Source organism: Pelodiscus sinensis, chromosome 15, assembly GCF_052426305.1.
Source record: "Pelodiscus sinensis isolate ZL-2025 chromosome 15, ASM5242630v1, whole genome shotgun sequence".
NCBI lineage: Eukaryota > Metazoa > Chordata > Testudines > Trionychidae > Pelodiscus > Pelodiscus sinensis.
Window position 1 is genome coordinate 12185098 of NC_143066.1, and position 72089 is coordinate 12257186.

Sequence of the window (72089 nt, forward strand, 5' to 3'; positions counted from 1 at the left end):
CCCAACATCAGTGAGGCAAGTGGATCTGCTTATGCTGGACTCAGGTCACTCTGATCAACATCTTGGCAGGATCAAGTTATTATGAGGTGATATAGCAGGCATAATACCTCAGATGTCAATGGACTCTACACTGCTGTAAAAACAGGTCTAGGGGAGATCTGAATTGTGCCTTGTGTATCTTGATAATGGAACCCTTAATGTGCCTTATGTACCTGGAATCATTAATAATTGCCTTAAATATCATTTTAGTCCCGTTTGACACATGCCAAATGCAATACATATTATGACTGTAACCTTTAAGGATTCATTGATAGTCTTCTTATAAAACCATTATCTTCTGCTTTAATAACACACCATTGAAAAATACTTCTAGCTAAAGTTTTGTATCAAAGTTTAAATGTTTGACTTATTTTTGCCAATAGTAAGAAGAAAACTTGTACTTCTTTCTACATATTTTTATTTGTTCATTTGCTTGTCCCAGATCCTAAACTCCCAGACAAAGGTTTGATCACATTTTGCACGTAACACTAACCTAAGTCTATAAAACAACAAATCACTGTAACTGTAGGGGAGAAATGCATTATCCTTGGCCCATCTACAAACCTATACTCAATTATATAATAGTGAAAAAAATCCCCTGATATTTAATTTGCTTCCTTAAAATGGTTTCTTCAGTATATTATTATGTAATGTAGTAGGTTAGGTGAAGAAATGGCCAAAAAGCCCTGTTCAACTACTAATATTTTATAATGTTGGGAAATATTTCATAATCTTGAAACCTTATTGAAAAGCTTAATGGTTGTCACACATATTGTCAGTAACTTTCAAAAAAATTGTGAAAAGTTGACAGTTCTGTAAGCTCCTCCAAGTTAACTGTAGCTTGCAACTTTTCCACTTTTTCAATCCATTCTGTTACTTGCTGGGAAAGAAAGGTAAAAAGCAAGTTCTCTCTCCCCACTTTTAACAGATGCCATCAGCCAGTATCTCTGACATGCTAACAGACTCCATGAGATTTAACAAAAATTTAAGAACGGCCATACTGGGTCAGACCAAAGGTCCATCTAGCCCAGTATCCTGCCTGCCGACAGCGGCCAATGCCAGGTGCTTCAGAGAGAATGAACAGAACAGACAATCATCAAGTGATCCCTCCTCCCCTGTCACCCTTTTTCAGCTTCTGTCTGACAGAGGCTAGGGACACCATCCCTGCCTATCCTGACTAATAGCCATAGATGGACCTATCCAGCAAGTATCTTACAGGTCATGCGTTATTAAAAGGGGCTTGTTTCTTTTTGTTTAGAGTTCATCAGGTTATGATGAACATTTTCTCCCATCTTCTGCTTCACTAGAAAGAACAAGGTAATTTGAGAAAGAATGAAAAATATTTTTCTTCCCTCACCATTACGCTCTCACTGTAGCATACACTGAACTCAAGTGTCTGTAGAGTGGAAATTTAATCAGTAGCTATTTTTCTAAATGAAGCCAGAAGTAGTTTTTAAACAAAGATTAGTGGAAACACAGGGAATGTCTGTCTAAACCAGGGGTAGGCAAATACCAGCCCACGGGCATGATTCATTTCACTGACAGGCTGCTGCCACTATATTTGCTTGCACCTCCACAGGCATAAGTAATTGCAGCTCCCCTTGGCCTCAGATCTCTGTTCCTGGCTAATAGGAGCTGTGGAAAGAAGTATCCCAGTCCGCACTGCTTCCCGCAGTTCTCATTGGCTGGGATCAGTGATCTGCGGCCAATGGGAGCTACAGCCACCCATACCTGTAGAGGCCTAGGGTACGTCTACACAGCAGTATTATTTCAGAATAATTTCAAAATACAGGCAGTCCCCGGGTTATGTACAAGATAGGGACTGTAGGTTTGTTCTTAAGTTGAATCTGTATGTAAGTCGGAATTGGCATCCAGATTCAGCAGCTGCTGAAACTGACCGCCAGTTCTGACTTACATACAGATTCAACTTAAGAACCCCAAGCGTCCCCAAGTCAGCTGCTGCTGAAACTGATCAGCGGCTGATTCCAGGAAGCCTGGGGCAGAGCAACTCTGCCTGGGGCTTCCTGTAGTCAGCGCTGGTCAGTTTCAGCAGCGGCTGACTTGGGGACGCCTGGGGCGGAGCAGCTAGGGTGCTGCTGGGTTGCTCCAGTAGCACCGCTCCTCGCTCCTCGGGGCTACTGGACCAACCCAGCAGCACCCCAGCTGCTCTGTCCCAGGCGTCCTGATTCAGCCACTGCTGAAACTGACCAGCAGCAGCTGAATCAGGACCTGGGGCAGAGCAGCTGGGGTGCTGCCGGGTTGGTACAGTAGTGCACAGAGCGGCGCTGCAGGACCAATCGGCAGCGCCCCAGCTGCTCTGCCCCAGGGTCCAAAACAAAAGCCTGGTCTGCTGGGGGGGGCACACTAGCTGCGCCCCCGCCCCCCAGCAGACCAGGGACATGGGGAGCAGAGCCGCAGCGGCAGTGGGGTGCTGCACCTCTGAGGCTTTGCTCTGGCAAAGTCTCAGAGGCGCGGGACCCTGCCGCGGCTGCGGCTTCAGTTCCGGTGCCTGTGGTCTGCTGGGGACCGTCCACAGCAGACCACAGGCACCGGGACTGAAGCCGCAGCCGCGGCGGGTTCCCGCGCTTCTGAGGCTTTGCTCTGGCAAAGCCTCAGAAGCGCGGGAACCCGCCCAGTGCCCCTGGTCTGCTGGAGACGGTCTCCAGCAGACCAGGGGCACCGGAGCACCTTACGAATGGGGCTTTCTCGCCCCGGAGCTCGCAGGTAGCAATCCGCCACCTCGACCTCCGGGGCAAGAAAGTCCCGTTCGTAAGTGTGGATCCGACATAAGTCGGATCCACATAAGTCGGGGACTGCCTGTAATAAAATGTGCCTCTACACAGCAAGCCATTATTTTGAAATAATGTCGAGCTGGAGGACTTCTTACTCCGACCCCTGTAACCCTCATTTTACAAGGAGTAAGAGAAGTTGAAAGAAGAGTGTTCTTCCTTTGACTTCCTACTGCGTAGATAGTGCCAAAAGCCGAACTAAGCTATTTTGACTTCAGCAGTGAAACTGACGTAGCTGAGGTTGCATAGCTTAATTCTACTTTTGCCCTGATGTATAGATGTATCCAACGGTATACAGCTTGACAAACCACCAGGGGCTAACCAGGAGCTATTCTATTGCCCGCTCCTGGTGTAAACTTTGATGATGAAGATCATACAAGTATCTTATTATAAGTGTCTCTCAATCTCTGAGGTATTTATCCTTAGAAAAACAAAAGGAAAAAAAATAAGTAGCACTTTAGCTACAATTCGTCCATGTAGTGGAAATTCCAGAGGCAGGTATAAATATACAGGCATATTCTTTGCCCACAAAAGCTTATGCTCCAATAAATCTGGGTATGTCTACACTACAGCACTAATTCGAACTAACTTAATTCGAATTAGTTAATTAGAACTAAGCTAATTCGAACTAGTGCATCTAAACCTAAAAACTAGTTCGAATTAGCGTTTTGCTAATTCGAACTAGCATGTCCACATTGAGTGGGCCCTGAACTGGGGTTAAGGATGGCCGGAAGCAGTGCCGGCAGGGCATAAGGTTAGGACTTAGAGCGTGGAGCTGCTGTCTCAGGCTAGCCGAGGGCTGTGCTTAAAGGGACCCCACCACACCCCGGACAGACAGTTCTCAGGGTTCCCCGCTTGCTTATCTGCCTCGATGAGGGACAGCAAAGCAGTTCTGGCTTGGAGTGCCCTGAGTGCCCACACTCGGCACATCACAGCACTCGGCCATCAGCCCGGCTGCACTTGCTGCAGGCTGCCATCCGGGGGGTGAAGTCGGGGGGCTGCAGGAGAACTTCCACCCCAAGGAGACCGCAGAGCCACCCCAGTCCTCCCCATCGGGGGCTCGTACCCCATTCCTCCCTCACCTCCTTCCACTTACCCCTTCCTAGCCCCCCTTCCTGATGTAAAAAATAAAGGACACATGTGAACAAAAATAGAAACTCTCTTTATTGAACAAAACTCGAGGAGACTGGGAAAAGGAGGTGGGAGAGGGGAAGAGAGAGGGTGGGAGAGAGGAGAGCAACTAAAATGATCAGGGGTTTGGAACAGGTCCCATATGAAGAGAGGCTAAAGAGACTGGGACTTTTCAGCTTAGAAAAGAGGAGACTCAGGGGGGATATGATAGAGGTCTATAAAAGCACGAGTGGTGTGGAGAGGGTGCATAAAGAAAAGTTCTTCATTAGTTCCCATAATAGAAGGACTAGAGGACACCAGATGAAATGAATGGGTAGCAGGCTTCAAACTAGTAACAAAAAGTTCTTCTTCACAAAGCAAATAGTCAACCTGTGGAACTCCTTGCTGCAGGAGCCTGTGAAGGCTACAACTAGAACAGAGTTTAAAGAGAAGTGAGATAAAGTCATGGAGGTTGGGTCCATGGAGTGGTATTAGCCAGGGGGTAGGAATGGTGTCCCTGGCCTCCGTTTGTGGAAGGCTGGAGAGGGATGGCACGAGACAAATGGCTCGGTCACTGTCTTCGGTCCATCCCCTCCAGGGTCCCTAGTGTTGGCCGCTGTCGGCAGACAGGCTACTGGGCTAGATGGATCTTTGGTCTGACCCAGTACGGCCATTCTAAGCTCAGGGCTCAGGGTCGGGGGTCTCACTGGACCACCTTGATTTTCATGCAAACCTGCTCCTGGGTGGCCAGGCTGGTAGCTATCCTGCCCTAGACGGCCACTTTCCTGTGCCTAGTGCGGAGGTCGTGGATAAGGTCCACGATGTTTGCACTAGACCAGGCGGGTGCCCGCCTCTTGCGGACCTGGGCAGGCTCCCGGGAGCCGCCAGCCTGGTCCCGGGAAGAGGTGTAGGGCTGGGTGGCAGCGGGTGGCTGGCTCATGCTGTGCCAGGTGCAGGGTCTGCTGGCTGGGTGCTGGCAGGCTTGCACCTGGCACAGGCACCGTAGCCAGCCTGTGCCCCTTTAAGGGGTCCGGGGCGGGGAGGGGGGCAATAGAGTTTCCCTGGTGGTGCCCAGAGTGGCCACCAGGGCAAGCTGGGGAGGACTAGACTCCCACTAGTTCGAATTAAGTGGCTACACAGCCCTTAATTCGAACTACTTAATTCGAACTAGGCGTTAGTCCTCGTAGAATGAGGTTTACCTAGTTCGAATTAAGAGTGAACTAGCGGTTTGCCTGTGTAGCGCCTATCAAAGTTAATTCAAACTAACGGCTGTTAGTTCGAATTAACTTTGTAGTGTAGACATACCCTAAGGTGCCACAGGACTCCTCGTTGCTTTTGCAGATTCAGACTAACATTGCTACCCCTCTGATACTGTAGCACTTTAAAGAAATGAGGTTTACAGGATCTTTCGAAAAAGCACCCCTAGACTGCGGTTTCAATTTTGAAATAGCGCTTTTTTGAAACCGTGCCATTACGTGATTATGCAAATAAAGTGGGGATATTTAAATCCCCACTTCACTTGTACTTTAGAAGTGCTTCATTTACATCCCTCTGCTGACAGGGATGTAGTCTAGACCCCAGATTACTGAGGGAGACTTCAGAACTTGTATTTATGCTTTAATTCGACAGGCTACAAATGGGCCTTAATAAAGATGCTAATTACCTTACACATTACAAAGACAGACTCCCCAGCTTTTGATATTCATAGTAACTCCAGATTAGCCACTTATTGACTTACAATAAGCTATTTCCTCCTTCCTTGCCCCTCACCCCCACCTTCTGTTCTAGTGCCTGATTTGTTAGTTTATAATCTGTTTACTTTCTTCATTGTATTCCTTTGTTACAAATGTTCATGGTCAGGGCTCAACAAATAATGTAATCTCCTCACTTGTGGCGAGTACATTACACCCCCGGTGCAGAGCGATCTGCGTATGCACAGAGTACATTAAAGAGCCGGCGCAGAGCGATCTGCGTATGCGCAAAGCACAGAACCACGCGGCTGGCGAGCGGGGCTTGCCGCCGCTTGGCGAACCCTGGTCATGCCAATTCACTTTCAGAATATGATCTGAGGAAGTGGGTCTGCTCCATGGAAGCTCATCACCTAATAAACTATCTTGTTAGTCTTTAAAGTGCTACATAATTTTTTTCCTTTTGCTTTACCAAGATCAGACTAACACGGCTACCTCTCTAGTATTTATCCTTGCTATGCCCTGAGTAGCAGAGAGAAACTATTATCCCCATTTTACAGATGAGAAAGAGAGGCTAAGGGTATGTCTACACAGCAAAGTTAATTTGAAATAACAGCTGTTATTTGAAATTAACTTTAATAGCATCTATACATACAAACCGCTATTTTGAAATTAATTTGAAATAACGGAGCGCTTATTTCGAATTTGGTAAACCTCATTCGACGTGGAATAACGCCAAATTCAAAACAGCTATTTCGAATTAAGCGCTGTGTAGACACTTGATTCGAAACAGAGGGCCTCCAGCCCTTCCCAGGGAGCCCCGGTGGCCACTCTGAGCACAACCAGGAAAACTCCTCTCCCCCAGCCCAGGGGCCCTTAAAGGGGTAGAGTCTGGCTACTGGGCACATGTGAGCCAGAGGCCTGCCTGCAGAGAGCCAGCACTGCCAGCCCCGCATCCAGTGGCCCTGTCATGAGCTGGGCAGCCAGTGCCAGCCCGGTGTCTCCTGCCCAGTCCCCCAGCTCCCAGGGGCCAGCCAGGGGCTGTAGACAGCACGCGCCCGCCTGGACTGGTGCAGAGCTCATGGACCTCATTGAGGTTTGGGTGGAGGCCCCCAATGTCCATGATCTCCGCACCAGGCGGAGGAAAGCGGCCGTCTATGGCTGCATAGCGGCCACCATGGCCAGAAAGGGCCACAGGCACACTCAGGAGCAGGTGTGCCTCAAAATAAAGGAGCTGTGGCAGGCGTATGCCAGGGCGCCACAGCAGGGGCTGACACCTGACCCTACTTCCCTGCCCTTGACTGCATCCTGGGGGGCAGGATGGTCCGCGCCACCCCAGGGGGCAGCAAGCCAGGACCAGAGAGCCCTGACCTGGGTGCGGCAGAGGGGCCAGCACGGAGGGTGCCACACCAGCAGGACCCCCGAGCTGTCCCTGCACTGGAGTCAATACGGTTGTCAGGGGAGGCCACACCAGGTAAGTGCCAGCACTGTCCCCTACCCTGGGAGGGGGGAGCAGGGAGGGAGACCAGGTACCGTGCACGTGGGCCATGCCTCCCATGGACCTGTGCACTGTGGGCACATGCCGTGCCACCCTTGGGAAGGTGGCTCAAGCTGCGTGACCCGATAGCCACATGCGTGTGCAAAGAGACCTGACACGCTCCTGACCCCGGGGCGGGACCTAGCAGGATGCCCTCCCTTCACAAGCCCCCACTACACAGAGGTAGGAGACATCTTCCCCCCCCCCCCGCCTTGGCTGCACTATACACGGCACAGGGGCATGGGTGCGCTCTTGGGGCAGCTCCCACTCCTGGGGAGAGCTAGATATTCTGACCATGGCTTTTGTGTAAGCACGTCAGCTGTGATGGTGCAGGGCACAGTCGTCCTCACCTCGCAGGGGGCGCTGCATTCACTGCACCCCCAGGGAGAACTGACCACTCCCCTTCTTTCTCCACAGCCACACCAGCTGCATGTGCAGGGTGCACCACCCCGCCCGGGACAGCCTCCCGCACCCAAGGGCTTCTCCAGACCACCAGCACGTGGCAGGGGCACCGGGACCAGCACCTGGGGGCCCAGCGAACCCTCAACCGCACCATCCAGGGCTGGGTGCACGAGGACCTGCAGCTCCACCGGGAGCAGCCTGCCCAGGGCTGTGCCATGTGCTCACACCTGCAGACCCTGGCGCAGAGCATGCTGCCCCGTGCTGCCCCCTCAGCTATTGTTACTCCTCCTACTCCTGCCCCCCCCACCTCTTTCTCCTCAACCTCCACACCCTCCTCCTCAATCTCTGCACCCTCCTCCCCATCCCCCCGGGGACGCTGAGGCCCCCTCCCCAGCGGTGCTGGGAGGAAGTTGGCCTGGTGAGACCCCCACCCCTGAGTGCTGAGCTTCCTCTCCCCCTTCTTCCCCTTGCTTCCCCCTTCCAGCTCCCTCCTCCAAGTTTTCCCCTCCCCTCTCCCACAACCCTTCCCCGGTTTCTCCAGAGGTTCATTTCCCCCCCCCCCCCAGTTTTTTACAATAAATCCAGTTCACATTTTTGAACATACTTGTCTTTTACAGGCAGTCCCCGGGTTACGTACAAGGTAGGGACTGTAGGTTTGTTCTTAAGTTGAATCTGTATGTAAGTCGGAACTGGCGTCAGCCGCTGCTGAAACTGATCAGTTTCAACCGCGGCTGAATCTGGATGCCAGTTCTGACTTACATACAGAATCAACTTAAGAAACCCAGGCATCCCCAAGTCAGCTGCTGCTGAAACTGATCAGCGGCTGATTCCAGGAAGCCTGGGGCAGAGCAACTCTGCCTCGGGCTTCCTGTAGTCAGCCGCTGGTCAGTTTCAGCAGCGGCTGACAGGGGACGCCTGGGGCAGAGCAGCTGGGGTGCTGCCAGGTTGGTCCAGAGTGGCGCTGCGGGACCAACCCAGCAGCCCCCAGCTGCTCTACCCCTGGGGTAGGCAAGAAAAGCCTGGTCTGCTGTGGGGGTGGGGGGCACTAGCTGCACCCCCCCCCCCAGCAGACCAGGGGGACAGGAGCAAAGCCGCGGAGCACGCCCGCAGCGGGACAGCCCAAGCACACCTGGGCTGTCCCGCTGCAGGCGTGCTCCGCGGCTTTGCTCCCCGTTTCCCTAGTCTGCAGGGAGACAGATTGCAAAGCCGCGGAGCACGCCTGCAGCAGGACAGCCCGGGCGCGCTTGGGCTGTCCCGCTGCGGGCGTGCTCCACGGCTTTGCTCCTGTCCCCCTGGTCTGCTGGGGGGGTCCAGAAAAGCCGCTGGACCCCCCCCCCCCAGCAGACCAGGGACACCAGAGCAAAGCCGCCGCCTGGGCGGCTTTGCTCGTTTGCCCGGGAGCAAAGCAGCCCAGGCAGCGGGACTCCCACTGCCTGGGCGGCTTTGCTCTGGTGTCCCTGGTCTGCTGGGGGGGGGGGTCCAGCGGCTTTGCTGGACCCCCCCAGCAGACCAGGGAGACCGGGAGAAGCTTTTCTCGCCCCGGAGGACACGGGTGGCGACCCGCCGCCCGTGAGCTCTGGGGCGAGAAAAGCCCGTTCGTAAGTGCGGATCCGACATAAGTCGGATCCGCATAAGTCGGGGACTGCCTGTATTTGACATCAGGAAGGGGGGCTAGGGAGGAGTCAGTGGGAGGACATGAGAGAGGAATGGGGCACGAGCCCCCAATGGGGAGGACTGGGGAGGCTCTTAGTGCTCCTTGGGGTGGATGCTCTCTTACAGGTCCTCCTGGATCCTGCACAGCCCCCACTGGACCCTCTGGATGGCAGCCTGCAGCAAGTGCAGCCGGGCTGATGGCAACGACCCCATGGGATGCACCAGCGTGCCCAGGGGCAGCTCTGGGTCCATGTGGCCTAATGCTTTGCTGTCCCTCATTAAGGTAATCAAGGTAACAGGAAACTCTGAGAACTGTGTGTCTGGGGTGGAGGTTGGGTCCCTTTAAGTAGGCAGCTCAGTTAGCTTCAGGCAGCAGCCCCACACACTAAGTCCTAACCTGATGCCCTGCCGGCACTGGTTCTGGCCAGCCTTAACTTCGGTTCAGGGTCCACTCAGTGTGGACGCACTATTTCAAAATAGCAAAATGCTATTTCAAAATAGGTTTTGTGTATAGATGCATTATTTCGAATTAGCTTATTTAAAATTAACTATTTCGAAATAAGATAATTCGAAATAGCGCTGTAGTGTAGACATACCCTCAGTGATTTGTCTGTGGCAGAACAGGGTTCTGAATTTAGGTCTCCTGAGTTGTAGGATAGTGTTCTAACCTTTTGGGACCTTCTTTCTCTGTTGCAATACTAGGTAACATCACTGATCCCTCTAGTTCAGAGCTCTGTCTCTGAAGAGGAAGGTGCCAGCAATGCTGTGATAGACAGTTACAGGATAACATGTCCTCAGGGAAAAAGCAGAAGGCAATGTCATCTTTAAAAAAAATCAAGCCAGATTGTAAATTGAAACAGTCCCACCTAAATCAAAGAAACTTGTTTTATACACACTGAGGGTACGTCTAAACTACATGCCTCCGTCGACGGAGGCATGTAGATTAGCCAGATCGGCAGAGGGAAATGAAGCCGCGATTAAAATAATCGCGGCTTCATTTAAATTTAAATGGCTGCCCCGCTCTGCCGATCAGCTGTTTGTCGGCAGATCGGGGCAGTCTGGACGTGACGTGCCGACAAAGAAGCCTTTCTTGATCGGCACAGGTAAACCTGGTTTTACGAGGCATACCTGTGCCGATCAAGAAAGGCTTCTTTGTCGGCGCGTCGCGTCCAGACTGCCCCGATCTGCCGACAAACAGCTGATCGGCAGAGCGGGGCAGCCATTTAAATTTAAATGAAGCCGCGATTATTTTAATCGCGGCTTCATTTCCCTCTGCTGATCTGGCTAATCTACATGCCTCCGTCGACAGAGGCATGTAGTTTAGACGTACCCTGAGGATCCAACCCATGGTGTGTATTAGCCCTTTTCTCGTGTTAATACTTTAAAAAAGTGAATCCTGCATAAAAAAAGTCCTTCAACACATCCCACATCTCTGCTGCTCATCCCACCATGGACCCACTTACCAGCAGGAGCTTTAGGGACTGCAGCTACTAACGTTCTGGGCTGAGGGAGGGGCTTTTAGCCTGGGGCCTTGGGCTGCAGCCACTAAAGCCCAGCTCTTCCTGGAAGGGCTGGGTACACTGCTGTTCTGCCCCTCCCTGACTGGAGCCATGTTGCTGCAAGTGTTGGGGAGCTCTATCCCTGCAATGCTCTTGTCTGCAGGCTCCACCTCCACAGCTCCCATTGGACGAGAATTGCCATCAATGGGAGCTGTGGGGGTGGTGCCCGCAGCTGAGTGCAGGACAGCACAGCCCACATTGAACCATCTGTTCACCACCTGAACAGGAACAGTGCCAGGTAAGCTTCTTGCACCTCATTCTCTAGCCCAGCCTGAGCCCCCTCCCACTCCCTAATTCCCTCCTAGATCCCTCACCCCAACCCTGAGCTCCCTTCTGCACCCTAACTACCAGACTGACCCTGCACTTCCACCCAAACCTTATGCTTTGAGCCTGCTCTCTCCAAATGCCTTAGCCCCAGATTGGAGCTCCCTGCTGTACTCCAAAAGCTTCCAACCCCAGCTTCACCTCAGAGCCTCCACCTTCAGTCAAAGCCTGCATCCCCAGTCAGAGCCTGCATCCCCTCCCACAGTCACCCTCCATCTGCAGCCCTCTCCCACACACTGAACCCCTCATTTTTGGCCCACCCCAGAGCCTAGACAGCCCCGCTAAATCTGTCACTGGACCCACAGAAGAGTTAATCCAGCCCAGCATACCCGGTTATGTCAATGACATTAAATACTGACCTCTTTTCTAAAAAAATCTGATTGTTTTTCTTTTAAAGTCTGGGGTTTGTTTGTTCACTTGGCACCACAAACTCCATGTTACCTTCCTCACAGTGGAAGAAAAACAAAGGCTACCATTGTGTAGTACACTCAGCAGAACAACAGAGCCAATTGTTCTGAAGTGAAGACACTGTTAATTATTCAGCATTTCTGTGTCCTTCTATGTCTTTTTTTTTTCAGTTCAAACAAGAATGCACAGCTACCCTGAGCTTCCAGTCAGTGAAGCTGGCCAATTATTTGCACTGCCCCACAAGTGGCTAGGAAAGTCATGTCTGGAAGTGCACACATTTGTTTTGTTGTCACTGCAGAAGTTACTTTCTTAACTACCAGGCTTTGGTGAATCGATTCTTTTGCTTGAGGAAATAGATTAGAAACGTGACATCAGGTACATTGTGCTCTAGAATGACGGATAAAATAGTATCCATCTGCATTGCGTAATTGTCAGAGGGGCAAAACTCATCACACTGGTTCTTTGCTGCTGGTAAATTATCTATATTTTATTACCTTACATGCTCATATTGTCAACATTCTGAGCTTTCTGCCATAGCTAATTAGACAGGCAAAAGTCTTACAGATGAAAGAACCAGTCTGAGCTAAGCACCTGCCAAAATATCTGTTGTTGTTCAGGGGTTTTTTTAGGAACGCAAGTGTCAAAGTGTGAAGGGGCTACAGATTGCATTTAAATGCTCTCAGGATCAATATGATGATTATACCCAGGAGATGAACTTTCCAAATGTCTCTGAGACTCATCACTGAGAAAAGATGAAATAAAACCCTAACAGATAAAGATCACTGTTCACAATATTAGAGCTAATTATTATGCTGAACTCATAGAAAAATTTTGAAGGGGGTGTTGGACTTGAGCTCAGTGTGGCCACTTCTGTTGAGGAGAGTGATGTTTAATTGCCTAGCTGAATGCATTCGCTTTAGAGAAAATGTGGTTTATAAAAACAAGCCCATTCTGAACCAAAAAATGTGTGACTGCAATTTTACAGATGCAGGCTTGGGGGATTTAATCTTCCATTAAAAAAAAAAAACTTCTTTCAAACAATGAAGGTAGATGTTTCTTCAATTTACCCTGAGCTAATAGAACATGGATTGCCCTTTTTTATTGCATACATTTTCCATAAACAAACCCTTACTGAAGTTTGTAAAAAAAAGGACACATCATAGCAATTCCTGATATCTTTTGAGACTGTTGTGTATACAATAGATCTGGATTTGTGGGGGGAAAAGGAGTTATTGGTTTTTTTCCCCCACTGGCAGTTCTAAAATATCAATAAAAATTCATTGATATCAGCCTTAAATCCAAAAGTTAGCAAAGAAAACATGAGACTAAACAAAATATTAGAATCCCTGCTCTGGAGCTAGGACATAAAACCCAGTCTCCCACATCCCATGAGAGTGTCCTAGCCACCAGGCTATTGGCTTTTCCCTAGTGGATCTTAGTCACTCCAGTAGAAGATGTTCTTTTTTGTATATAAGGGTATGTCTACACTAGCCTCCTAGTTCAAACTAGGGAGGCTAATGTAGGCATTCAAAGTTGCAAACAAAGCCCAGGATTTAAATATCCCGGGCTTTATTTGCATCTTCCCATCCGGTCGCCATTTTTAAATCCCCTTAGTCCGAACTAACTGCCTGCGGCTACACCTCATCCCATGAGGTGTAACAGTTAACTCGAACTAAGGACTTAGTTTGAATTAACGTTTGAGTGCCGCGTATAGCCGCGGGCAGTTAGTTCGGACTAAGGAGATTTAAAAATGGTGCCCAGACGGGAAAATACAAATAAAGCCCAGAATATTTAAATCCCGGGCTTCGTTTGCAACTTCGAATGCCTACATTTGCCACCCTAGTTGGAACTAGGGGGCTAGTGTAGACATACCCATAGATATAATTATTTACGCAAATTTATATTAAAGGGAGCAGGAAATGGAACAAAGATGTCTGCCCTCCCAGTAGGTGACCTACCAACTGGGCTAAACTGTCAATCTGTTTCTGACCCAAAACATGTTTATTTATTCAAAGTGGACTTTTGTACCTTTTTGTACTTCTATCAATGTGTTATACATACATTGCTCAATAAAACAAAGAAAATGCAGAAGCTTCAGGGGGTAGCCAAGTTAGTCTGTACAGGATAAACTTAAAAAACAGAAACTTGTCTGGTAGCACTTTATAGACTAACAAAACATGTAGATGGCATCATGAGCTTTCATGGGCATAGCCCACTTCTTCAGATGACTGGAGTTTTGGGTTTAGGTTGTGCAGACCCAAAATAAATAGGGGAGAAGGGAGAAGGAGGAAGAAAAAAGGAGAGCGGGAAACAGGGAGCAGAGGTTATGAAAAATCAAAGGTAAAAACAGGAAAGCAGAAGGGTCTTCAGTAAGCACCTGAAGATTGGCCAGTTAAAACAAAGTAGCTAAGGGTCAAGGTCAATAGATTGGGGGGATTACTGACACAGGAATCTACACAAAGAGCTGTTTGCACCTTCATTGAATGTTAGGTTGGTATTGGCCCAGCCACCCTTCATCCTGATTGAATTCATTAGCATGATAACTGAACATGCAGATGAACTGTAATTCCAACATTTCCCTGTGTATTTGAGTTTGTTTGTGACAAGATGGCCACCTGGAGATCTTTTAAAGAGTGATTAGGTAGACTGAAGTGCTGTCCAACAGGTTTGTGTATGTTCCCTTTACCTATATCTGATTTATGTCCATTGATTCTTTCTCATAGGGACTGTCCAGTCTGTCCAATATACATAGCAGTGGGGTATTGCTGGCATTTGATGGCATAGATCAAATTACTGGATGTGCAGTTGAATGATCCCTTGATTTAGTAGCTTACGTTGTTGGCTCCAGTGATTAATTCACTTGTATAGATATGTGGGCAGAGTTGGCACCGCTGCAGATTGCAGGGCTGGGTTTCTGGATGCTTATGATATGGTTATGTAGCATGGAAAGAATTTGTTTCAAGTCAGAGGGTTGTCTGTAAGCGAGAATAGGCTTTTCGCCAAAGATTTCTGAGAGTGAGGGATCATTTTCCAAAATGGGTTGCAGATTGTGTATAACGCGTTGGACAGGTTTGAGTTGTAGACTATAGGTAATAACAAGTGGAATTCTGTCATTCTCCCTTTTGAGTCTGCCAAAAAAGTACCCAGACATGAACTACTTCAAGAAAGACCAAAAGCCACGTTAAGGTACTTCGACTTCAGCTACTCAATTAACATAGATGAAGTTGCGAATCTTAATTCAACTTTGTCCTGTTGTGTAGGTAAATCCTTAATTACAGTAAATACATATAGCTTAAAATATTCTTTCCCATTAGATAAGGAGTTATACTGAGATGGCTGGAAACAACCCCAAAACATATTTGTAGGTATTGCTAAAACACACACACAGCCACAACAACAACTTGCATTATAAATAGACAACTGAGTTGCTGACAGGGTTTAAATCCTGTATCGTCCAAGTCAATGGGCATTTTGCCATTGGTTTCAATAGGAAAACAACAAATTCCTATTGATTTTAATGAGGCACCTAATTTCTCTTATGTCTTTAAAAATCTCTTGTAATAGTTCTAATTTGCAGTCTCCCAAGGTGGGAGAGAGGGGAGTTGCCATCGTAATTAACTTGAAGTTTGTACCATGATAGCTTTCTGGATTTGAAAATGTCTGATAATATAATGGGTAAGCAGATTAAGGCTCACTCAGTGAAAGTGGGGGTATGTCTACACTACCCTCCTAGTTCGAACTAGGAGGGTAATGTATGCATACCGCACTTGCTAATGAAGCCCGGGATTTGAATTTCCCGGGCTTCATTAGCATAAGCGGGGAGCCGCCATTTTTAAATCCCCGCTGCTTCGAACCCCGTGTAGCGCGGCTACACGGGGCTCGAACTAGGTAGTTCGGACTAGGGTGCCTATTCCGAACTACCGGTACACCTCGTTTCACGAGGAGTAACGGTAGTTCGGAATAGGACCCTAGTCCGAACTACCTAGTTCGAGCCCCGTGTAGCCGCGCTACACGGGGTTCGAAGCAGCGGGGATTTAAAAATGGCGGCTCCCCGCTTATGCTAATGAAGCCCGGGAAATTCAAATCCCGGGCTTCATTAGCAAGTGCGGTATGCATACATTACCCCGCTAGTTCGAACTAGCGGGGTAGTGTAGACATACCCTGGGGGATTAGTTAATTTTTGAATTAGCTGAGCAAAAGATTCTAAGATTGAAAACACTAAGGAAAATAATTAGCAGACACACAAACATTTTCTAAGTAAAAACCAAATGATCATTTTTCTTCTTTCTGAATCTAACCAAGAAATCTATTGATTTTTCACTATACATTTAAAAATAAGGTTCAAATCCAAATTATTTAGTGTTAGAAAAAAATCCACTCCACCCTGTCAATAGCTTTCTGAGCACTGAGACTTAATATAGCTTTTTTTCTAATTATTTGTTCCCTCAATTGTTTTATTATATGAATATTGTTTTTCTAATTATTTGTTCCCTCAATTGTTTTATTATATGAATATTGTTTAAAACGCTTTTTTTTCTTCTACAAAGGCTATACAAACTGAGCGGACAATGATCCGAGCACTTTTCAAAATCCCACACTATAATTTCTACCTATGATAACATCATTGGAAAGTTTTTCTACAATTCCCTACTGTAGAAATTACTGGTATTTTTCTCTTGAATCTTCAGTCAGCGGGCATCGTGCTTTCCACACACAGGTTTTTTTTTTTTCTGATCCTTCACTCTAGACTGTAACACAATCGCTATATGTGTAAGCGGGGGAATGGTCCCGCTATTGTGGGGAACTTTCCTGGCTTCTATACCACCCCAGTGAAATGGACCAGTGAAAGGATCTGAGTCCCCGCTCCCACTTCCTTTACCCCACGGTCTCCCTGATCCTGAGGGCTCCCCCTCCACTCTCCTGAGTAGCAGAGCCCTCGAAACCCCAACAAGGCTGGGCCCAGGTTTCCTGGGGCTTAATCCCCGACCTTGTAGTCACTAGGGGCAGGAGTAGGGTGTCCCCACTCCGAGGTGCTCTCTTTACACTGCAGGCCTTCTTGGCCCAGCGATCACTTCATAAGGTTCAAAGCAAATACAATTTATTAAACATCAACTGATTAAAGAGAAAAGAATAAGAAAAAATGAGAATGGTTAAATGAGAACACACAGCCCTGCTCTGTAGCACAGGGACATCAAAACAGCAGTCTGCAGAGTGTAAGGACAGTTCACAGTCTCTTCCTTAGAAGCCCTAGATGTGCTGCAGGGGGCTGCAGGCTGGACACGCTTGCTCTGGCAGTGACCACACAGCCTCAGGCTCTAAGTGGCCAGACCCCTCTCCCAGTCCAGAGCCTCTCCCCACACTTTGCAGGTCCCCGTTGCTCACCACATCCAGCTGCAGGCTGTGCTGCTTGGCCAGTCTTCAGCTCCTTGTGTTGCTTCTCTGTTCCTTTTGTCTCTCTGAGCACTACCAGTCTGATGCTCAACACAGGGTCAGCACTCCTTGAGCTGTGTATACCTGGCTCTGCAGCTGCAAAACAACTTCTGCACACAGCTTGCACTCCTTGGGCTGTCTCTCAGCTCTCTGTTTGCTCAGAGAGAGTCAGAACAATCCCAGCTCACAGGGAGGACGGGGCCTGGCCTCTCCCCTTCCTCACTGGCCTGTCCAACCTGTCAATCAGGCTGAGCTGGAGTGTTGGCTGCTTTGCATTGTCTCTGGGGTCTGTCAGTCTCATGAACTCTTCCCCTTCTGAAACTGGGAGCTGGCAAACCAAAAAACTCCCACAGAGTTTTAGTAAGGGGTAACAGTCCCCTTACATATGCTAATTTTAGTGGCCTATCATAGTTGTGTTTAGGAAAAATTGAATGAGAGTTGTGTGTGTGTAAGGGAGGTGGACTGGTGCTGGTCCAAAGGCCCAGAGCTTCTGAAATACTCTCATATCTATGACATTAACAAAGTTGAAAGAAGTACAGTAGTGCTTTTAAGACCAGGAAAGAGAACAAGTTATCAGAAAAGAGGCTTTTCTTTCCCATTCAAAATTGTTAGGCTGCTAGCTCATCTGTTGCACTGTAGAATATTAAAATGAGTCAGTATCCTCTGAAATAACTATTTCTCTTACCTTTTGGCACTGTAACTTTTTCAAAGTGGTAGAAGCTTTGAAAAATCCATAATAAGAAAAATAAAATAAAGAGCAAAAGAAAATGAAAACTTGGGGAGATCTAGAGATTTGGTCATTCTATTTCATTCAATAACAAAAGGGAAAGAAGAGAAACAACAAAATATTTAGTATAAAATAAACACTCACAAGAAAACCAAAATACACCACCACCTCCAAAAGCTTCTCATAAAATTTTGGATTCTTTTAACACAGCCAGATTTTTTTTTTTTTTTTCAAATAAAAAGTTTGCAGAAAATATTCTGACCAGCAGCAGCCCCAACCAAGATTAGGACCCTCTCATGGGTTTATGCTAGGCACTATCCAAAACATAGCAAGATTAGAGTCACTTTTGGAAAGCATACCATCAAAATGGAGATATGAAGTAAAGGATGGTGAAGAAACAGGAGATCAGAGGTGAAAGGTGTTGTTGAAGTTCACACAGCAAAAGAGTGGAAGAGCTGGGAAATTTGATCAAAGTTTTCTAACTGTCAGTACACACTGACTCTTGATTAAATATGTCTCAGGTCTGGCCAAAATATTTCAAAGATCATGTAGAGCAAGTTTCTTTTTATGATTGTCAACTGTTATCACACAGTTGCAAATGTTGATTTTTATGTTTAAATGCTAATCGGTGCTGTTACAATCAGTAAAGATAATGCTTAGGAAAGAAATAGATTCCTATTTGGACACACATTATTTTATTATTGGTCTTGTTGCATATGAAACAGTAAGATGAAGAGCTTCCTATGAGTTTATATTCAAATCAGATGCAATTTTTAAAGGCGGCGATGTATACAGTGTACTTCCATCTTTCCTGGCAGGGAGATAATGTCATCTTACAAATCCTCATGTTGGCAGAGGAGTCCACTTGGCTTTTCGGTTCTCCTATCCTAGAATTGTGTTCCTTGTCTGCCAAGACATGAGGCAGCGCATCCATAATCCATAGCTCTTGCTTAGTAGAGCTTTGCTTTGCATCAATTTAAATAAAGGTATTTTCAGGTCCCTGATATATTTTTCTAAATTTTGTTTTTATCCTTCATACATTCTGTAGGTGTCCAAGCTCTGATCAGTTTTTTTTAAGGGAGCACATCAATGATTCCATATTTTTATCTGCAGCAGAGCATGCTTTTATCAATCCATTAGTCTCTTTTACCCTGGAAGCCAACCTTGAGTAGTGTTATATAATAAAAATGGGTATATTTTAACTCAAGTGATGAATTTGGAATTGTTCCTAAATTTGACTGTAAAACCCTGCACACTTCTGAAATGGGTCACTCCGAAAGCTGCCCAAGCAAAGTCTGAGATAGTTTATTTGTAATTAACTTAAATTAATTTCTAAATCCTGTCCACAGTTAATCAAAGCCAAGATGTTGAATCCAGTGCTCTTGTGTTGTCTGCATCTGCAAGGAGGTGCAGTCACTGCTCACAGGCAGTGGTGAAATCAAGAGGAGGGCTAACTTGAACTGTGATTCCTCTGAATCAAAGTGCAAGCTGATGTCCTCTGAGCACAGATGTAGATGTATTGGGCTAGTTCCTCTTTCAGTGGATATACGAATAAAGCTCTACTTAAAGGTCCAGTGCTTTTCCTCTCCTTTATGTTTCGTGAATGTAATGCTGGGGAAAGTGCCAAACTAGGTATCTGAAGTTCTCCCTCTCTTCTCCCTAAGCATAGAACATGTTTAGCACAGGTGATGACAATGCAGCCTTCTGTATGGGCCAGCCTGTATTCTTCAACAGTGTCTTTAGAAGTTGTCCCTCTCCCTCTGGGTCAATGGCAGGCCATGCTGCCTCACTATGGCCCTGTGTGTCACCCAGCATTGGGAATTAGTGGAGCAAAGTAACAAACAATTATGGCTCAAACCCTTCGCCCTGGGTGGGGCTGTAAGAATCTCTGATTCAGGCCTGTACTTAGGGGCAAACCACAAGAGGGTTAGGCATTCTAGCTTTGGCAGACAGATGACAAGTGCAGGCTCCTTGGCCTAGTGAGGTAGAACTGCCATCCTGGGGAAGGGGGGATTCCAGGATAGGGGGACAGATCCCCTCCCTGACGCAGCAGTGATCCAGGCCACAGCCCTGACAATAGGGCAGAATAGTCTTCCACTGGGACAGTGGGGAATCTAACTGCAACACATTTGGGTATCCAGCAGCTACACAACTGGATTAGGGTCAGCTGTCCCTGGCCACTTCCTATCTCCCGCTCAGGATGCACAGGATCTGCAGGGTTCCTCTGGATCATCAGGATAGAAGGCCTCCGGCAGTCCTGGCAACTCTTCCGTGGCTTAGTTAGTGGGTGAGTCCTGCAGCTCTGGCCAATCCTCAACTCTGCAGATGTTTGCCGCCATCTCCCGCCTTCGGAGCAGATAGGAGACATCTAGTTTCTTCAGCAACTGCCGCACAGCTAAGCTTCAGGACACACCCTTTACACTTCCTGTTCTGCCCACTGACTTCTGGTAGAAGGGTTGAGCATGGTCTGGCTTTGCCCACTAGGGCTCAGGGCATGGTCCCTCCCCCACTCAACCTCACTATATAGGGAAGTGAATTCAGCCTCTATGGCCCATTTACTTAGGTTTAATGGATGGTGCGCCTAACATAAGAATGGCATACTGGATCAGACCAAAAGTCCATCTAGCCCAGCATCCTGTCAGCCAACAGTGGCCAATACCAGATGCCCCAGAAGGAGGGAACACAACAGATAATCCTCATGTGATCCCTCCCCTGTCACCCATTTCCAGACAAAAAGATATTAGGGATACCATTCCTACCCATCCTGGCTAATAGCCATTCATGGACCTAACCTCTATTAATCTATCTAGCTCTTTTTTTGAACCCTGTTATAGTCCTAGTCTTCACCACATCCTCTGGCAAGGAGTTCCACAGGTTGACTGCGTGCTGAGTGAAAAAAACCTTCCTTTTGTTTGTTTTAAACCTGCTGCCTATCAATTTCATTTGGTGACCCCTAGTTCTTATTTTGTGGGAATAAGTAAATAGCTTTTCCTTATTCCATTTTTCCACACCAGTCACGATTTTACAGACCTCTATCCTATCCCTCCTTAGTCTCCACTTTTCTAAGCTGAAAAGAACCATAAGACTTTGTTCTGTTCCAAGCTCTGCTGCTGACCTGTTGTGTGATCTTGGGTGAGTCACTTACTCTGTGTTTGCACAGTTTCAAGCACAGTAAGGTCCTACTGTCAGTCCTGGTCTATTCTATAAAGTTCCCTTATGTTGACCTAACTCTGTAAGCATATACACTAAAATGTTGCTCCCACTGATGTAACTTGCCCACTAGACTGACTTAATAACTCCACCTCTGAGAGTGCTTAGACTGATGTAGTTAACACAGTTTCAGTGTAGACATTATGTTGCTTATATCAGCTGTTACTGCCTTTCAGAAACCATCCACCATGCCACACACTGACACTTACATTGGTGCAAGTGCTCCTGGTGAGGACATTGGTCAGCTCCTGCTGACGCAAGGAGCGTAGTGTGGACATGCAAACGTGATTTAATGGCTGTACATCAATATAACTTAAGTCACCTTAACTTTGTTGGGGTGACTTGCCTTTATTTGGGTTCTCTAAGCACTGCTGTAATATACACGATGACGATGATCTCAGAATACCAACATGTCTGTCAAGCAGCCTGTTGTGATTAGGTTTGTGCTCATCTGTAGGAACTAGATTGAAACTCATCATCTTATTTTGCATATCCCTACACATTGCAGTGACAAATTCACTTGTGACTAACAATGGTGCATTATTTTTATCCTTTTATAAGTAAATAGCACAATTCATTAAGGACCGAGTGTGGCTTCATGAGGGCATCTTCACCAGTTTTCTAGAGGCAGATTTCATTGCTGCTGATTATTTCTTTGCTATGGAGCAGAGGCAGCTGAGAGGGCACACAGCTTTCAAATATGTTGAGGGCTGTCATAAAGAGGACAATGATCAACTGCTCTCCATGTCCAATGAAGGTAGGACAAGAAGTAATTGGCTTAGTCTGCAGCAAGTGAGATTTCTGTGAGACATTAGGAAAAACTTCCTAGCTATAAGTATAGTTAAGCACTAGAATAGGCTTCCTATCAGGCTGTGAAATCCCCTGTCTTTGGAGGCTTTTAAGAACAGGTTAGAGAAACACCTGTCAGGGATGTTCTACTTATGCTTAATCCTGCCTCAGTGCAGGGGGATGACCTCTTGGGGTCCCTTCTAGCCCTATGATTCTATTGTCTTTCTCTCAGCTACTGCCAGCTTTTCTCAAATAGGCTGTATCTGAGTAAAGCAGCTGATTTGTGTTTGTAAGTGACAGTCATCACAGATAAGCATGGCTGTGTGATTCAGCTCTGCTTGTGCACCTTTCACATGTTAGTTGAAGTTTTTAAAATGTGCTGAGCTCACAAGACTGACTGTATTAATCATCAGTTCTCCAGACCTGAAGAAGAGCTAACTTCCAGTCAGATTTTTTTTCAACCTACAGGTAGAAAGAGTTTTATTTGTTTTCCCTCTGTAAACTCCACTTGCTATCTGAATCTCCCGCTGTGCTCTTTCTGACACACATCACCACCCATAACAGTGGTTCCCTGAAAGGCAACTCTTAAAGGTTTAGCACTTTTAATTTTTTTCATCTCAGTCATCCTTAAGAACTGAAATTCCTCAGGACATTTTGGGAATCTCAGTGGGACTATCAAGGGTGACAAAAAGCAGCAATGGTACTGCTGTGCATTTACAGTTTCAATGGCATTGCCCAAATTAGTCCTAGTTTTAAAATGTCTCCAGTTTTGAGGGTTTTTTATACCTTTCCCCTTGCAAATTCTCCAACAGACTAATAGATTCTCCCTCCCTTTCCAGTGTTACCCGCTGTTCCGTGTCCATTTTCCTTTTCTTTACTTCAGCCCTTTATTACTATTAGTTCTCTGCTACTAGACGTCTCCAAGGAGAACCACTTAGGGTAACAAAACTCCATTGTTCCTCCAAATGACCTCTTGCAGCTGGGAAATGATTCCAAAGAATCTAATATCAGTGATCCTGCTCAGGAGGTGTTTAGAGGTTATTAGCAAAGGGCCTGTTTCTCCCATATTCTTCAACAATAAAAGGAAATGTCACTCTCCTTCTTTCTCTCTCTCTCTGTCACACACACACACACACATATGCACACACACCCTTTGCTGTTTATTGTTGTGTCTGTTTTATTGCAAAATATCAAGAGTGTTTTTAAATATAGCACTTGATCTAAGACTATTATACTTATTGACCAAATAAAGGCCTGAGAGAGTCTCTGTTCTGCTTTGTTTTAAAATATGCATTAGTTGTCCCTCCAGTACTAATTAACAGATCATATCCAGTCTAAATCTCCCACCTTGTGCAATTGCAGTGATTTTTGTTTGGTCTTCAGCAACTCTCCATTCTATGTCAGCGTGTTCTGGGATTTGGAAAGCAGGTTTTGCTTTGCTTTCTCTAGACACTAGCCCTGATGTCTGTGTTTTGTTTTGTTTACTGTGGTGTGTCCTAAAGTGCATTTAATTATTTTTTAGAACTTTGGTTAGGGCTATTGCTTGCTCATCCCTGGGTTAATTTCAACAATTAAGATACACCTAAGCTACGTTGTGGCTCTGTATCCTGTAACCGCGTTTTGGATATTCACCCCCTCCAAGTCAACAGAGGGATGTTTTGACAATATTTGACTAGCTGGTTAGATTCAGATATTGCTGACTCTCTGTCAGCAAAACACTGGTCAAAATAGAGTTAGGATATCTGAGCACATAAATTGAATGGGGAAAAGTGTCTTTGGTTGTGTGTCTCTTAGGGCTCATCAGAAAATTGAAGGAGAAGGGATGTCCATGGGAGTCCAACATTCAGGGTAGCTCATGACAACAGGTCTGTGCCCTCCCATGGCCTTGCCAAGTCATGGGGGAGTCCCTTTCCATGTGTCCCATTGCACAGCAGCAGTAGTGCCAGACCTCCCCTAAGGAATCCCAGTATCAGGCACACTTATAAGGGACCCCTCAAGTATCTTTTCATCACATGCCAGGAGCTGCACTTAAAGCTGCACTTTCAAGCAGAAGGAGAGGACACGACGGAGAATGGGGGTGTTTACAGCCTAACAGGAGAGGGCTTATCACTGACAGGGGCTTCCCCTGGATAAAAAGGAAGGGTAGAGGCCAGCAATGGAAGGAAGGGTGGGACAGAGGTGAAAACCACTCACACAACTAAGGTTCTCCAGAGGTTTAAGAGGAACATACACATCCCCCACTACCAGGACTTTTTCCACTACCTCATAGGCAGTGGCCTCTGATTCCAGGAAGAAGACCCATACATCTTAGAAGCTGCCACCACGGCTGTGGGCCACACCATCCTTGCCAGACACCTGCACATTGGGGTGAGGCAGGCTGCCTGGTTAGGGTGAGAAAGGGTCCTGGTGGTGTCTGGTAGAGATGATGATGTGCTAGGAAGAGGGGCTGCAGCCATATGCTCGGGGGAGGGAGGCGAGGAAGGAATAGAGCTGGTGGAAGGGATGACAAGAGAAGAGACAGCTCCATGAGTTTGTGAAGTTTTTGTTGTCCATGGCAGGTATTTAGTGTGCTGCTCTGAATCCCATCCTCCCCTCAAGAATGCATCTAAAGCTCTGTTGTGTGTTCAGGATATTAGATACGAGAGGAGCCAGTAAACACCAAAGATAAACTAGATCTCTAACTTTATTATACACAGAAAAGTAAAGGAAAGAAATGCAGAGTTACATATATCCATTCCAATGAATGGGATAGGTACCACAGACAATATAATAGCACCTACACTTAGGACAGTACACAAGATATTTAACTTTACGATAAAAGCATACATGTACTTATTGCTATAAACCAACACACACAGTTCCATCATTAGCAATTTACAATTGTCAGATGGAAGGCTGTGGCCTCTTTCTTTCCCCATGCATAGAGGCGTCCACAATGCATTTACCAGTAGGAACAGGCACCAACTTCTTAATTGCAATGAGTAAGGTAGTGGGGACTCTTTACCCCATCCCTTCCACTGATTATGTGTTCTACACCTATATTTATACTCGACTTGGTTGTTCTAATCATCTCTAACAATCAATTATGTATTGGTAATCAGTATTGTATAAGGCACCTATTATGCTCATATTTGGAGTACATTCTGCCGCGCAGGATATTGCTAAAACTATATGCACAAATAACAGTTTCATGGCTGTACTCTGTACTTTTTGCTTATCGGTACACAAGTACTAACCAGTTGGAAGCCACTTGCTCTGTGTGATTTTGACCTGGTTTCCCTGTACCAGGCTTAATCTGCATTGTTATGCAAAACAATTACTGACTCTTACAGCTCCCCTATTAACCCATGCCTTGCCTGTGTGCTTTCAGCACACGGGACTTGAACCAGGCCTGGAGTTTTGCTTTCAGGGGTCGGTACTGGAGTCGAGACAGACATTATTGTTGAGGCAAGACCGTCCAGGCTCCCCTACAAGCTCCCAATCAAGGATTGGGATTCTAGGCCCTGGATTTCCAACGTAATAGATTTTGCTGCAGTACAGCCCTTCAGCACATCGCAAACACATTTGGAAATAATTTAAATTATGCATTCCCTTTGGGGCCCTGAATCTTTTGTTTAAAACCTTAATGTTTTCCTTTCTTATTCCTTATTCTGATTGAAGGATTTCCCCCTATTCGTTAGAGAGCTGTGAACACTAATTTGACACTGCACTGTGCTATGATCAATTAATGCTCTTTGGTGAGGGGGTAGGGGACTGAAATGCAGTGGAGTCTGGGGATTGATGGGGTGCAATATGAGGTTTCATTTTCCTTTGGTAATAAACCGCACATTCTGCAATGTAAAAAAACCCACCAGTAACAAGTAATCTAATTATAGACTTGATACATGACCTGTAGGCGCCACCATCTGGACATAGTGCTTATTAGCAACTAGAATATAATGGCTGAAACAGACAGATTTGGGAGATTTAGGATTTTACTAGGTCGACAAAAAGTTCTTGTCACAAATAATAAAAAGATATTTTATCTGAAAAAAGACTTGCATGTTGGATATTTGGAGATGAGAAACAACAGCTAGTAACAGTGTTAGTCTTCTATGGTTTAATTCATCATTCTAAACCAATGGGACCAAATCCTAGGCTCCTTGAAGTTAGGAGCAAAATTTAACCAGAGGGCTCCAACTCACGGAGCTAAACTGCTGATTGGTGTGGTGGCGAGATCTCTTTAGATTACAGATTCCCATATTGGCTTGTGTGTATTAAGCTCAAGTTTTTTTCTCCCCACTTTGGTTGGGTGCTTGTCTAAGGTTACAGCTGGTGCTTTACTGTGATGTGAGTGGGAGCTATCTTAGCAGGGTCTGTCTCCAAAGACACGTGTTCAGGTGACTTGTGTATTGCAATGCACCGTGACATCAGCAAGTAAATATCACATGCTCTGCTGCAGAGGGGTGAGGTCAGTCTTTCCCCAGGCAGCCTTTGTTTTCAGAAGCCTGTCCTCAACCAGCAACTCATATTGCATTTGCGGGACCAGCAATCGAATTCAGCATTATCGAACTTTGTGCACAACAGCCAGACTCATGGTTTTTTGGGTTAACAAATCTTTGTTATCTTCCACCTCACACTAGGAGAAAATCTGATTCTCTTTGGCCTTGTGACTTATAGAATTCTTGATACTTGCACAAAGTAGATGAAAAGCCTTATCTGGTGGCATTCTACCCTCACTTTCCATGCACAAGGCTGATGAGAATCAGACCTGAGGAAAATAATCCCATCAGCACTGAAATCCATGTAAGTGCCCAGATAAAGTGCATTGGTGCTATTTGATCCATGCACTGTAACCTATAGTTAATAATCTAGCTAGTGAAATATAAAGAAAAAACCAAGTTTAAATCAGGATTAAATGTTTATTAGTAGAATATTTTATGTGAATAAACCTGTAGGATGGGACACAATGGATCATGGGAGCATTGATGTTGTTTTTCTCTCTAATCCTGCTTTCTCTTCTGAAATATTGTTCTCATGGGAAGGGAAGAGAATATAATTCTTGTTGATTTCACACCAGAGCTAGCTGCCCAAAAACAAAGTCTGAGGGGAACATGGTGGCTATTTAAAAAATGCCAAAATATTTTGCTTTGAACTCAGCACTTGAAGATTGCCTCCCATTTTCATAAGCCCTGTTCACCCAGGCTACATCTACACTACCGGTTTTGCTGGCAGTGAGTATGCAAATGAGGAGCAGATTAGCATATCGCTACACCTCATTTGCATAATTTACGTGAGCTGGTTTTGCACAAAGTGTTTTTGTGGAAAAAAAGGAACTGTGACCGTTTTCTTTTTGTGCAAAAACCCCTTTTCCTGCCAGATCAGTAAACCTCCTTTTTTGGGGCATAAGGATCGTGGAGGGAAGGGTTTTTTGTGCAAAAAGAAAACATTCATTCTTCCTTTTTTCCGCAAAAACCCTTTGCGCATAACCAGCTCGCATAAATTATGCAAGTGAGGTGTGGTGATATGTTAATCTATGCCTCATTTGCATACTCACTGCCAGCAAAACCGGCAGTGTAGACATAGCCCCAGAGATTTTGGCAAGGCCTTATATCTTTGGATTACTGGGATTGAACTGTCTGTCATATAGAAATACATTTAAACAACACCTGAATTTTAAAAAGATACTTTGTTCTACAGTTTGAATAGTCCAGGTGAATTTGTTCATTTTTTGGTGGGTGGAGGGAGGAAATGATCCCATACGTACCACATGCTACCTGTGTCTAACCTGTGTATTCTTCCATGTCCTCTACGTGCAGCTATGTTGTGCTTATTTCTATACACACTACTACCTCTTCCAAAACATGTCCTATTAAGTAGTTGCAATGCACATGAGACAAAACATTTAAATGTTACATTGATTTGCTGCTGTTCATTGAGGTATTGCAGTTGAGAGATAAATGCACATTGGTAAACACTTTGTGGCATCCCCAAAGTGCAAAATAAATTAAGGTTAAAAATAGCAAAAGTTGGGGCTGGGAGTCCATAAGAATATTCTTGCATCTGCTGAAAAGGCCTACAAAGTATAGTCAGGCTTTTTTTTTTTTTTAAATGCAGCTTTTTTCTGGTCACCAAACATTGCAATCCTTTTTATTTCTATCCATCCTTCTGAGCTCTTTTTTCTCCCTAGTGGTTTATTGCCTTCCTTTGGCTTGGGTATTTGCTAGTTCTGAAATACATTCTTAGCTTTATCTCCATTAGGTGTTTAGAATTTACCAGGAATTTCCTCCTTCTACCCTGCCCTCAGCATAGCATAGGAGCTGAATATTTTGCTATAAAACAAAACTAGAACATTTTGGGCACGGTTGGCATTGGTTGTTTCACAAACACAAGAGAAAATGTCACTTCTATCTGGTTCAGAGTTGATCGTTCCTTCTACAATGATGTAACTTATATGAGTGAAAATGTACAACGGGGAGCATCCACAAGCTAGCAGCAACTATGAGCACTAGGGACAGTGCTCATCCTAATGCCATGTTTTGGCATTGGTTATGTGCCTGGTAATCCCCCAGTGAGTGTGTGCTGAGTATCACATCTGCATCAGAACATCACATCAGATGAATCGGTTTCAAATGCGCTTAGGGAGTTTAGCCTCTTTAGCTCACTCTGTTGCATCTCATATTCTTGAGGTCCCTGGTTCAGAGTCCAGCGTGTTGGCCAACATTTCCATTGATTTCCTGGGAGCTATGCACATGTACCTGAAGGCCATATTTGGAGTTCTGAGCAAAGCAGGTAACAGCCATTTTCAGAGATGTAGCAGAAGGAATAGCTTGGTGCATTGTATGTTAATAATATTTTTTTTAAATAATTCCCATTGAGTTTTTGGTGCAGGCACTAAAAAATAATTATTTTGAATGGACAAATGTGGAGCCTTCCATTGGAGTCTTTCCACTGACTTTAGCGGGAACCTTTAGACCAGGGCTCAGCAACCATCTCAAACCAAAGGGTGTGTCTAACCTACAGGGTTTTGTCGACAAAAGTCCACTTTTGTAGACAAAACTATACCTGCATCTACACTACTACCAAGTTCTGTCGACATAATGTTTTGTCGACAGTTTTGTCGACGGCAGTAAACCTTATTCTACGAGGAATAACGCCTTTTGTTGACAGAGTTCTATCAACAGAAGGCGTTATTGCATCTACACTGTCCTTTGCGTCTACACTCTCATGTTGACAAAGCGGCTTGCTTTGTCGACAGAACTGGATGTAATCTAGATGTTCTTTGTTGACAGAAGCTTTGTCGACCGTATCTGTCGACAAAACCTCTGTTGACCAAAGCCTGTAGTCTAGATGTACCCAAAGTGCCAAACTACATCAAAATTCAGAACAAGTGGTCAACAAAGAGCCGAATAAGAATGCCTATTTGCATGACTGAAAATAAACAACCTAATAGTATTGATAATTTACAAGATGATTAATAATAGCATAATGAAACATTGTACTCACAGATTTTATTTAATTGGACTTCTGCTGCTGTATCATTTCACACATTTCTTTGAAGTTTAGATCATAATTGGTCAAATTCAGGTTCACGCATACATTTAAGATGAGTAATTGCACATTTTTTAATTTTTGAATTAATTTTTTATTTTAATTTAAAAAGTTGCATGTATTTTGGGAATGACAAAAGTGCCATATTGGTTCCATACTGTATCTGAGTCCCACTGGAGCCAAATACATGCTTAAATTCGTCACATGTTTGAGTGATTTGGGGGATTTAGAGCCTAATTTTGGACAATCTTGTTCATGAGAATATTTCTTACCTAAGAATCCCAGGATTCTTCACACAAATTCAGGCCTTGATCTTTCAGGGTACATCTAAACAGCAGCATTATTTCAGAATAACTGAAGTTATTTCAGAATAATAAAATGCATGTCTATACAGCAAGCCATTATTTCAAAATAATGTCAAGCTGGAGGACTTCTTACTCCGACTCCTGGAATCCTCATTTCATGAGTATGGGAAGTCAAAGGAAGAGTGTTCTTCCTTCGACTTCCTGCTGTGTAGACTGTGCCAAAAGCCGAATTAAGCTATTTTGACTTCAGCTACACAATTGATGTAGCTGAAGTTGCGAATCTTAATTCGACTTTTGCCCTGCTGTGTAGACAAGCCCTCAGAGTCTTACATAAACAGTATTTGCTCATGTGAGTAACTCCTTTGACATGAAATAGGACTAATTACATGCGGAAGGCTTTTGAGGATTAGACACTTGATCTGGAAATCCTGGAGAGGGAATTAAAATGAAATTCCATGTTGGCTTTTAGAGAATTAATTTTCTAAATATAACTGTGCATTATATAGCATAGGTAGACAGTTAAGATGATATCATGAAGGTGATTTTTAATCTTTTTCCAATTTCTTTATCAGCTAGGAGCATCAAATCTTTTTGAAAATTACAGTAAATTCTACTACTTCGGTGTATCTTCGAATGAATTGCTGCCAGACCACTCAGGGATCATGGGCATCTGCCTGGGTCTTTCACCAGTGATAATTTTAGCTGCCTTTTTCAATACTTAATGTCTGTGTTGTTATCAGACTATCCAGCAACAACATTTCTGTCACTGTTCATTCACTTCTATTGCTCTAACCTATTGTTTTTGCTGTTTTAATTATTTTGCACCAGCACTTCTTACCAGAAATATGCCTTTATGGTAGACATCTTTGACTCTAGGTTTAGTCCCATGTGAAAAGTCTCCTGATCCAAATATCCTCTACTCTGAGTCTGCCATACAGAAGCACAGTCCGACTCCAGAAATGCCGTGGAGTTTACTTGATGTGTTTTAAGCTCACCCTGAATTTCTTTGCTTTCTGCCTTTATTTTCAGCATTTAATCAACCAGTTCTTTATTAGAAGTCACTCTCATCTTTCCGTTGCTTTCTCTTCAGATTTTGAAAGATGACCTATGATTGCATTTCAGTCATTGGGCTTAAGGAAAAATCTGTTGCTAATCCAATGCCAGTTGTCATCTTATTTTCATCCATTTAATGATTAACCTGCATGAGAATGTCTTAGACCATTTTTATATTGTATTTTTTGATGGTGTCTTAGATTTTTGTCTGTGGATCTCAAAAGGCTAATGAATTCACACACATCTTTATATACTCCTTTATGCAGCTTTTCACTTCCACTAGATTTGGATATTTTATTCCTCTTACCTAAGATTTTTTTATTTTCAATGTTTTAACTTTTTGCATGTTATTTTGCAAATTTCATTGTTCAGGTTTATCAGACTAATTCTGATTTCACTTACACTAGCTTAAACCAAGAGCAACTGGATTGGAATCAAAGGAGTCACACCAGTCTCAACTAGATATCAGAGTACAACCGACCCCTATCTTGCTTAGTTGCAATGTTAAATAATGACTCTTACCACTGCAGAGTCACTAAGTGACACCAAAAGAACTATAAATCAAAGCTGAGTTTAGAACTCAATATTGTAATAGAAAGATATCTGAGCTTTAAGCCTAAAATACTGAGACATGATTCTCAGCACAGATAGTATTTTTGTGGTTCACTAATTGATTTCTATGCTGACTCTAGAAATTCTCCTCACAAGACCTTCAAAACAAGTTCCTATCTCCTCTGTATAGGGACTAAAATTTCACTGGATCTCTGTATAGAGGCAGGTGTACTCTAAACACACCTAGTTTGCTTAGTCAAGATAGAAACTTTCACCACTGCTGTGCCATATTGACTTTCTGGTCATTAAAATCTGTATGACATTGTATACTTGGATGTTGCCTTACATCCCAGAAAGGGCTGCAAAATCTTGGGATTTGGTTCTGGTCCATATACTATCTCTTAATATTGTAATTGTAGTTCTAAAACCAATGAAGGATTAAAACATTATTTCTCTTTGAAGTCATTGCTCTATGCTTCCCCTCCCCTAAATGAATACAACCACAAAGCCTGCAGAAAGTGTGAGCACAAAAATTAGCTTCTGTGGGCCTCAACTCAATAAAGTGCTTAAGTATGCATTTAAGTACATCTCTAGTCAGCAAAGTTCTTAATCATGACTTCAAAGACATGTAAGTCCATTCTTGACATTAAGCATGTATTTAAAAGATTTACTGAGCAGGGATAATTTGAAGTGCATGGTTATAATTAAACATGTGCTTAAATGTTCTGCTGAACTGAGACCATAATCAACGGTGTCAATACAAAGGTTTTAACTTTCAAGACAGACTTCGATTTTTTTTGTTTTGTTTTCACTTTGTTAGATAATTGTGCTGCATGTAGAACATTTTCCCTATGCCTTTATCTTTCCATAAAAAACATGCTAGATAAACAGTACCGTCTGGAGATGCTCACCATCTAGAAGCAAGCTTATATATTTTCAACTAAGCACTTACAACCTTAACAAAAGGATAAAATATCAACTTACAAGGCTTTTTTACTTCAATTCTACTTTTGTGTGCTATGGCTCCATCAGTAAAACTGACATCTTTGAGCCTTAAGTTACACATCAACATGGAATGCATTGAAGATATTTTCAACCAAAGATCATCCAAAAAGCAGTATTGGCAGAAGAAAAATGCTTTCTTGTGTTTCAGGAATATGAAAGCTATCTATACCGAAATCTGTGTCAACTTTATCATCTACATTCTTGCAATTATCGTGTACAATGTTTATCATGTAAAGTGCTACTGGCAGCCAACCTTGTAGGCAGAACAATGGGTTACTCCAGTTTTACCCTGATGTAATTCCATTGTTATACTAACATGAAACTGAAGTACAATATGGATTACTCAAGCCCAGTGTTTATGAATTCTAAGGTTTACAATTATAGATCTTCATGAATGGACAACCAGAATGGTTTCACATAAAACAAACCCATGTGTGTTGCTAGAGGACTCAGAATCAACTATCTGCAGATCTACAAAAGTATTTAGGCAGTTAATAATGCAGATAGGTGTCTAGTTGGATTTCCACAAATGCCCAAGTTAGGTGCCAAACTCCCATTTAAATCAGTTGGCAACTACCAGCAGCATCTAGGTCCAGATCCTCAAAGATATTTAGAAGAAGTTAGGTACTTAGATATCTCTGGGGGTCTGGGTCCTGACCCTTAACTTTGGGCACAGTCCTGTAACTGCACTGCTTCTGGAATAGCCCAGGGAGGAACTGTTCCATCAGAGGCACATCTGCGAGGCACAGTTCTATCCCTGCTCCCCTCTTGCTCTGGAAAGGGGTGGAGGGAATAACTTACTGCAGCCCTTGAAGGAGTATTGCTTGGGCACATGGCTAGATAATCTGTCCACAGGATCAGGAGGGTGGAACCAAGGCTAATTGCTCACCCAGAGGAGCACTTGACGAGCAGGGGTTATGTGTGCTCTGCACCAGTGACCTCCTAAAGGGCTGGGTAGGTTTTAGTCAGCCTGGCAGAAAGGTGAGAGTAGCCTTCTTCCCCCTTGTTGGCTAGGCACAGTCTGGCCCTTTCTGTTACTTTAGTTCTTTTGATGTTACAGATATTTTAAAAAAATATTGATGAAAAACCAGTCTCACAACCAAGGACTTGTTCTGTTTTTCTGTGTGTGAGTGGCCAGTGAGAAGTATGGGGTTTTTTCCCCCTTCAACAGAGCACAGCCAGTGCTGGCTGTACCAGAAATGTGGGGAGGGGTCTCAGATCACAATTGTGATTTTTTGTGGCCAGAGCATATGCAGATCAAAGCTGATATAAGCTATAGGACAGCAGAATTGGCCTTCACTAGCTCTGAAATATGGGGAGTTCAGAGGAGAATTATCTTCCATCAGTTTCTGTGCTTAGGGCAGAAATAGAACAGTAGAGAATTGGGACCACATATTACTTTGGTTGTAACAAATCATTCCATTGACATGAATCAAATCATTTTAATGCTAAATTAGAAAACAGAGGAGAAAGGAGACTATAGCCATTACCTCCCTTTAGAATGCGAGCAAGTCTGTGGCATCTCATTTAGTTAATAGATGATAAGAGGACTGTACTGTACACTGGTGTAGCTCATGTGAGAAAACCACCAAAAAATACATATCAGATACTGTACTGGGGCAGCAATTCCACTTGACCCAGTCAAATGCCTTTTCTGCATTGTTTAATGGGAAACAGGACTGTGCGTATTTCCCACTCCTCAGTACACATTATTCAAAGCAAATATTCCCCCAAAAATTGCACTTAGTGTTTATGGGTGGGATATTGCCTACTCAAGCTGCTAGGTTTAGCTAAAACTTAGGTTAGCATATGTGGAAAAGCTGCTTTACAACCTAAGCAGACTTGCCCTCCTTCAGTTCAAAGATAATATGCCATCAGATATGATACTGGGTAATTATTTAAAATGCCAAAATGTTTACCACAGGCTACATTCTGTCTCTGTTAGTCACACTAGATTGTACCCTTCTCTAAGTCCCATAGAAACCAGTGAATCCTACTGGCAGAGTAATAGACTATTCAGTGTGAGTAAAGGTGGCAGAATTTGGCTGTCAGGTAAAATCCTCCATCCCTTCTATATCTTTAATTAAATGCTTGTGCTGCAACTTTTATGATCTTACAGTAGTTATTCATAATTAATGTGCCTTTTTGCTTAAACTGGTTTGGAAAGTGGAATCATTTCCCAGCCCATTTGCTCCTAAATTTTTCATTCTCACTGTCAGTTGCCAGTTCAGTGAGCTTTTTGTAGCATAACTGGTTCAAATTCCATTTTGGCTAAAATAAAGCTGAATTTTTTTAAACTTGTGGGGCCACATACTCTGTAGGTATAAGTCTGTTACAAATAACAGTTAAGTTTCCAGAGAATTTGGCCTTTGTCACTGTCGCTGTATATTGACATAATAAAGACATTTCTTAACTAAGAACTTGACTTCATTACACTTATTCATCTAGAGCTGACCTGTAACCTTGCACTCAAGACCGAGTGAAGGTCAATGTGACTTTGTGTAGGTCAAAAAACAAGGCAGGAACCAGAATACAAAACTAAGAATCCTACTGCTTCCACTTCCCCCTTTGCCCTTTTGGGGAAGTAAATCTATGCCGTCTTACATGCCACATTGAGGGTGCATCCCAGGACCTGGGCATGCTCCTATCTCCAGCACTGGAGAGCAAATAGCAGCCTGACAGCATGCTTAGGATCTGCAGATGGGGTGGCTCAGGCATGCAACAGGGCTCAGGATTGGAACCACCGTGAATAATAGCTTCCTCTGAAAATGTGCCACTGAGCTCAGTGAGGAGGCAGGAATGTGGATAACAAGAATGCCCAGTTATCAGAACTAATGATGATAAACATTTTGGAAGGGATCTTCAAACTCCTGCTTCAGGGCTTAAAATCATAGAGCCATTGGGTTAAAAGGGACCACTAGGATTATCTAGCCTAACACTCCACCGTGCTGCAAGATTTGTTGTGTCTAACCAACAGTTCCATTTAAGCTGGCTGTGTAGCCATGCAGCTTTCCATTAAGCCCCATTCAGGAGCTATTGAGCCCCATATAGGCACTCAGAGCTGCAGTGTGGAGAGATCTCTCTCCCCAAGCCCTGAAGCTCTGGGGCTAGCAGGAAGGAATCTCTTCCCGCTGGCCCCAGCACGGAGCTGCCATGGTCGGTGGAGGGGAGCCACTCTGCACTGGCCCCACCAGGGAGTAATCCAGGTAAGCCTGAGCCCCAAACCCCTACCCCATCTTGAGGCCCTTCCAGCCCTGAGCACCCACCTGCACCCTAAGCCTCTCATTGCCAGCTCTATTCCCAAAGCCCACACCTCCAGTCCAGAGACTGTACTCCCTCCTGCACCTCAACCCTCATCCCAGAGCACCTCTGCAAACCTGGAGCCCCACTCCTGCATCCCAAACCACTTCTTCCAAGCCCCACCCCAGACCTACAACTCAAGTCAGAGCTTTATATCCCAACCCCGTCTCAGTCCTGATCCTCTCAACTCCAGTCCTACCCTACAGACTACACCCGCAGCCAGAGCTCTCACATTCCTGCACCCCAAACCTTTGCCGCAGGTCTGAGCCTCCTCCCACAGTCAGAACCCCTTAGCCCCACCCCTGCAACAAGAATTTTGTTATTTGCACCAGTATGAAGGTGATGTGTCACACATCACTTTCATACTGCTGCACATAAGAAAATTCATTCTGCTCTGCGGTGAAAAAAACTAGAGGAACACTGGTCTAAACCATCCTAGACAGATGGCTATCAAGCCTCCTCTTGAAAACCTTCAGTGAATGCATTGCCATGTCCTCCCTAGCCAGTCTGTTCCATTTTCCTACTGTTCTTGCAGTTAGGAAGTATCTCCTGAGATCTAATTTAAATCCGCTATGCTGCAGTTTGGACCCATTGCCACTTGTCCTGCCCTGTGTAGCAAGAGAACAACTTTTCTCCATCTTTCTATGGCAGCCTTTCAAGTTTTTGAAGACCACTATTGCTCCCCCTCTTAATCACCTCTTTTCCATCCCTAGAGGTTTTTATGTCTTGGCTTGACAAAGCCCTGGCTGGGATGCTTTAGTTGGGATTAGACAGGGCTGGACTTGATGACCTCCTGAGCTCTCTTCCAGCCCTAGGATTCTAGGATTCTATGATGTACACTGCTTGAGATTATGGCAGGCACAACAAAACCACTGGCAACTGGAGGAAAATAAAAATCAATCAGGTAAACTACGATATGAGCAACCACTCTCAGGCACAATAAAAATAATAGCACAGTAGGCATAAAGTCCCCTTGCAGGTGGGTGTTTCAAGCAATGAAAAAGAGTGCAAACCTCCACATGGGTGACATAATTTGTGATTCATGGCATGAGACAAGAACACAATTTTACAGAAGAAAGGACACCGTACAAAACAAAGTAACTGAAAGGAACATGCATGTGATATTATTGCCTTCGAACAAAAAGTGTATTAGCTGCCAACATTGGCGTGCTTGCTATGGCAAGCAACCACAGGGAAATAAAACTTAGAAGTTAATATCAAAGGGTGGTTAATGCTTTCTGTGGGGGATTATGCATGAAAACACAATAAACAAGAATATTGTTTTAAAAATAAACTCAGAATAAGCAATGAAGAGCCCTTTAACTTAGAAGTTCTTGGTGCATTTTTTACAATTCCAACATTTGTTAAAAGAGAACCAACTGAAAGAGCTTGTGCTGGATGGGGATGAATTCAGCCACGTTTATTTTACCTAAGCCCATAGGTAAGGGTCTACTCCTGCAAACCTTAGCTACTGGAATCAGTTGGTCTGCTTTCATTAGTAAAGGTTTGCCCAAGTGAGGATACTATGTACATCAGTAGTTTTATTGCCTGTGTGTGAATGTTTGTTCATATTAACAGGAATGTGCTTGTTTCACTATTTGGGTGCATATACAAACAGTTACATTCCTCAAATCATAGATGGAACCATCGGTTCTAACAGAATCCTCTCCCCTCCCCCCCGCCACCCCCATTCAGCACAACGGAGGGAATTTATCACCCACTCCTAGAAATCAGCATCCATATGCCTTGCAGAATGCCAGCAACAGGGTCAGCAAACCTGGGCTCAGACTGAGAAAAGTGAATTCCATCATCAGGGATCTTGTATTTAACCAGAAGAGCGACTGGCTCACCTCAGCTGCTACCAACATTATCTTGAAAAGGGGTTCAATAGGAACCAACATGCCCAGGAAATCAGAGGTCTAAAACAGTCCCTTGAATTGTACCCATAAAGTAACTAGAAGCCTGTGTTGGTCCTAAGCCACAAATATGAGAGATGCTGTGATAGAGTGAATAGGTAGTTTCTGCACCATCCAAAGTACAAAATAGCATGGAGCTGAAAGCTATTGATAAACTTGTCTTCAGGATCCAAAGAAAAGCAGTCATAATAGCATTAGCAGCCACTGAGGAAAGCAGTGTAGTGCACTACGGAAAGACAACCTTGCATACAGTCTCAGTTACTGAAGGGTATATCTACACAGAAGAGCTAAAGTCAGAATAAGCTATGCAATTTCAACTATGTCAATTGTGTAGCTGAAGTTGAAATAGCTTAATTCAGCTTTTGGCACTGTCTATGCAGCAGGAAGTCAGAGGAAGAACACTCTTCTTTCAACTTCTCTTACTTCTGTAAAATGAGGATTACAGGGGTCGGAGTAAGAAGTCCTCCAGCTCGACATTATTTCAAAATAAAGGCTTGTCATGTAGATGCACATTTTGTTATTTTAGAATAACACTGCTGCGTGGCCTTCCCCAAAGGGAACTGAAAAAGGGATGCTGTTTTTCAAATAAAAAGGCCAGCATGGCTGGTTACCATACAGTCAGACAAATATCCCACTTGATGTGTTCATCTTTGGAGTTATTAAGTTATCCTGGAATTTCAAATTTTTAGCAATTATGATAGATTGGATGAAAGAAAATTTGCTTACCCTACCTTACAGAATCTGATGTATCTTGAAACCAAAACAGTTTCACCATAATGTCACTGGGAGGCTCATTATCTTTCTTGCTAGTTTCAGGGGGAATCATGACTTCATAGGACCCATTTCAAAGCTCGTGATCTTTCTTTCCATTTTCAAATAGAATTAAATAACTGCTGCACATACACAAGACATGTTTGCCCTCTGCTCCTTCTATTATGGACCTTATATTCAATCTTATGCTGAACTTTTCAACATTTTAATTTTGTCAAGTATGAAACCCATATCTCGTCCTAGTTCTTGACTTTCCATCTCAGCAAATGCCTCTTTCATTGCTTAGTTTCTTCTACTCCTCTTTTCTTTTCCTCTGTTTATTTTAGGAGCCTGATTTGTCTAGAATTAGATCTAGAACTTGTCACCTCACCTGTTCTATGTTTGTCATCTTTTGTCTCACCCTGTTATTCTTCTATAAATCCAGAAAGGCTTTCAAGGATACATTTTCATCTTGAGAGAGAAGCTGGGCATGAAGGATTAGGACTAGTCTAAACTAAGCCCCCCTATTCCATTCTTGATCTAAGCTGTGCAACTTCAGTTACGTGAATAGTGTACCTGAAGTCATAGACTCATAGACTTTAAGGTCAGAAGGGACCATTATGATCATCTAGTCTGACCCCCTGCACAGTGCAGGCCACAGAATCTCGCCCACCCCTCCTAGAATAATCCTCTTACCTATATCTCAGATATTGAAGCCTTCAAATAGTTTGAAGACCCCAAGATGAAGAGAATCCTCCAGCTGTGATCTGTACCCCATGCTACAGAGGAAGGCGAAAAACCTCTAGGGTCTCTGCCAATCTACCCTGGAGGAAAATTCCTTCCCGACCCCAAATATGGCGATCGGCTAAACCCTGAGCATGTGGGCAAGACTCACCTGCCAGACACCCAGAAAGTTCTCTATAGTAACTCCTATCATCCCTCCATTGACCTATTTCCCACTGATAATGAATGGTCAATTAGTTACCAAAATCATGTTATCTCATCAAACCATCCCCTTCATAAACCCATCTAGTTTAATCTTGAGACCAGATAGATCTTTTGCCCCCACTACTTCCCTTGGAAGGCTGTTCCAGAACCTCACTCCTCTAATGGTTAGAAACCTTCGTCTAATCTCAAGTCTAAACTTCCTACTAGCCAGCTTATATCCATTTGTTCTTGTGTCCACATTGGTATTAAGCTTAAATAATTCCTCTCCCTCCCTGGTATTTATCCCTCTAATATATTTAAAGAGTGCAATCATGTCCCCCCTCAGCCTTCTTTTGGTTAAGGTAAACAAGCCAAGCTCCTTAAGTCTCCTTTCATAAGACAGGTTTTCCATTCCTCGGATCATCCTAGTGGCCCTTCTTTGTACCTGTTCCAGTTTGAATTCATCTTTCTTAAACATGGGAGACCAGAACTGCACACAGTATTCCAAATGGGGTCTCACCAATGCCTTGTATAATGGTACTAACACCTCCTTATCTCTACTGGAAATACCTCGCCTAATACATCCCAAGACCGTATTAGCCTTTTTCACGGCCATGTCATAATGGCGACTCATAGTCATTTTATAATCAACCAGGACTCCAAGGTCCTTCTCCTCCTCTGTTACTTCCCACTAATTGATCTAAGCCAACTTAATTACCAGTGTCTTCCATGCGGTAAGGTCAGTGTCTGATGTTTACTGGTCAATTTGGTTACTCTTCTCATCCTGGTGGAGCACAGGAGTCGACCGGAGAGCATTCGGAGGTTGAATTATTGTGCCTAAGCAGACATGATAAATCGAACACCAAAGTATTGATTGCTGCAGGGTCAATCCACCATGTAATGAAGACAAGCCCTTAGAGTCATTACTGCTGAACCATACTAGTAGGCAGATCAGGTCAACAGCAACCAGATTACAGAAGCAATGCATGGTGTCTCCGGGGCAGAAGGAAATAGGAGCCAGGAATAGAAGAGATCTTCAGGGAAGATCCTAGAAACATTCAGTATGGAGGAGAAAGCTGTGCCTGAGCTGCATACTTTACTACTTCCATTTCAATAAAACCAAATTGCAGTAAGGGGTTAAACTTTGGAGAGAAACTATGGAAAATATGACCCCAATCCTTCAGTCCAGCTAAATTATGCAGGACATGCTACAGGGGCTGACTCAGATTGCTTCAGCAGCTGGCGATCGCTGTGCACTTTGGCCATGTTCCCACAGTATCTTTAGCATGCCCCCTGACTTGGGGGAAGGTGAGCAGCTTCTGACAAATGCAGAAATGTTTTTGTTAACAGGACAGAACAGAGCCAGAGAAGGATGCACAATCCTGGATTTATGACAGCCAAGACATATTCCATTTGCAAAGTTCCTCTAGAAAAAAATAAAACTAAGGAAACCCTACACACATGCACATACACACCATCCAAGTACAGAAGGTTGTCCAACATGTAGCCCTCTGTTCAGTCTTATCTGTAACTGCTTGCTTAAAATTCCAGAGAGTCTTTTTTAAAGACAGTTTTTTGCCCACTAACTGTATTTCTTGGCTGAGAATGGTGCCTAAAATATATGGGCTGTATATTGATCTGTTTGCATTATTTAGCTCTTGAAAAACATCTGCTGAGCATTCATTAGTTTTGTCTGTATGCCATCACCATATGGAATGCCATCTGCTGGTTGAGTCAGGGATGTGCATTTATGCACCCATATATTCCGATACAACAATGCTATTAACATCTGGTATACCATGGTACATGGTTACTTTTGTGGCACAATAACAGGAAATGATTCATTCCTAACTACAATGAAGCTCCTTAATGATAGTCACGGTTGAGACTCAAAGCCAAGTTAGAGAAACAGTGCTATCCGTACAGGCCCAATCTGTATAAGTCCAAATTTGATGTGGAATATTATGTGTCATTATCAAGTTATGGGACTTTATTCTTATAACTGATATAGAAATGATGACTTTGGATTACGTTAATGGTCTCACTAATTATGCAGACTCTCTCCGATCATGGCCAGAACCACAGGAAGCTCACAGATGACAGTTGCGGAATAGGCTGCTCACGGGGGAATGTTCATCCTACCACCCTTCAGTTAGAGACAAGCCGGGGCTCTGATGCATTCTATTTTTTTTTTTAATCAACATTCTATTTTTTAAATCTGTGGATGAAACTTTGGAGGTTGTCCTTATCCAGATGCATGTCTAATCCTGTTTGAAGTCCTGTAAAATCTTTGCCTTAGTGATATCTTGTTGCAGTGAGTTCCACATGCTTAATTTTGTTTTCAAAATTAAATAAGTATTTTATCTGTTTTGAAATGTGTTGACTTTCAGTTTCATTACATGGCCCATGGCTCTTGTAATATGAGGAAAGGATAAAAAGGAGCACCATGCCTTCCTTCTCTATGCTATCCATTAGTATGCATGCATGTTATGTCAGTGGGATTAGTCATATGATCAAAGTTAATTCACATGTTTATGTGTTCTGCTGGATTGGATTCGATCATTTGGCAAGGACTAGGTGAAGGAACTATTTAAGATTCCTTTTGAAATGTATGTTTACATCACTGGAATTTGACACTCTTCTCTCTAGCCCTAAGAAGCTTTCCACTGATCAGGGCACCATTTGTCTCTTTGGGAAGAAAGATGTGCTTTTATATAAATATCATCCTTACTGAGCCATTTGAATGGGTAGCTACCAAGATGCAGGGAATAGCAGTGTCACATGGATTTGCCAGGGAATTGCACAGTAACACATAAAATCTGGAGGGGAGGGAGTGATTACTCTTGGAAACACATGATTTTTATGAGTGTCTTGTGATGAGAGAATATGCTACTGGAGAGTGTCAGAAAACACTATTTAAATGTAACATGAAAACATTTCTCTCTTGGAATGCTGTCCTGTAGGTAGGGTCAATCATTTATATAAGAGGACCTTCTTAGTTTTTAGTTAAAATTGTCTTCCTCATGCCTACTCTAATCCTGAAAGTGCATCACTATCTGCTTCGGTCATTCCTTAGCCTCTGAATTCTCAACCTGTAGAAAAGAACAAGCTAATAGGGGTCATTATGACTGCCCTTCTTTTTATGGCTTTTTTCCCCCTGTTCCCATAGGGTATGTCTACACTTGCCCCCTAGTTCGGACTAGGGAGGCAAATGAAGCATACCCCAGTTGCTAATGAAGCGCGGGTTTTAAATATCCCGCGCTTGATTAGCATATTTGTGGCTGGGCGCCATTTTAAAATGCCGGTCGCCCGATTTAACTTGCCGTGTGTAGACACGGTAGTCCGATCCAAAACCCTTCCCTCGAATTAAGTATTACTCCTCCTGCTATGAGGCGTAACACTTAATTTGAGGGAAGGGTTTTGGATCGGACTACCATGTCTACACGCGGCAAGTTAAATCGGGCGACCGGCATTTTAAAATGGCAACCAGCTGTAAATATGCTAATCAAACGCAGGATATTTAAATCCCATGCTTCATTAGCAACTTTGGTATGCTTCATTTGCCTCCTAGGCCGAACTAGGGGGCAAGTGTAGACATACCCATATAGAATCAGAGTACGGAGGAACCCTTATTTCTTATCCCCATCCTTCTCTTATCTAGTCATGAAGGTACATATTCGTGATTTTGATTAAGGAAGGGGTGCCTGGATGTGTCTCTTCACAGTCAAAGATTTTGTGTTCCACATTCATTTTGGACTCTGTATATAAAGAGGTCAGTTATTCACACAGGGTAATCCCATATATGTCATTGTGAGAAGGGATTAGTAATTTGGCCCAAATAAATTAGAAGAAGAGTGAGAAGATTGGCAGAGAAGTCTGGGAAGTATTTTCCAAAAGTACAGCACCTGCATAACACAATTCCTGATTGTACACCTACGGATGATAACCACTAGTAGCAAATGAATACATATGTCTTGGAGAAGAGAAGGAGAGGAGAGAATGTGACCTAGATGCTAGACCAAATTCCTTGGATTTCTAAGATTTTCAAAAGTTATTAATTTAAATCACAAGGATGGGGGAGGCTGAGAATCATCCAGACATTTTATCAAAGGCAAACAACATTTCAGAAGAAGTCTTTCTGAATGACCGGTACTTCCTCACCCTACCTCAGATGTGGGACGATCTTATTTTCATACGGTTACTTGATTTTCATCTTAAAGTATTTGCTAGATTCCAAGAGCCCTTTAGCTCGGTTCAGGGACACCCCGTTGATTTACTTATAAAATGGAATCCAACCAACGGGTTTACTTTTCCTCCTGAGTCTCTGATTCAGACTGGAGTTGCCAAAAGTCTGTCAGAGAAGCTAGACAAGGTCATGACTGCAATTCCTTCATGGCCTTCTAAACCTCAATTCTCAGCTCATTGGTAGAGTTGGTAGTTGTCTTTAGGAAGGTTATCTTCTCAGGGAATCTCTTCAATCAAAAAGATTATTCTTCAAAGCTGTTGAATTACTTATTCAGTTTGTCAAGCCTCATTACATTAGGAGGATTCATGACAGAATACTCCAGAAATGTATCTTTTTGTTCATGGAAAGAAATGATGGTCCCACAAAAGAAAAAGCAACTTTAATTATATAGCATATTTCCTTGCAGATAAAATTTCCAAAAACTTCTGTATGTCAGCATTTACATTCAAATCTTAATCTTCAACACAGGCCTGCATTCTTTCCTGCTCACATGCTTCAAGGAACACTATTAGTCCAAAGTAGGGGTTTTTTGTCCAAGTTTTGAAGCTCTTACTCACTCTGAATAGTATTTACTCACCCTGTTAGCCAATATAGAATTCAGAGAGACTACTAGTATAAGTAAGTACTATTTGGAGTAAAAGTTGCAACGTTTCACCTTTCATTGTTCCTTTAATTTCAGTGCTAAAATTGTATGTTCCAGTGGACACAACAGTGGATTGGCAAATATAGGCGCTATTCCTTTCTCTGCCACTGACTTACTATGTCACCTTGGGTAACTCTCTTAACATCTCTGCACCTTATTAATCTCATGTCTAAGTGGGGGTGGAGGGTGATGCTTATTTTCCTTTTGTAGAGCACGTTGAGATCCACAAATGAACACTGAAGTCAGTGAAAAGACTTCATTTGGAAGTCAGAGCAGGCTCACTCAGAGATAAGTAATTATCAGTATTTAAGGTGTACTTGCTCTCATGTAGAAGGTTGTAATATTTGTTGCTTCTTTAATATGGAGCAATTTAATAGTAAAGTTTAACTCTTACATACAGTTTTTCATTAGCAGATCTCAGAGCATATTACAAAAGAACTTGGTGGTATCATTATCCCCATTTTACAGATGAGGAAACTGAGATACAGGGAATGAAGCAATTTGCCCAAGGCCATCCAGCAAGCCAATGGCAGAGCAGGGAACTGAACTGAGTCTCAATCTAGTGAACTATCTGCTAGGCATCACTGCTTCCTTAAATTACCCTTTCAGTTCCTCTGCTAAATTTCCTTTTTCTTTTCTTCATTTTTCTTTCTGTGACTTTTGGATTTCTTGGCACTTTTTGAATAGCTGAATCATTAGAGGGAAGTTCCTGACAGGTTTGAAAGGGCGGCCCTGTTGGATGGCAAATGCAAAGCTCAAACTAATGACCTCCCTCTCATATTCTGCCTCTTCTTTTGACCCTCGTAGGGTTCAGATTGTCTCTTGGCTCAAAATAATTATTAATACATCTTCCCCAATTTAAGAAAAATGCACACCATCTCTTTATTTATACTCTTGGCCCTTTAGAGAATGCCAATATAAACAGCATTAGCTCCTGGACTGAATCCATTCAGGGTTATTAAGCCAGCATTGATCTGAAATCTCACTCCATTAAAAATGTGAAGCTTAAAGCAGTTAACTTCTCCCAAGGTTTATACATTAATTCATCCCTCTCCTTTGCCAGATGGTCAAGAACTAGAATGTTTCACCAATTTTAACAGTGCCTTTTGTAAAATGACTCTTTCCAATTAGTCTCCATTTCATCCATTTACTATAAGGTGCTACTTCCCATATGCAAATAAATGGTGATTCATTACTGCAGTAACAGAGAAAAACAGATTGCCTTGAAATGTATGGATAGGTAGTTCTGTTTCTCTTGGCTGGGTTGATGAATAACCATTCTCCTGCCTACTTGCTTTTTAGGCACTTGCATGCTTATTAGTCTGGCTCTTTCTATGGGGGAGAGGAGGATGGGAAAATTTGCTGATCACTTTTCTTGAGTTTTCCCCCAAATGCTTCCTGAGAGGATGATAGGCAGGCCTGCCCCCAGTTGAACCTACCAGTGCTCCAACCACAGATCAGGGAAAGCTCTTCTGCTTGGGGTAACAGCTGGCTCTTGAGTCATTTATTCACCTCTCCTTTTGTGTCCCTCACCAGGTAGTTCTATTAGGGCATGTCTACACTGGGGAGTTATTTTAAAATAATGTATTTCGAAATAATAACTCTCAAAATAACTGTTTCAAAATAAGCTCATCACAAGAGGAAAAGTAACAGAGAGGTAGCCATGTTAGTCTGATCGTGGTTTAAAAAAATAAATAAATAAATAAATTTAAAAAGCAGTCATGTAGCACTTTAAAGACTAACAAGACCAAGAGGAGTTATTATTTCGAAATAATGTGCTTGGTAGTGGGGACCCTCGCCTTGTTACTTCAGCATAACTCCCCAGCGTAGACATGCCCTAAGAAGCCATGTTGGACGGCTGTGTCTAGACTGGCCAGTTTTTCCGCAAAATCATCTGCTTTTGTGGAAAAACTTGCCAGCTGTCTACACTGGCCGCTTGAATTTACGCAAAAGCACTGACGATCTCATGTAAGATTGTCAGTGCTTTTGCGGAAATACTATGCTGCTCCCGTTCGGGCAAAAGTCTTTTTCCAAAAAACTTTTGTGCAAAAGGGCCAGTGTAGACAACAGAGATTTGTTTTCCGCAAAAAAGCCCCGATCGCGAAAATGGCGATCGGGGCTTTTTTGCGGAAAAGCACGTCTAGATTGGCCATGGACGCTTTTCCGCAAAAAGTGATTTTGCAGAAAAGCGTCCGTGCCAATCTAGATGCGCTTTTCCAAAAATGCTTTTAACGGAAAACTTTTCTGTTAAAAGCATTTCCGGAAAATCATGCCAGTGTAGACGTTGCCCTCGGGTTTCCACTAGCTGGTTCCTCTATCCCACTCTAAGCTTCCCTGGCATTTTGTGTCCGTACAGGGGAGTTGAATACCAATGAATGCAGTCTTAGTACTTCACTGCTGGCATCAAACCTATCCCCTTTTTGCTTTCTGTCAGCCCTCACTTCCACCATGGATCCCAGCCTTGTGGATAGTCTAGGGGGATGGTTCTTAGTAGATATTTGCCTCCCCTGCAAACAGTCACATTGTCTACAAAGTATGGGTGAGATCTGCCTTAAGGTACTGCCTGTGCCGGCAAAGCCCTAAGGTAAGGGAATGGGTTCTGGAGGCTCCTGAAATTTCAGGCCCATAAACCTCTGCTGAAGGGAAAGCTGTAGGTCATAGGGATGTGTTTGTGCGTATATGAGTGCGTGCGTGCGTGCGTGTGTGTGTGTGTGTTGTTTCTATGAAAACAGATTATGTGCTGTACAGTACGTGATGAAGCAAGAAATTCCTGAGCTTTCACTGTCTAGCTCATTGATTTTTTAAGAGACTGGGAGTTTGGAAGCTCTGGAAGCAGCTTGACACGTAATGTGAAACCTGCAAATCCTGCAAATTGCCATGGAAAGGTGAGAGAGGTGAAAAAAATCATTTTACACTGTAGACTTTGGCTCATTTTTTGACAGTGAGAAAACAACTTCTGCCAGTGAAAGCGAAACCTGCGCAGCACAGGGTGGGGTGAGATGGAGTCAGGCAGGGGACTGGAAGGTCAAACAGTCAAATCTACATTCACTGCATTGACCCCAATGCTGGAGGCCTTGTGGACCCAAAGCTCCCCAGCAAAGCCAATGAGCTTTCAGCCAGCAAAATCCTGCCTCGCTCATAGGTAGCATTTACACTGGGGACAGCAGCTTTGGTTGTGCAGGGTCAGTGCCCTGGAGGAACAGCTAGAATCTTATCAACAAGGTGATTTTAAGCAATCTTTGGCATTTAACTTTAATTTTGTGTGAATTCCCTGATGCTGATGCTGCTTGTGGGTACTTCCCTGTCCCTAGTATCCCTGCACTACGCCCATGCCCTACCCATCCTATCTCTGTTGCTATTCACGAATGTACACATTTCATTTGCAGACCAGCTTTTCCCCAAGGGTCTCAAAGTGTTCTACAAAGAGAAGGGAATCTAAGCTCTCAGCCCCCTGAGTAAAATCTTGGTTCCACTAAAGTTGATGGAAGTTTTGCTGCTGACTTCACTGAGGGGCCTGGATTTCAGTCCCTGTGACACTGGGACAGTGTGATAGCAGCAAGCGAGGAGCCAGAGAACAGTGGTTGTCATAGAATCATAGAAGCATAGAGCTGGAAGAGACCTCAGTAAGTCATCAAGTCCAGCCTCCTGCCCAAGACAGGACCAATCCCAACTAAATCAACCCAGCCAGGGCTTTCTCAAGCCAAGACTTAAAAACCTCTAGGGATGGAGATTCCACCACCTCCCAAGATAACCCATTCCAGTGCTTCACCACCCTCCTAGTGAAATAGTTGTTCCTAATATCCAACCTAGACCTCCCCCACTGTAACTTGAGACCATTGCTCCTTGTTCTGCCATCCGTCACTACTGAGAACAGCCTTGCTCCATCCTCTTTGGAAACTCCTTTCAGAAAGCTGTCCATTTGGGACAGCTGCTAACTAAGCATTGATGGGCAAACTGAACCAGCCTGGACCATGGGGGGAGTTTAATCCTTGGAAGCAAAGCTGAAAAATAAGAACTTTTTAAAAAAGAATCTAGAGCAGAATATGACCCTTTCTGCAAATGCACATTGTGGGATTATTATAAAAACAAATTTAGAGAGTTGTTATATATTATAAAATGTTTACCACTGTATGTGCAGTGGTAAAACTCAGCCATCCTAGCTCACTAATCAGGTTTTATACCAGGTCCACCATCACCATAGGGTTCGAGTATCTAGGTTTTGATTGTAAGGTCATCGGGGTAAAGTCTGTGTCTTTCTACAGGGCAGATGCTGATAGCCCCACACAGTACAGGGTATCAGTAAGAAGTTACTCAATATAAGAAAGGATACTGCACCCTGACCCCAAATGAGTGGAGAATATAAAATACTTTTGCAATATAAACAACAACCATCAATAATTGTATCTCCTAAAGGCAGCCACCCTTAACTTGGAGGCACCTCCAGCTGTGCATGCTACATATTCTAAAATGATCTAGTTCAAGGCCTCTGCCCCTTTTAGGAAGAAGAATGTGAGTGGTTAGTTGCCTCCCAATAGGAGTTACACACCAGCACCAGAGACATCTAAAGGAAAGAAACAGGAAGGAACAGATGGAAGTTACCTTGGACAGAACAAGGAGCTTCAGAGAGCAAAAAACTCGTCAAGCGTTCCCTAGGGAAAGGGAGGGATTTGCTTGCAGACCAGTGGAAGGACTGGCCTGCTGACCTTTCTGAGCTGAAAAGCCAGTGCTGGGAGGCTGAAAAGGGCTGAATCGTGGGAAGAAGAGTCATGAGACTGGTCACTCTCAGTTGGATGGCCAGGAAAGAGGTGCCTGGCAACCAGGGAGAAAAGTCTCTGGGAGCCAGAGGACTCATAGATGGGCGATCTAGAAGTGAAGTCTCTGAAGAGGAGAATGGAAGATTGCTTCACCCTAGTATATTTTACTGTGGGAACTGGGAGAATGTTTTTATTCCAAGGGTGGAGAAGGACTATGGAATATATTGTATGTGCAAATGAATAATGAAAGCGAGAGTGTGTTTTTATGGTGGATGAAGGGGCAACTGAGGCAAGTACACTTGATGTGACATAGCCTGCTTCAGGAGGACATGCCAGTGGTGTGTAGGTTTGCCTTATTACAAGTGCCATGAAAATCCAAATAGAAAATATTGTAATACACAGGTGTCAGACCTCGCCATCCATGTCCAACTTGCAATCCCCTGAACTGATTGTCTTGAGGATTGTGTTGTCTTTCCTTCTTCAGACAAGACCATAAATCAAGCTAAGTTTGAAGTTTATAGTTACAGCTGGGCTTGGTTGGGTTTTTCTTTTACATATGCAAGCACAACATTTCCTCCCAACATAAGGAAAAATATATTTTCCCCACTGGCATAAATAATAAAACAGCTAAACCAATTTTACTGACACTTGCAAGAAAACATTATCTCTGGGTTGAGGCTGAACATGAAAAATTTAGCCCAACAAGAATGCATTTGAGTGACTAGGAGCAACTGAATAAGACGCAGTGTTTAGTGTTTATCATTGGCAAGTACTATAATCTGTATTTATTCTTAGATTAATAAATACTCAGCAAGTCTCAGAGCAGTACCCATGTTAGTCTGTAACTTTTAAAACAATGACTTGTTGTTTTTAAAATACTTATATCTTGGGTGCCTTTGTAAAGTAACACAATGTAACAAAGTAATTTCTGCTCATCCAGAAATATAATTTATGCCATCACATGCCAACAGTGTCTGTCTGCTATGTATATTGGACAAACTTCTCAGACACTTTGCCAAAGAATCAATGTACACAAAACAGACATCAGACAGTTTCACAAAGAAAAAACAGTTTCTTGCCATTTCAAGCAGACTGGGCATTGTCTCAACGACTTGACTACTTTCATCCTGCTTCAAAGAGACTTTAACACAAGACTTCAAAGATAAGCCTCTGAACTGTCATTCATGCTTAAATTTGCACTTTATAAATGGGCCTTAACAAAGATGCTAATTATCTTACCCATTGCAAAGATAGCCTCCCCAATTATCATCTCTAATATTATTATCTCATAGACATTAACCTCCCCCTCACCCTGCTTCTGTTCTAAAATCTGATTTTTCTATTTTATATGTGTTCACTTTTTTTGATTGTATCCTTTTGGTATATATGGTCATGCCAATTTTCTTCCACAATTTGACCTGAGGAAGTGGGTTTGGCCCACAAAAGCTCATCACCTAATAAACCATCTTGTTAGTCTTTAAAGTGCTTCATAGTCCTGTCTTTTGTTTCAGCAAGACCTGACTAACACAGCTACATCTCTATTACTATTCTACAATGCAAAAAGTTGATTCTGGCATTTACAGTTTCACTGTTTTTTCCTGCTATCTTTTGTTCTTTTTCAGGTAAGAGCTATTTTGCAACAATATAAATGAACAGGGTTTTGTTTAGAATGGAGTCTGTTTGCTGAAGGAAGTGGATTGTCATTATCCCAACTATCAAACTCTTTTTTTTTAAGCACAGATTCTTCAAACAATCTGGCAGCAGTCGTGATAAAGTGTGATTTAAAGTGCTCCAATGCAACTGCTATCACATTTGCAAAGAGCTTTCTGAAGTATTTTGATGTTGTGCCAAGTACATCGATAGCTCCATCTCTAGCATTCACTTGATGAGCCATCTTTTGAGTATTAATATTATTGTTGTTATTCTTTAATTATTCTGGAATTTATTTCTGGAGGGAACCCAATTGCACTGAGATTCATTCAGTTACCAACAGAATAATCTTGACTAAACATGCGCTAAAATGCCTTTCTGAGAACATTCCCCACAAACTCAGCTGCAGATACAACCCGATTATCTTCTCTTGTGCAGTCTCTTTTAATAAAATTATGACAGTTCCTGATTGTTAGGAAATTGCCCATCTGAATGCTGTTTGTGTGTCTGCCAGCAAACCTTAGCATGCTAAAAGCACAGGCTTTGACTTTCATCACTTTGCTCTAGAGGAGTGCTCCTCATTATGGAATAGTCCCTACTGTTGCAGTCTTCGCTAGAGCAGTGCTCCCTTGGTAGCTTGCTTTATGAAGGGACAATCTACAGGCTAAGCTTATTTCTGTAATTATAATGATACGCTTTATCATTCCTTTGCAATCCAACTTAAATCCCTCATGTGCTCTGCTGGAGAAAGTAGCCTTTTCAGTGAATGCCTCCTGGCAACAGTCTCAAGACTAGCATTTACTCTAAGAGCTGCAGAGGGGCCCACTTCATCTGTCCAAGAATTGCAGTGGAGAGAGGAGGGAGGGGTGTCATTAAAATCTTGGACGATTGCAAATTAAACAGATTAAGCACAACAGACAAAAAAACAAAATCCCCACTCTGCTTCCTTATTTCAAGTTATCAACAAATCCTCAGTGCTTTCCTTAGCCTCTTCTAACAGGGAGTGATGCATTTCTCACCAGGTCAAAAGACTGTAAGGAAGCTCTTTCATATAATTGATGTGGCTGCAAAGTATGGGAGGGGAATGGGTGATGGTGTGGCACAAGACTTGCCGACTCTGGGCTTGCTGAGGGGCATGGGAAATGCACACCTACCCATCCCTTGCTGTTCCTCTGGAAGACCATCCTGTTAACTCCAGTAAGAGTTAGATTGGACTCTTGGGTCCCAATTAAGCAAGTAATTAGTCATATTGGAGCCAGTGGAACTACTCATGCTGAAAGTAAAGCATGTGTTTTAGTGCTTTGCTGAATTAGTGCCTTAATAACGAGCAGAGTTGAACTAATCGCTAACACTTTGCTGCTGCCAGCAACTTGTGCTAGAGCCACATGGCAGTCTGAGCAGGGCCACTTTGCAGTCTGATTATACTGCTTTTGGGCCATGTGCACATAGTGGAGTGGAAGCTGGTCTCTATTTCGGCACACTTCAGCATACTAGCTAGGAATCTGTCTGCCACTGAGGCTATGTCTACACTGCAGGTATTTGTCAGCGGAGAGTATGCTAATGAAGCCCTCATTTGCATTTGACATGCTGTCATTTGCATAGTCTCTGCTGATGCTTTTTTGTGCAAGACGTTTTTGCACAAAACAAGCAGTGTAGATGGGTCCATTTTGCGCTAAACCCCCCTTTTGTGCAAGATCCCTTATGCCTCAGAAAAAAAAAACCTTTTGCGCAAGATCTGTATTCCTCCTTTTTTGAGGCATAAGGGATCTTGCACAAAAGGGGGTTTTTGTGCAAAATGGACCCGTCTACACTGCTTGTCTTGCGCAAAAACCTCTTGCACAAAAAGCATCGGCAGAGAATATGCAAATGACATTGCGACAAATGCTAATGAGGGCTTCATTAGCATACTCTCTGTGGACAAATACCTGCAGTGTAGACATACCCTGAGTGTGGAAAAGCCCCCTCCGCGTGTTCTTCCCTCCATCCCATCACAGCCTTTGTGGAAGCCAGGGTTCCCTCATAATAGTAATGCCTAGCTCACTGTGTAAGACAGCAGCTATATTTCCCTGAAATCCGAGTGTCTTTATGCTGGATTTATCCTTTACATGGTAAAAGGCCTACTTTTGCTGGCTGCCTCTGTGCAGTTTACGGCAATAGGCCATTCACCTTGGAACGACATATTAGCCCCAGATTAAACATATTGCCGTATACATCTTGGTTTCCCTGATCCTTTATGCCTCAGGATTTCTAAGCAGCAAAGGGGGGCATTTGGAGCAGGGAAGGAGAGAAAACACAGTTAGTAGATATTACAGTTCTGTGCTGTCTCCGCTCTGTACTTTCATCTATCAGTGGAAAGTTGAGGAGTGTATCTGAAGGCTAAAAATTGATTCCCTATCTCAAGTACATGGCAGACCCAAGCACCACATTCTCAGCATGAATGCTGACAGCTGGATCCATGAATTGGTCCCTGTCTTTCATTTTAGCCGTGTGTTTGGAGCAGAGTCCTCAGGGAAGAAATCCTGCCAGGTGATGTGTGCTGTACTGGCTGTGCAATGCCATTGCAGAGGGCAGGGAAAGGTGACTGTTTCTGACTAATAGGCAGCAAGTACTAGCATAGGCAGGATCTTCCCAGAATCCTCATGCTGTCTAACAGCAGCCAAGTCCTTAGCCCAGCACACAGCCCACATGTCAGGGCTATGTTCTGAGGAGGTCTGCATGGGCCAGGCCATTACTGAATCTTTGTGGACTCTAATCCTGCTCTTCCCTAATCCTGCCACCAAGATAGGAGACAACAAGGCCTGACAGAACATAACTCCATGGCATGCAGGACTTAGCTCCATGCAGAGGATCACGGAAACCTTTCCTTTAGAAGGTGTCACAATGGAACCCCTGGGTCAGGGAAGTCTGCAGTCACAAAGGGGAGGGGCCAAGATTGACCCCAGTGCATTTAAGAGTAGAGGCCATGGTGGGAAAGAACCATATTTCCAACAAAGAGCTATGACTTAATGAACTGTTTCTCCACAGCTGCAGATAAAAGCAAATTAACTGAAGATAACAAATTAATGAATACGGAAAAATCCCTCTATCTCATTGTGACAAATGTGTATAAATATTCACAACAATGTTATTGGAGGCGTTTAGGCAACAAAGTACCCTCTGCGTGGCAAATTATTCAAAGAGAATGCAAAGGGAGAGCTGCTGTTGCATGTCAGACTCATTAATTATCCCCAAGAATGAAATCAAGTGAAAGGCTAGCTACGTATGTTCTTTTGTATGTGCCAGAACTTGGGTCTGGCCCAAGTGTCATCCAGAAAACAGTACATGATGTGCAAATAAAATTTGCAAGCAATTGTTCTAAAGGTGTTCCCTTTACCATGTAATGTTACAGGGTTGCTAAATAGCTCAACCATAGGGACCAGGGCTTATCAAAGAATCATAGAATCATAGAACCATAGAGCTGAGCTAAAAGAGACCTCAGAAGGTCATCAAGTCCAGACCCCTGCTCTAGGCAGGACCAATCCCAACTAAATCAACCCAGCCAGGGCTTTGTCAAGCTGAAACTTAAACACCTCTAGGGATGGAGACTCCACTACTTCCCTGGGTAACCCATTCCAGTGCTTCGCCACTCTCCTAGTGAAATAGTTTTTCCTAATATCCAACCTGGACCTCTCCCACCACAACTTGAGACCATTGCTCCTTGTTCTGCCATCTGTCACTACTGAGAACAGCCTCTCTCCATCCTCTTCGGAACTTCCCTTCAGGAAGTTGAAGGCTGCTATCAAATACCCCCTCACTCTTTGCTTCTGCAGACTAAACAGACCCAACTCTCTCAGCCTCTCCTCATAGGTCATATGCTCCAGCCCCCGAATCATTTTGGTTGCCCTCCGCTGGACCCTCTCCAATGTGTCCACATCCTTTTTGTAGTGGGGGGCCCAGAACTGGACAAAATACTCCAGATGTGACCTCACCAGAGCTGAATAAAAGGGAATAATCACTTCTCTGGATCTGCAGGCAATGCTTCTCTTAATACAACCTAATATGCCATTAGCCTTCTTGGCTATAAGGGCACACTGTTGACTCATATCCAGCTTCTTATCCACTGTAACCTCCAAGTTCTTTTCCGCAGAACTGTTACTTATCTGGTTGGTCCCCAGTCTGTAACAATGCTTAGGATTCTTCCGTCCCAAGTTCGGGACTCTGCACCTGTCCTTTTTGAACCTCATCAGTTTTCTAGTGGCCCAATCCTCCAATCTCTCTAGGTCACTCTGGACTCTATCCCTGCCCTCCAATGTATCTACATCTTCCCGTAACTTAGTGTCATCTGCAAACTTGCTGAGGGTGCAATCCATCCCCTCATTCAGGTCATTAATAAAGATATTGAACAATACCGGTCCTAGAACCGAACCTTGGGGCACTCCACTAGAAACTGACCGCCATCCTGACATCGAGCTGTTGATCACTACCCACTGGGCCCAGCCTTCTAGCCAGCTTTCTATACATCCTACAGTCTATTTATCCAATCCACATTCCCTTAACTGGCTTAGATTTATGTTGGGCAGATTATCTTGTATCTGCCTCCTGTGGGGTTCTGATACTTTCCTCTGAACCAAAGGATGCTGACTACTCTCGGAGAGGTTACCAGGCTAAATGAACCTTTGATCTGATCCAGTCTAGTACTGCTTATGCACCTACATAACAGATAAGGTTTATTTTTAGATTAATATAAATAGTTTACTCTCATACCACTCAAATTTGACATACTCAAAATCCTCTCCAGTGAGACAGTCTCCTCCATCACTATGTTAACTTTCTAGCATTACATGCAAAACTCCTATTGATTTCAAATGTAGCAGTGCAAGGGTAAGCACTAAGGCTACATCTAGACTGCAATTCTCTTTCGAAAGAGGCTTTTTCAAAAGATACTTTTGAAAAAGCCTCTTTCGAAAAAGAGCGTCTAGACTGCAAGCAGTACTTTCGAAAAAGCAAGCCGCTTTTTCGAAAGAGAGCACCCAGGCAGTTCTTCCTCGTGAAATGAGGAGTACCACCGTCGAAAGAAAAGCCGCGTTATTTCGATTTAATTTCGAAAGAACGCGGCTGTAGTCTAGACGCAGGTGAAGTTTTTTCGAAAAAAGGCTACTTTTTTCGAAAAAACCCTTCAGTCTAGACACAGCCTAAAGGAGGAAGTGTTTAGAGGTATAGATGTGCTGATGACAAGAATTCCATTATTTGGAAAAGAATGGACTAGTAGTTCCAGTACAGGACTGGGATGCAGGGGATTTGTGTTTCTAGCTTGTCTCCAGTTGGGAAGAGAGGCAAAACTAGGCTTAAGCCAAATACAGGCCTTGGGGGCAATATGAGCTTAACTGAGTTAATCTGAATGACCTGTAATTTATAGGATGATCTAATAGGACATTCAGGCTTTAAATGCTATGAATATGAATATAAACTGTTGTTCTCCAAAAGAGTAACTTGGAAATGCTGAGGTCTCTCTGCCATACTCAGGAGTTGTGAGGAAACACTTGGTAACTTTGCAAGGTGCCCAAGTACATGCACTTAATCTGAGATATAGGTTTACCAACATTCACATTGTTTTTAAACGGATATTACATGCTCATTCCCCTTCACTTGCACCCCTCACTCCTTGCTGCTCACTCCCCCATCACCTGGGACTCACCAGGACTGGGCTAGGTGGAGCTAACAAGGAACCTACCTACCTTACTATTTGGGGCATGGTAGGGCTGAGGAGGCCAGGAGCAACTGGGACACAGTAGGATGGAGAGGGCAAAACCCAGAGCAAGAGGCCAGGGACAATGAGGCCGTGGGGCAGAGCAAGGAGTCAGAGAGTGCTGAGAACACAGTACCTACATCTACTCTCCCGGAGCTGGGAGCCAGTTCCAAAGTTTCTCTTCAGTCCATCAGCTGTGCTCCTCCAGTCACAGCGGCTCCCTCCCAGCAGAGAGGCTACTCACTGTGGTAAGTGGACTTTTGATGTCCTGTCATCAGTACTGGTCCCTTTTGCCAGATGCTGTGCTCAAAAATCGGACACGTGGCAAACCTGGAGACAGTTGCTCTGGTCAAGATTTTTGAAAGTGATCTAGTGACTGCATAAGACTTTGAGAATCCAAGATGAAACATAAAGTGGCCTGATTTTTTGGAGAATAGATGCAAATAAGGGCCTCATAATAAATCTCAAATTGGATACCTAAAAATTCTCTTGCACCTCATATTTGCTTTTTGATGTATTGACTGGGGCCTTATGCAAAAGTCCTTCTATTGCCTGCAATGAGCTTTGCAGCAGCCATGATGAGAACAACTCTGACATAAAACTCCTCAAATGGGAACTTCAAATAAATCTTTGAAAGGATGATATTGCCTCAAAAGTATTCCTGAGAGCACACAAAATGATCCCATCATGTACTTGTCATTATACTATTTAAACTCTACCTTTCCCTAGGCAGTTGTGTTAATTAGCGATGGAACTGCTGCTTAAATATGAAGAATAAATTTTTAGAACCAAGTTTAAATCAGGCCTACGACTTTGTCTGAAACTTGCAGTTGATTGATTTTGTCATTGCAATTCTTGATCCCAACCAAGTACAGAAATCATGAAACTTTATTGGTAGGAGGACAGTAATGGCATAGTATTCTTTTGCATTTGGATAATCAAGGAAATGGAAATTCAGGTTTCAATAGTGCCCCAAGGTGGCTCTTTTGATTCATTGGTCTCATTTAATGGCTTTCCTCCATTTTGCTCAGCATTTGTTTGAGAGGGAAGCTCCCCACTCTTAGAAAGGAAGCCAGGCCACCCAAATCATGTCATAGAGAAACCATTATTGCATCTGAGTTTTGGATGTATAAGAATCTCAAGCACTCCTTGGTCGGCCAGCTGAGATGGAGCAGAAGAGAGACACAACCCTAGTAGGAGAGGCAAGATGAAATTCTGATATAACAGGGACGTCCATTCTTCAGAGAATATGGAGTAAGGGGAAGTTAGTGCTCATGTTAGTCCTTCATGCAGTTAGGCCTTTATACCAGATGGGTATCTTTCTGTGAAGTGAGAGAAGAATCCAGGATACTTGAAGATACACAGAGACACCTGTGATCTGTCTGATATTGGTCTCTGACCACACTCTCTAAGGACGCCTACCCTGCAGCACTATTCTGAGTCTTGACAGCGCACCCATTATTTCAAAATAGCTTTCAAAATAACGGGTGTGTTATTCTGCCATCTCTGTAAACCTAGTTCCACAAGGATTAAGGAATAGTTTTTTTCAAAATTTAGCACTTTGTAGCAAATTATGAAATAAGCTATTTCAAAATACACTCGAAATAAGCTACGCAATTTGCGTAGCTCAAATTGTGTAGCTTATTTTGAGCTCGGGGTGCAGTGTAGCTGCACCCTAAGAGGGATGTTGTGTTGAGAGTGGTCTGGTAGTGCCAAATCACCACCATTAGTACTAACCCCAATACATTCAAAGCTTTTATTGTGTCTTCCATGGCTGAGCTGTTCTCAACCCAACAGTGCAAACTTGGAGTTAAACAAGAGGTAGGCATTTCATTCATCAGCTCCAGGTAATCTGAAATATAAGTGGATCCTCTGGGTGACCTTGCTCAGGAAGGTTAGAGTCTGAAAGGGGGAGGGAATCTTCCATTCTAACATGCACTACTGTCATTAAAAAGTTAATCAGCACTACAAGGCAAAGGCTCATATAGTGGAGGGAAATCCGGATATTTGGTGTAAGGGGCACTTATCTCTCATCTAGTATAACTTAAAGCAGAGGTGGGAAACCTGAGGCTTGCGGCTCGCTGCGGGGAGAGCTGGTGATGGTGCTCCACCTCTGCAGGAGTCACTGAACTGACTCCCCACTGCTGGGGGGGAACCCCTCGCCTTGCAGGCCTGATCAAGGCAAGCTGCAGTTGTCATCTGGCCCATGGGCTCTGCCTGGTGGGGGGAGGAACTGGCTCTGTGCAGGGAACAGCAGCAGAGGGAAGCTCTATCCCTGAACTGCTTGCAGACTCCACCCCCGATGCTCCCCCTGCATGGCAGCATAGAACCATCTGCACCATCACCCCCTCCCCGGAGCTGCGCCAAATGAGGTCCCCAATTCCCTGCCCCCTTTGGCTAACCCCCAACCCACACCCCAGCCTGCTCCTGCACCCTACCTCCCACCCAGACCCTGCACCCCCACAGTGAACCCCTCATTTTTTACCCTCCCCCATAAAATCTACCAGCCTGAGCCCCCAGAAGAGTTAATCCAGCCCTGGGGGAAAGCGCTGATCCTTTCCCCCCTCACGAGGCTGGAGTGTGAGGGGAACCATGTGCCCTGAGTTGCATGAGTGAATTGAGTCTGTGTGGGATCCATGAATCAGTCAGGATCCATGTCTATGAGGTGGTTGTTTTGGTTGGTTGGTTGGTCATTTGCATGTTGGCCCCGACTGATTTTTCTGTGGCTCCATTGGCCCCTAACCTAAAAAAGGTTCCTCACCCATAAAAAGCATAAGCCAACTGTCCAATAGGTTTTACTCTCCCAGGGTATGTCTACACTAACCCCCTAGTTCAATTTAGGGAGGCTAATGTAGGCATTCAAAGTTGCAGATGAAGCCCGGGATTTAAATATCCCGGGTTTGATTTGCATCTTCCCGGCCAGTCGCCATTTTTGAAATTTACAAGTCCGGACTAACTGCCCGTGTCTACATGCGGCAGGGACCCAGTAGTTCGAATTAAAGCCCATAGTTCGAACTTCCTGTTAAACCTCCTTGTAGTTTATTCTGTTGGGCCTTCATTTTTATTGAGGAGGGAATACAGGAAAATGTTATTCATGTGCGTAATGTGAGCAGATATAATTCTGTATATAGGTGTTGAGTAAGTGGTTCCTCCTCTCCCCTGGTCACTCTTCAGCATAGAACAACAATTTAAAGTCTACAGATGCTGAATGCTTCCAAGTTGCAATGAAGTCAAAGGGAAATTAGTGCTTAGTAATCACAGCACTGGGTGGAGAAGAAATGAAGTGCCTATGGTAGTCATTAATTGTAGTACTCAGACCAAACTCTCTGCTGACCTCATTCCATTGAAGTTAATGGAACAGACAATGTGGCCATTTTATGTTATTTAAAGTGTTGCCTGTCCTTTTTGTTTGTTTTTTTCAAATGTCCTTTTCTTTTTATTGGGGCAGCCACTTAGCTGAGATGATGGGACATGGGACTCAGCAGGCAGGCCCAATTAAATGTGCTGTGTTCACTTCTTAAGTCTTAAAATCTTACTCCTTTCCAGATTAATTTAGCCTGGATTCAGCCACAGCCATTTAACAGGTCTGCTGCTGAGCACCACATGGAGCAATTTACTAGTGGGATTCTGCTTCTTTGGAATGTGCTGTAGCAAGCGTTGCTCATGCCTCGTCCCACAGGATAAAGGGCTGGAACTGTATATCAGATTCCATGCTATCTTAACACTAGATGTACATGTCTGTTTACATTAAAATGCTCTAACCTAGAGAGTCAGGCTAGGTCTCTGTGCTAATGCATTGTAGCACAAGAATTGCTTTATAGGCTATGTGTACACTGGAATGATTTGGCAACTTAAATGCTGTCAACATGCAAAAGTTGCCAAAAGTGAAAACTGGTCAAACTGGTTTTTCTGCCTCCAATTATCAACATTTTTCATGGCCACATTGTTAGCTGCCTGTCCACAGATAGAGCAAAGCCTGTAGATAAGCATCCCACGATGCCCGGTATCATTATTAGCCACTAAGCACCGTAAGAATGTGCAACATAATGCTATCCACGTTGGGAATGTGAGAAAATGTCCCTTCAGCCACGTCTTTGCTTCCCAGAGCTCCCGGGTCTTCCGGTTTACTTTCACACCACTTGAATGGCAGTCCTTGCATTGACTCTCCAGCATTTACCATGAGAAATCATGGATCCCACAGTTGTCTCCCATGTTGTGCTCAGCGGGCTTCAGACATCGCGTCTTGCTGCAGAGCTATGTATGGATTTGATATTTGATGACAACTTGGATGAGGAAGGAGGTTGTGGAAGTAGAAGATGTGGAAATACTCATAGGCTGTGTCTAGACTGGCCAGTTTTTCTGGAAAATCAGCCGCTTTTCCAGAAAAACTTGCCAGCTGTCTACACTGGCCGCTTGAATTTCTGCAAAAGCACTGACTTCCTACTGTAAGAAATCAGTGCTTCTTGCGGAAATACTATGCTGCTCCCATTCAGGCAAAAGTCCCTTTTGTGCAAAAGGGCCAGTGTAGACAGCTGAGATTTGTTTTCCACAAAAAAGCCCCAATCGCGAAAATGGCGATCGGGGCTTTTTTGCGCAAAAGCGCGTCTAGATTGGCCACGGACGCTTTTCCGCAAAAAGAGCTTTTGCGCAAAAGCATCCGTGCCAATTTAGATGCTCTGTTCCAAAAATGCTTTTAACGGAAAACTTTTCCGTTAAAAGCATTTGTGGAAAATCATGCCAGTCTAGACGTAGCCATAGTGATCCTAAGAGATGCAGCCTACCCATTACAGCCCTGGCTCCTGAAGCCCTACACAAGGCACCTAGGCAGCAGTAAGGAGCTGTTTCAACAATAGTCTAAGCTGATGCTGCATGGTTGATGAAAGGGAGATTAAAAGGGAGATGAAGGTTTCTCTATGGCAGGCTGGACCTTTTGGAGGATCATGTTCCCAAAGTAATGGCTGCATGCTGTTGCTTACATAATGTGCGTGAGAATAAGGTTGAAAGGTTTGGCTTTGGGTGGAACGAGATGCAGTTCCTGGATGCAATTTAAGCAGTCAGACACTTGTGCTGTCAGAGGAACCCAGAGGGTGGCCATCAATATCAGGGAGGCGCTGAGAAACCACTTTGACAATGAAGGACAATGACATTTCTGCATCAAGTATCAGAGGGGTAGCTGTGTTAGTCTGGATCTGCAAAAGCAATACGGAGTCCTGTGGCACCTTATAGACTGATGTATTGGAGCATAACCTTTCGTGGGCAAAGACCCACTTCGTCAGATGCATACAGTGGAAATTTCCAGAGGCAGGTATAAATATGCAGGCCAGAATAAGGCTAGAGTTAACATTTCTGCATGTTGTGGTTGTTTCCGTACTTCATCCCATTGCTCATCCTGATCCAGGCATTCCCATGAAACCCAAGGGATATTTCAGGCTTCTACAGGGGCCAGAGTGATTGCTGTGGGTTGTGTCACACAAAATAAACTCATGTATTTAAACATTTATCTCTTATGAATGCCTTTTAATCAGGATTTTCAGTGTGGAAAGAGTTATATAACCGGAAGTTAAACCATTACTTGATGTGAAAACGTTTGTGTGTGTATGTGCATAGAGGGAGGGTTATTGGATAGAGAATTTAGCATGTGTGACCATGGAGGCTGGTGTGTGAGCATGGAGGGATGGCTGTTGTAAAAAGAGTTCTGCATATGTTGACAGTGGGACCTCTGGTTTTGGTCAAACTGCATCTGGAGTAGATTCTTCTGTATTTCATTTTGGTCTTCCATGAGCTGTAGCATGCACTGGGCAGTTTGTGTTTTCACTTCAATCTCAGTAGATCTTTTCTGCTCTGTTTTCTGTGCTTGAAGTGTGGAATGGCATAAAACATCTTGACCAGATCTTTTCTCATCTTCCTGGTTTTTCTATAGTTGATGGAATTTGTCTGCTGTTGAACATCCATGACATAGAATCATAAAATCATAGAGCTGGAAGAGACCTCAGGAGGTCATCAAGACCAGTCCCCTGCCCAAAGCAGGACCAATCCCAACTAAATCATCCTAGCCAGGGCTTTGTCAAGCCGAGACTTAAACACCTCTAGGGATGGAGATTCCATCATCTCCCTAGGGAACCCATTCTAGTACTTTACCACCCTTCTAATAAAATAGTTTTTCCTAATATCCAACCTAGACCTCCCCCACTGTAATTTGAGACCATTGCACCTTGTTCTGCCATCCGTCACCACTGTGAACAGCCTCTCTCCATCCTCTTTGGAACCTCCCTTTAGGAAGTTGAAGGCTGCTATCAAATTCCCCCCTCACTCTTCTCTTCTGCAGACTAAACAGACCCAAATCCCTCAGTTTCTCCTCATAGGTCATGCGCTCCAGCCCCCTAATCATTTTGCTCACTCTCCAACATCTCAAGGTCTAGTCTGGAAAAGAAACCATTAACAGTGGAATGACTGTTCCTGATGAAGATTGTAACATTTCACTAGGGGTATGTCTACACTACAAAGTTAGTTCGAACTAACATACGTTAGTTCGAACTAACTTTCATAGGCGCTACACTAGCGCTCCGTTAGTTCGAACTTAATTCGAACTAACAGAGCGCTTAGTTCGAACTAGGTAATCCTCATTCCACGAGGATTAAGCCTAGTTCGAACTTACTAGTTCGAATTAAGGGCTGTGTAGACCCTTAATTCGAACTAGTGGGAGGCTAGCCCTCCCCAGGTTTCCCTGGTGGCCACTCTGGCCAACACCAGGGAAACTCGTCTGCCCCCCTCCCGGCCCCGGACCCCTTAAAGGGGCATGGGCTGGCTACGGTGCCCGTGCCAGGTGCAAACCTGCCAGCACCCAGCCAGCAGACCCTGCACCTGGCACGGATCGAGCCACCCACCCGATGCCCCCCAGCCCACCCCCTCTTCCCGGGACCAGGCTGGCGGCTCCCAGGAGCTTGCCCGGGACAGCAAGAGGTGGGCACCCGCCTGGGCTAGTGCGGACATCGTGGACCTCGTCTACGATCTCCACACTACGCACAGGAAAGTGGCCAGCTAGGGCAGGAGAGCTGCCAGCCTGGCCACCCAGGAGCAGGTGTGCATGAAAATCAAGGGGGTCCACTGAGACCCCCGACCCTGAGCCCTGAGCTTACAATGGCCGTACTGGGTCAGACCAAAGGTCCATCTAGCCCAGTAGCCTGTCTGCTGACAGCGGCCAACCCCAGGGACCCTGGAGGGGATGGACCGAAGACAGTGACCAAGCCATTTGTCTCGTGCCATCCCTCTCCAGCCTTCCACAAACCTTGGGCAGGGACACCACTCCTACCCCCTGGCTAATACCACTCCATGGACCCAACCTCCATGAATTGATCTCACTTCCCTTTAAACTCTGTTCCAGTTCTAGCCTTCACAAACTCCTGCAGAAAGGAGTTCCACAGGTTGACTCTTTGCTTTGTGAAGAACAACTTTCTGTTACTAGTTTGAAGCCTGCTACCTAGTCTTTCCCTTGCTGTCCTCTAGTCCTTCTTTATGGGAACTAATGAAGAACTTTTCTCTATGCACCGTCTCCACCCAACTCCTGCTTTTAGAGACCTCTGTCCTGTCCCCCCTCCGTCTCCTCTTTTCTAAACTGAAAAGTCCCAGTCTCTTTAGCCTCTCTTCATATGGGACCTATTCCAAACCCCTGATCATTGTAGTTGCCCTCCCCTCTCCCACCCTCTCTCTTCCCCTCTCCCACCTCCTTTTCCCAGTCTCCCCCCGTTTTGTTAAATAAAGACAGAGTCCATTTTTGAACACAGTTGTCCTTTATTTTGTACATCAGGAAGAGGGGCTAGGGAGGGGTAAGTGGAAGGAGGTGAGGGAGGAATGGGGCACGAGCCCCCGATGGGGAGGACTGGGCTGGCTCTGCGGGCTTCTGGGTGTGGAAGCTTTCCTGCAGCCCCCCAATTGCCCCCTCTCCCCAGATGGCAGCCTGCAGCAAGTGCAGCCGGGCTGATGGCCGAGTGGTGTGATGTGCCCAGTGTGGGTACTCAGGGCACTCCAAGCCAGGACTGCTTTGCAAGCGGGGCACCCCTGAGAACTGTCTGTCCAGGGTGGGGGTCGGGTCCCTTTAAGCGCAGCCCTCGGCTAGCCTGAGACAGCATCTCCACGCTCTAAGTCCTCCTCTGATGCCCTGCCGGCACTGCTTCCGGCCATCCTTAAGCCCGGTTCAGGGTCCACTTAATGTGGACATGCTAGTTTGAATTTGCAAAACGGTAATTCGAACTAGTTTTTGTTCTAGACGCGTTAGTTCGAATTAGCTTAGTTCGAATTAACTAATTCGAACTAAGTTAGTTCGAATTAGCGCTGTAGTGTAGACGTACCCTAAGAGATAAATCTCGGGGAGGGGGGGGCATAAATCCCACTTTTCTTGTTACCCTAGATCAGGAGTTTTCAAACTTGAGTTGTGGGCCCACCAAGAAAAGCCCCTAGTGGGCCTGTGACGCTTTTTTTACTTTAAAGCTCTGCAGCCACAGAGCCTCTCAGCTCCCATTGGCTGCAGTTTGCCATTTCCAGACAAGGGGAGCTGCAGGAGCTTTAGTGTCAACAAAGCGTCACGGGCCCATCTGGGGTTTTCCCTGGCAATTCCGTAAGCCAAGTTTGAAAAGCCCTGCCCTAAAGGCAAACACAGATCTCTCCAGACCTTGTGATCATGGCGAATTTTAAATGTAGGTTAAAAGGAGGATTAATGTTGGGCCGGGGTGACCCAAGAAAGTACTGTCTGGGCTTGTGGAGCAGGTGCACATGGAACAAATTCATAATAATCCTTCACTTGACCACAGGCTGCCATTACTCTGGCTGGCATATGACTTCTGAGTGTAAACAGGCAAATCTGGGCTGAGCTTCTGTGGGGGGCATCCCCCACCCCTTATGAAGCCAAACTCTGGTCTGCCTTGGTTCCACCAGCACAGTGTGAGGAATGGTTTGGGACATCGTGCCATGGCGATAGGGAAATGGCCGCCCTGCTATGGACTTTCCATGAGAACATTGTTAAGTACATCAGGCAAAGCTTCAACACCATCTCCCAGCTAGATTGAATTGATATCTGCATACACAACAATGCTCTGTTTGGACATAGCACTTAGCCAGCTCCCAGAAAGACAGCCTCCATTCACAATACGTGGCTGCCCCCCTCCTCCACCCTGGCTGCAAGAGCAATTTTCCAAGCCACCACCTGCCCCTCCCCCACCCCACAGCAACAGCAACTTTCCACCTGTCCTGTCAAGCACACCTCACTCCCACCCCCACTTGAATACACAATGACTAACCATCCCTCAGGGCTGCCAGTGACTCCCCTCCCTCAGCTGTACTAGAAAAATTAAACGTTCCTCATGGCCCCCAAAAACACTGTCTCCACCCCTCCCCCGCCTGCACATCAACGTACCCTGCCTCTCTTCCCTTGCTTCATGGCCCCATGTCTCTTCCCTTCCAGCTGGTGAGAGTCCCCACAGACACTAGCACTAGAGAACAATTCCTCGTTGCCTGGAGCGCAGCTTGCCACCCTAAGCCCTTCGTCCATTTCCACCTCTTCATCAATAACTTTTCTCTCTGGGACAAGTGTTTCTGATGACTCTGTGCTATGGGGAGTACTCTGAGAAGTATCCACGCTATTTGTAGTGGTGGAAGTGGGGTCTCTACCCAGGATTTCATCCAGTTCTTTATAGAAATGGCATGTTTTGAGTGCATCACCAGACTGATCGTTTGCCTCCTTTGCCTTCTGGTATGTCTCCCGGAGTTCCTTTATCTTGGCTCTGCATTGTAGGGAGCTTCTCTTTTGAAATACAATCGTACGTGTCCCAGTTCTTATGAGTCACTTGCAGCTCTGATTGCACCCATGGCTCACTGAGAAGACACCATGAGGACCACTACACAATGAGCCAGGAGCACCAATATACTATAACCCAGACACCAGGGCATAGATTTTTGAGTTCCTAAGGTTTGCAGATGGAGGGGGCACTTCTGTTTACCCATGGATGTGTCTGCAGAGCAGCAGAGTTCAAAGCGCTGGCCAGAGTGGCTAATAGGGCATTATGGGAAATGTGCTGAGGCCAATGAACCTGACAAAAAACCTACTGTAATACACACTACATGAGATGAAAGGTTTTTGTCACCAGAAATGGGGGTATGTCACAACTGTTGTCTCACTGGAATGTGAACACTCTCTGGGTTTTGTCTCCAGTATATTTTAAGCAGAACTCCCCAACTCAATCCTTCATTCGAGGCTTTGCTACCTGTTCCCTTATTAATGCTATGCAAAATAGTGGGCCTGATTCCTGGTATGTGTAAATTGGCGTATCTATAGAGCTGTGCTGACATACACTAAGATCTAGCCCAACATGGACATGTTTTCAAGCCTATCCAGAATATTTGTAAGAGGACTCTTTTAGAGGAAGAGGAAATCAAAAAAGAAGTGCTAAAAGGTTGGGCTTGTAGCTATCCCCATATATTCAAAAGCACTACCCATTTAAAGTGAAAATCTAAGTCTGTCATAGAACTGTATGTCATTTCTGGTTTTTAAAACTTACAGTCTTATTGATCTCTCTTGATCTGCTGCCAAGTTGTCTAACTAAGGAAAACTCCTCTTCTGACATCAAAAATATTTACTGCCTTGTTGTGTCAGGTGGAAAGAATTGTTATTATGCTCTCAGGTAAAGCAATTTATAGAGGATGACAATGTGTGGAAGTAATTCTTTTTTAGAACTGATTTCTTACCTGACAATTGGAGTTCCATTTACTGTGGTGGTTAATCTGAAGGCTTCTCTAGAGGTTACCCATAATGCACAGGGTTCATAACCTGCAGTTTTTGCACACACACAGTTTTCATTTACTGGAGTTGACATTACATTTGCATTTGGACAGTGGAACACAGATGATTTTGAGAGCCAAAGTCTTCCATTTTACTTCAATGAATTTGCTACACTTGGCAAATGGCTTAGAATGAATGAATGAATGAATAAATGAATCAATGAATGAATGAATGAATGAATGAATGAATGAATGAAAATAAATGAGGAAAATGGTGAGTCTGTGTTTTTCTGTGTCAGAAGCAAAATTACCAATTCATAAATTCATAAATGCCTATCTCTTCTACCAGCCTTGCAAAGTTCTGCTGTTGCAGGGTGAATAAACTTTTTTGATGAGTAAGTTAAGACACCATTATTATTTTGTTACCATTCTCATCAGTATAAATGGTAGAGGTGCATACTTTTTTTTTTGGCTTAGGCTTTTAAATTTTCATGACAATTTTACTAACCTATTTAATACCTTATTAAACGCACAATTTGTTTCTACCCATATCTGAATGTGGCATAATAAATAAGAGTTCCAGTAGGAGAGCAAATACATCCTACATTCAGATGGGCAAAACTTCCAAGAATGGCCTTTCACTTCAGTTGGTTCAGTTTCTGGGTGCTCAGTTTCAGGGATTTTCAAGGTCCATGACAGAGTAATTGACTTTTGGCAAGAATTTCCTTTTGGCTCCTTTGAAAAATCATATCCTTGTGGATTAACAAGCACAGCTCCTACTGAGTTCACCAGCAGTTGCTCATCTCCCCCCAAGCCCTTGATCCTTTCAAAATCAAACCATAGTTGTCTATGCTTCACTATCTAAAAATCTGATGGCCAGTTCTGAAAAATGAGTTCCCTGGTTATATTTTTTATATAAAACAATGTGTCAGTGTGACATTTACTCATTTATAGAACATTTATTCATGGTGACACACTTGTGAACAGGTGCCCCAAGGGTTCAATGCAACTTCTCTTGGAAAGACTCCTCAATGGGAATTGATTTGGTTTCACTACTATTGTAGAGGTTCATTTTGCACATTTTTCATAATACTGTACTACACTTGACACATGACTCTTGGTGAAGAAAACTGACCATAGCTGAAACTTAACTCTGATAATTTGCTTCCAAAATATAATAAATGTCTCTAAATCAGATCCTCAAACTGTGTAATTATCATAATTCTTCTGAGCTAAGAATCTGATTTGTAATGGGCTTGTTTCAGAATGTAAGTTTAATGGCAATGGGTCACAGTAACTAACTTTGCAGACTTGTCTAATAATTTTATCTACATATTAAATTAAGTTGAGAAGTAAGGTGGCCACAACTTCTCCCAGAAAAATATAATTTTTCAATTACACACACACACACACATAACTTTCCATCCATAGGTTGTATTACTATCTTCTCTTAGACGTTATTCAACTCTCACTGAAATTAGTGGGAGTTTGCCTAGGAAAGAACTGTCTAAAAAACAGAGCCGGGATCTCAAAGAATTTTCCCAGGGTGGAACAATGAGTCATTGTGGAGTAGAATCCTAGCTACGTGCTTTAATCATTAAATGCTGTTTTCGGTCAATAGGATTTTTCATTTATTTCTTGCAAGGGACTTTTATGTTTTTTCCCAAAAAATATATTTTTCTTCATACATTTGAATTCTTGTATTATTCTTTGCATTTCTTTGCAAAACTGCCAGTTGTACATCAAGGTAGCCCCTTTCCTTCCTCTTCAATAATTCTTGTTTTGCTGATAAGATTTTTCACACACAAAGGTTTTTCCCTCTCTTTTATAGTGTATTTGATGGTATGTCCACTAGCCCTTCAGATCTAAAGCATGCTATTAGAAAATCCTAACACTGCATATCCCAAATGGGTCGCTTCCCAAATCTAATGCTGAAATCCTTTTAGCTAATACTGTTCAGGTGACTTAGCACTAAATTATATTTTAGAAAGATATGGTCTGCCCTTTACATTTTCATGAGGCTACCATTCAGTCAATTTTAAGGAGGTAATTCTTTCTCAGTGTTGCCATGGAAACAAGTTAGTGTTCCACTGCTGCCTTGTGAAAACGAGAGTGTGATCATAGATCATTTTACTGCTCCTGGGTCATTATATCATGTTGATGTTCTGAGATTCTCTTCCCCCTCACACTCTTTAACGTAGAAAGTTACATGCCATTTTAGCTTTTCTAGAGCCATGTGTCAATTAGCTCAGCTGAACCTGTGTTTAATGTATGAATGCTCCATTCTTTCCATCTGCTGCTCCTAGTATTTATCTTAATATACACACCCAGTTTGGGCACTCATGTCAATGGAGGTGCAATTTCTTAAGCTTCATATTATTTAACACCATTGGTTAGTCTGGAGTACTAAAGCATTTCTGGTATCTGAGTAAAATAGTAAAGATGTTTTGTTCCTATTCTTCTATCGTGTTCTTCTGAGTCATAATATCTGAGCACCTTCCAGTGATGCATTCAGCAAAATGGCTCACATTTGTCATGTGTTTTGCCTCTCCTTCTCTCCCAGTGGAGAAGTGTTGCTTTGTTTTGAGAATTTGTTAAGCATGTAGCAACAAGAATTAATACATATTTTATGTCAGAGAAGACGAAGTCAAAGAAATGCATGCTGCACTTGGGGCAAAAGGTGGTGAAGTTTCTGATAGTTCTTTGTCCGGGTGAGAAGTTACTGCCACAGTCTTGGCTCAGCCCCAAGAAAGCTCTGGTCTAATAAAATGTTAAAAGATTTGGAGAGTCAAATTCTCTTCTGAGGTAAATTGGAAATGATCTACTGATGTAAGTGGGTCTACTTGGTCTGCAAAGCTGATGGTTATATGGTGGCTGTATATACTCTGCTTAGAGTTATCAAACAGGAATTCATTCTATAACGTTGAGCAGAAGGAGGATTCTGTGAGCAGAGTTCAGTGGCAGTTTTTCAGGGAGATTTTGTGCTACCCAATGAAACTGTTGTCATTGTTCATCTGCAGTGCCAGCCATGCATACCAGTTGATCCAGCTTACCAAAGTGATTTTAACCTGTTTAAACTGCATTTGCCACCTTTATTGGAGAACACAAATTTTGCCAGTCTAGTGTATTCTTGTTCTCTTGCCCACCAGAGTCAGAAATAAACCCTTGCATTATTGTCTAAGCTGCTTTGGTGGTTCTGTTTCTTGAAGCGCCCAATTATACTTGTGAATATAATAAGCTCTGCAGGCGACTCTTCCAGATTTCATACCACTGAAGAATATATGTCAACCTTCAAAATCAAATTCCTTCCTCTCTTACGTCCCTCTTCCACCTGATCACCTTGTTTCTACCATTGTTAAGTCAGATCTTTCTTTGCCAAGCACTGCCCTTTGTGATCACTTCGATTCAGGTCTCATTTATGAACAACACCAACATTGGAAAAGAGGTAATTGTACAGGATAACAAAACCTGCAATAACCTGCAGAGTTTGCAGTGGCTGGGACAGTTGGATGCTAATAAAAGGGAGACCCAAAGCAAATCTACTAAAAAACCTTGAACTTTGAGAGGGTTTGAAATTTTAATCTGTATTTTGCAGCTCAGGTTCATATTTTGTTCTAATAATGGTAACCCTTGCAAAGGAAAGAAACAGATTAGATGCAGAAAAGAGCTATAACAAAGCAGCCATGGCCATAATGTTAAAGTAAATTCATTTGCATATTGTCTTCCTCAAGGTCATGATTTAATATAAATTCTTTTTTGTTTTGCTGTTTTCTGTCCCTGTAATTTGTGCCTCGATACTTAAATACATTAATATTCTGGTACATCATTTATTGTGGACCAACTCATCATCAGCTGGGAGAGCAGTACAGCAGTGCACATACAACCCAGGAAGTTTTTGGAGAGTTTTGGGGACAATGACCTTATGCAATGGTAAAGAAACCAACCAGGAAACCATGCTCATTTTAACCTGCTGCTTACAAAATGGGAAGAATTGGTAAGGGAAGTAGAAGCAGGTGGGAACCTGCGCAGCAGTGACCAAGAGATGGTCAAGTTCAGGATTCTGACAAAAGAAAGAAAAGAGAACAGAAGAATATGGATCCCGGACTTGAGAAAAGCAGACTTTGACTCTCTCAGGGAACTGATGGGCAGGATCCCCTGAGAGGCTAATATGAGAGGGAAAGGAGTCCAAGTTCTGGCTGTAGTTCAAAGAAGCCTTATTTTAGGGTAAGTGTATTGCCCCATGTTGAATACAAGACACCTGGTAAAACTGATCAAATTCAGGTAAGTTCAATAGCAATCAATCAGAACTATGTGATATCCCTCCAACATGCAATAAAAATTCCAGGGCCCAGTGGAGGAAAAGAGCCATGGGAGTCTCAGCTGGGGGGTGAGGCTAAGGTATAGGAGTAGTATGACTTCCATTTGGAGGGCAGGGGCCAGTGGGCTCAAACCAGCTTCGTATAGTGGGTCTGGGGAGGTAGTACCACCTCCACCCTGATTCACACCAGTAGGCCATCTAGCCAGTCTTGGTTGTGGCAGGAGACGTGCATCCAAAAAATATAAGTCGAAGGACAAGGACTCATCTCAAAAAGTTTTAAAACAACTCTGGGTGCAGGAAGGGGGTAGCTCAGGGTGTAGAAAGAGGAGTAGCTACGGGATGTGTGCAGGTAGCTCAGTGTGCAGGGAAAGAGTAGCTAGGGGCTGTGTGTGGGCAGGCTGGTAGCTCGGTGCAGGGAAGGGAGTAGTTGGGGACTATGTGCAGGCAGGCAGATAGTTCTAGGTGCAATGAGAAGGTAGCGAGGGGCTAGGTTCAGGGTGTAGGCAGGGGGTAGCTAGAGGCTGTGCAGGAAGTGGATAGCACAGAGTGTAGAAAGAGGAGTAGCTACAGGATGTATACAGGCGGGCAGGTAGCTCAGGATGCAGGGAGGGATAACTAGACATTGTGGCTGTGTCTAGACTGGCAAGTTTTTCCGCCACTTTTGCGCAAAACTTGCCAGCTGTCTACACTGGCCACTTGATTTTGCATAAAAGCACTGACGTTCTACTGTCCGAAATCCGTGCTTCTTGCGCAAATGCTTTGACGTTCCCGTTTGGGCAATAGCCCTTTTCCGGAAATGTTTTTGCGCAAAAGGGCCAGTGTAGACAGCTAAAAACTGTTTTGCGCAAAAAAGCCCAGATGGCGAAAATGGCGATTGGGGCTTTCTTGCGCAAAACCGCGTCTAGATTGACACGGATGCTTTTATGCAAAAAGTGCTTTTGCAGAAAAGCGTCCGTGCCAATCTAGACGCTCTTTTCTGCAAA